Source organism: Nomascus leucogenys, chromosome 1a, assembly GCF_006542625.1.
Source record: "Nomascus leucogenys isolate Asia chromosome 1a, Asia_NLE_v1, whole genome shotgun sequence".
In the NCBI taxonomy this organism is placed as follows: Eukaryota; Metazoa; Chordata; class Mammalia; order Primates; family Hylobatidae; genus Nomascus; species Nomascus leucogenys.
The window spans coordinates 52,762,311-52,834,399 of NC_044381.1; the positions used below are offsets into that span (position 1 = coordinate 52,762,311).

The following is a 72,089-nucleotide window of genomic DNA, read 5'->3' on the forward strand; positions in this document are numbered from 1 at the left end:
AACTAAGCCAATTCCATGATAATCATATTTTCATAGTTAGAGCCAGGCTAACCACATAGAGCTCTTTCTCTATCCATAATTATATAATTAGATTATTTTTATCTTAAACATACTTTAAAAACATTTTCTTTATGGTACATTATTAAAGAATCATGCCTTCTGAAGGTCTCTTCCTAAGCCAAGAAATCCACATGTTACATATTATGCAGAAGAGATTTTCATGAGTAGATTTCCGTAAAGCTTTGAACCAAGGTCCAGGAATTGTATTATAGTTTGCCAGTGATATTCAAAAAGTGAGAGGAATATAGTTGCAAAGCAAACTTTAGTAAGATAATTGATGCGAAATGATATTGAATGTTAGGAAAAAATGTTATTACTCTTAATGCCAAATCTGTGTCTCTCATGAGTTAGACTTAAACATTTAGGATAAGATAACTGTACCCTCTATATAAGAACTGCATTTACTAAGGAGGGATGAGAGGAGGAGGCAGTCGTAATCTGTAATAAGTCTATTATATATGTCTCTATATTTGGTAATGAATGTATATGTCATCTTTCATTTTCAGGTCTCTATTTCTCTTACTTTATTTTTAAAACTATTTATTTATTTATTCATTTTGAGACAGGATCCCACTGTGTCACCCAGGCTGAAGTGTAGTGGCACCATTATAGCTCACTGCAGCCTTGAACTCTTGGGCTCAAGTGATCCTCCTACCTCAGCCTCCCGAGTAGCTGGGACTACAGGTGCGTGCCACCATACCTGTATGTGTGTGTGTGTGTGTGTGTGTGTATGCGTATATATCTATAACACATATTATGTATATATATAACACATATTATATATAACATATATTACACATATTATATATAATATATATTCACATATTATATATTATATGTGTGATATATAATTATATAATATTTATATATGATATATTTATAATGATATATTAATATATATATATATTTATAATATATATTAAAATATATGATATATAAATATATATTTATAATATATATTAATATTATAAATGGTATATATTATATATTATATATGGTATATATTATATATATTACACATATATACATATATGGCGTTTTGTTTGTTTTGTTTTGGAGACAGGGTATCACTATGTTACCCAGCCTGTACACAAACTCCTGGCCTCAAGCAATTGTCCTGCCTCAGCCTCCCCAGGTGGAAAGTGCTGGGACTAAAGGTGTGAGCCACCATGCCTGGCCCATGTCTCTATTTTATATATGCCCAGGAGATAGAGCAAATATGTGAATAAATAAACAATTAATACAGGGTTTGGTAGCTATAATTATAAACTCTGGTAACTTGCTTATTTTTATTGTGTCTCTATTTTCTCTTTCATTACACTAGAAATGTCAATTGCCTACCTGATGGCTGTGAACAACAGAAAGAAGAAACAAAGACATACCTGTGTAAGGACAGAATGACAAGGGACATAGAAGCATGTGATACGATAATCCTACTCAACTAAATAGACAATATTAGTGAATGGCAACTTGTAAATGGTTATGATTACATTTATTTTATTCTCTATCTAGATGTAAAGGTTGAGCTTGAAAAAAGAAAGCTACTCTTGACGCCGAAGAACGCAATCCAACATGAAAGAATGCTTATTTCAGGTTTTATCTGAATCTACCTAGGGCTGAATTTCTTATCTATATTTTACTACAGATTTTCTGCTTTGTGCAGATCTACAATGGATCATTAAAGTCAAAGGACAATTATTTGTCTTTCTACTCCTCCCAGTACCCAAGACCTGAGAGTGAGATATTAAACTCGTCCTTAGATCTTTCATGCAATGTTACAGCTCTTTGGAACTCCTCACGAGGCTCCGCCTCTCCATGGTGGATTTTACTCTGAGGAGAGATAGGCTGAAATGTCTCAGTCCCCTATATGATAAGTCCAAAATCACTGTTTCACATATATGCTGACCTGATACATTGAGTCATTGATACATGTCTTTCCACCTTCAGTATATTTTCTTTGACTAGCTTTATTGCTTCCCTGTGATGCTGAATTTTGAGCATGGATGTGTATTTCCATAACAAAACCATCCTAGGTAAACTGAATTGGGTTATTTGAATTTCATAATTACTCTTTACTCCAAGTGTTGTGGATTCGTGATGCAAATTTGCCCATTCCCATAACTTAGAGCCACATATCAATTATTTTAAAACTTGGTTCTCATCGCTGAACTAACAATGTTGAAAAAGACACTTTGCCTATATTTAATAGTTTGCTAGTAAACTTTTAGTTTGCTAGTAAACTTTATTTTGGGTTACATCAAACTTGTAATAAGTAGTGACTGAATTGGGAAGGTGAGGTGTGCTGATTTAAGGATGCCTCTCCGTCTATTTTATATACTAGAAAATAGGTAGCAAAAAATAAATCTTGCAGTACTCTGAGTCTTTTAATTAACTACACATTTTCCATCTTGGAGTAAAAAGGAATTAGGAAATTCAACTCTAATTGTATAGTTTTTCTGTGTAAAATAACTGATGAAAATAGAATAATTTAGATGCTTTTTCTTTTATTTTTTATAGTATTGAATAGTGGAGCATAACAAATAAATAGTACCTTCAGTTTGCTTTCTCTGGAAAAAAAATGATTTGGTAAGATTTTACACGTCCCACAAATGCTCTTAAACAAAAGATATGTTCCCAATTGGACAACAGATAAGTTCATATTTTAAAAAGGAAAGGAAGAAATGTATATTTCTAGAATTTTCTAGCTTATAAACAAGGAGAAATCTTCGAATTGCTGGTTGGCAGCTAACTCTCCAGTTCCTCTACAGTGTGCAAATTATATTAAATGAATTCATTGCATTAATGAAGACAAACATCATTGATATTTGAACAATGAATATAAATGGTTTGGAATCAAGAATTACCTTTATTCGTTATTGACAATTATCAGACAAGACCAGTTTCCAAATAACATTTTTCCTAAATTAACAGGGTGACCACACATCTAGATGGTTGTTCTATGTGAGGACAGAGACGACGCCAAAGGTTTGTGAAGGACTAACTGCTATAGGAATAGGCCATAACTAGAGACCAGAAAAAAAAAATTTACAAGAGTGTTCAGACTTCTAGGAGCATGAAATTGTGGTACTTGATAGAAGAAAACATATGAATTGACCATTACCATTACCCTAGCTTGATTACTGAAGCAGAGGCCAGGGGTAGAAACTCAAACAGAGCCATGTAGCCTCATAGAGTTAAGGAGACAGGGATCAAGGCTCTGGAAAGCTGGAGTGTCAAGAACTTATGGGGAAGAATATGAGAGCAGAAGCTGCATGATGAGAAGGGTTCAGAGACCTGCAGAAGGGTAAAAAAAAACAAACATGAGTTTTTAGCTGAGCATTGATCTGCATAAATGTTGGATAAAATGTCATGAAGTTCTAGAAGAACAATAGGAAAAGCCAGAGGGTAAAGAATTTTAGGAATTCACACAGAAAGATGGAAATAATTTGTATTCTCAAGAGCAGACAGGAGAGACCTAATTCACAGGGGAATTGGGTAGAGTACTCAGAAACATTGGGCCTTGGTAATAAAGGAGAATTAGCCTTAAAACCAAGGTTCCTCTGAACACATTAGCAAAGGTTAAAACAATGGGAACACATGGACACAAAGATGGAGCTAATAGACATTGGAAACTACAAAATGGGGGAGAGTGAGAGCAGATGAGAGTGGATAAATTACTGATTGGGTAAAAAGTTCAATAAACAAACAAACACAAAAACAAAGGTAAAAAGAAGGCTTGAAAGGTAATCAACATCATTAATCATCAGAGAAATGCAAATCAAAACCACTATGAGATGTCATTTCATACCTGTTAGGAGATGATTTAACTTATTATCAAAAAGTCAAAGGATAACAAATGTTGGCAAGGATGTGTAGAAAAGAGAACTCTTATACATTGTTGGTGGAATGTAAATTGATACAGTCATTATGGGAAAGAGTATAGAGTTTTCTAAAGAAATTAAAAATAAACCTACCATATGATTCAGTAATCTCTCTTCTGGGAATATACCCAAAGGAAATGAAATCATAACCTCATAAAAATGTCTGCACTCCCATGTTCATTGCAGCATTATTCATAATAGCTAAGATATAGAAAAGCCTAACTGTCCATCAAGGGATGAATGGATAAAGAAACTGTGGTATATTTCTATATGTCCCATATAAATAATAATGAAATATTATTCAGCCCTAAAAAAGAACGAGATCTTCTCATTTGACACAACATAGATGAGACTGGAGGACAATGAAATAAACCAGACAAAGAAAGAAAAGTATTACATGATTTCACTTAAATGAGGATTTTTAAAAACTCAAATATACAAAGAGAACAAAACAGTGGTTCTGGGGCAGAGGAGGAAGAGAGAAAATTGGGAGATATAAGTCAGAGGATACAAAGTATAAGATACATACCATGAACAAGTCTAGAGGTCTAATATACAAGAGGAGGACTATAGGCAATAAAATTTTACCATACATGGAATTCATGCTAAATGAATAGATTTTAACTGTTATTGCCATAAAAACAAAAACAAAAAGTGGGTAACTATGTGAGAGGATAGATATGTTCATTTGTTTCACTATGGTAACTTTTTACAATCTACATATATTTCATAACATCACATTGTATACCTTAAATATATGTAATAAAATTTATTTTAAAATAAATGATTTTTTAAAAAATTAAATTTTCTCAAAAAAAGAAAAAAAAAACTTGAAAAGATAAGTATCACCTACATGTAACTGCCGGATCAAAGTACAAGGATCTTTAAAAGAAGGCAAGAAGTCTATCATTGAAAAATAAGAAATTAACAATGTCCAGAATTCAGTAAAAAATTACTAGGCAATCAAAGAAGCAGAAAAGAAAAACAAACTTGGATTAGGAGAAATATAATTCAACTGAAACAAATGCAGAAATAAGATAAAGGAATTAACATACAAAGGCCTTAAAAAACTATGATCTAGTTTCCAGTCCAATGTGTAGAGAGCTTGGATTGTCACTTTATACATTCAAAAAGAGAAAAGATGAACAAGCTAAAAATCAACAATGTTTATAGATTCATCAGAGAATTGAGATCAGAGGATAAACCACAATGTAACTTGAAAACTGGAGAGAGAGTCATATCCTATGAATCACAGTTTACTAGGAGCAGACACTCTAGAGCAGAAGCCCACTGCAACCCAGTTCTGGTAGGAATCTTTAAACCATAATTGACGAATTGTCAGAGGCCCAGTGAGGACTAATTAGAAAGTTAGAAACTGCATGAGAAACAGCTTTACAGGATACCCCACATTGATGAGCATTTTTACCTTTAGTAGTACCATCAGCTTCTCAAGGTGAACATGGGGGAAAATTTCTCTTATGCTTCTAGTAGTGGAAGAGGAAAGTTTTTAATCTGAAATAAGTCCAGAACATTGTGTTCTACTTAACAAAAGACTACCCTCAAAATAAACTATTTTAACAGAGCCAGTTGCCTTGGGTTTTGCCAGAGCTTAACCAATTTAGAGAAAGGGAATATCTAATTCTAGCTCCCTCTGGCCTTTGACATGGGAGAAGGGAAATACCCAAGTCCTGAGTCCCTTAGCCATTTTGTCTCCCCTGAGGGCATGGGGGAAATTTATAGGCCAGAAACACAGGCTCAGTAAAAGACTGGAACCGAATTATAGGACTGAATTGTAACTTCCCTAACCCCATAGTTTAGTGACATATCAACCAGGCTCCTGTATAATAACAGCGGGTTACCAATAAAAGAAATCCGAGGCTCACATGCTCTTTTAAGAAGGAATCTCCAGTAAAACCCAAAGGTAACATGCGAGACAAAAACAAGGACAACAAAGGGAATTCCAGCCGCTGACCTCAGTATGTATGGCAAACAACAAACACAGCCTAACTCAGCCAGATAACCATAAAACTTCACACTAAAGGCCTCTTTATCCCAGTTCATTTTGCTCAGTTCGTCATGTATGGCCTTCAACCAAAAATTACAAGAGATTCTAAAAGATACAAAAAAACACAGTTTGAAGATAGCGAAAAGCATCAGAAATAGACCCAGATGTGGCAGAAACACTGGAATTATCAGGCCAGGAATTAAAAAATATATAATTACTATGTTAAGAAATCTAATGAAAAAAATGATGACATACAAGAAAAGATGGATAATGTAAGCAGAAAGATGGACACTCTAAGAATGAATAAGAAAAAAATGTTAGAAATCAAAACACTATAATAGAAAGGAAGAATGCCTTTGATGGGCTCATCAGTAGACAAGATATGGAAAGGAAAAAATTTGAGGGCTTGAACATACGTGAACAGAAACTTCCAAAACTGAAATGAAATGAGAATAAAGAATAAAAACCGTGGAGCGGAAGATCAAAAGAACTGTGGGTCAACTGCAGGCGAGCTAACACATACATAATGTGAATCCCGAACAAACAAAAAGTGAGGACATTTGCTACTAGGAGACTGGCCTTGCAAGAAATATTAAAAGAAGTTTTTCAGGGTGAGTGAATACAATATAGGTCAGAATAATATAGGTTGGAATATTTATTTTTAGGGACAATGAAAATAAGTTTGGAAACAGAGCTGTGGGAAGGAAGGGTGGGAAGGAAAGAAAAAGACACTAGAGAAAAATAAAAATAAAATAAAATACATTTTTTTCTTATTCTTAATTTATCTAACAGATAATACTTTGTGTCAAACACTAATAGCAACAATATATATGGTGATTATTGGTTAAGTCAAATTAGTGAGGTCCATATTATGAGGAAGGCAGAAAAATAGGAATGTATTGTTATACACATGAAGTGATATAGAGTTATTTGAAAATGTATTTAGTTGTAAGTGTATATTGCAAAATCTAGGAAAAGCACTAAATTATTTTTTTTAGAAAAGCAATATAATTGATGTGCTAAGAGAGGAAAGGAAGTGAAATCGTGTAAAATGCTCAATTAAAACTAGAGAAAGGAAAAAAGGATTAAAAAAAGAAGGAAAGAAAGAAGAAAGAAAAAAAGAACAAAAAGAAAGAAAGAGAAAGAAAAAGAAAAACAGGAGTGAATAGAAAATAGTTACAAGTATGGTAGATATTAAATCAACCATATTAGTAATCACTTTGTTATAAATGGTGAATACAATAATTAAAAAGAAGTATTATCAGAGTGAATTAAATAAAACTACAGGTTTTCTACAAGAAAGGACTTTAAATATCAAGACATAAATAGATTAAAAGTAATAGAATGGAGATGGATATATTATGCCAAAACTAATGAAAAAAAGCTGGAGTTGCTATACTAATTTCATACAAAGATGATATCAGAATAAGGGAAATTATCAGTGATAAACAAGGCCATTACATAATGACCAAGTGGTCCATTCTCCAAGAATATATAAAATCTTTAATGTGTATGTGCCTAACAATGGGCAGTCTAAATATTCATGGCAAAAAATGATAAAAATACAAAGAGAAATGTGCAAACCCACTATGATAGTTGGAGACTGTTTATCATTCTATAGGTAATTGACATTCAGCAAGCAGCATTATTACTTTTTTTCTCTTTACTTTGTATTTGATTTTCTCCTTTTTTTAAGTTTTCTCATATAAAAGCTAGGATTATTGATTTGAGATTTTCCTGGTTTTCTAGTATATGCATTCACTTCTGTAAATTTCTCTTGAAACAGTGCTATTGCTACATCTCACAAATTTTGATGAGTTGTATCTTCATTTTTATTTGGAAGACAGTTTGGTGGTTTCTTAGAATCCTAAAGATAGTCTTACCATATGATCTAGCAACTGTGGCCCTAGGTATTTACCTGATTAAATTCAAAATTGATTTTCACACAGAATCCTGAACATAATGTCTAAAATAGCTTTCTTATTGCAAAAATTTGGGAGCAACCAACAGATGGACAGATAAACAAACTGTGATATACACTTAAAGTGGGATATTATTCAGCAAAAAAGAAAATAAGCTATCAAGCCACAAAAATACATGAAGGGTCCTAAATACATATTTGTAAGTGAAAGAAGCCAAGTGAAGGCAACATATTGGATAATTCAATCTACATCACATTCTGGAAAAGGCAAAACTAAAGACAAAGTAGAAAGAGCAGTGCTTACCAGGGATTCAAGGAGGGAGGGAGGGATGAATAAGTGGAGCAAAGAGGATTTTTAAAGACATCGTAACTATGTTGTAGGAAGCAGTAATAGTGGATACATGTCATAATACATTTGTCAAAAACTGTAAACTGTACAAGAGGGAACTCAAATTTAAACTATGAACTTTAGTTTATAATAATGTATCAATATGGGTTCATCAGTTAGAACAAGTTAACCACACTGATCTAATCTAATACCACACTAGTAAGAATAGGGGAAACTGTTAAAATGTTGGGGGAGAGGGTATATAGGAACTTTGTACTTTCTGCCTATTTTTTTCCGTGAACCTAAAGCAGCTCTAAAAATAGTCTGTGAATTTATAAAAATAGGTGTGATTAATATGGAAATATGGGAAAGGGCATAAAACAAAACATGAATACAATGAGGTCTTAAACAGAAAGATCATACTGAATTTGTAAACAAAATTCAAACTGAATGGCTAGAGATAAAAATTCTACATACGGAATGAAAAAAAACATTGAATGGGATTAAAAGCAAATTAGGCACTAGAGTAGGAAAAGTCATTGAACTTAAAGACAAGAGGAAAAAATATATAATGGCATTATTAAGCATGCTATCAGATTTGTAATAAGAGTTCCAGAAGAGAAGGAAATGAACAAGGCAGGAAAAAAGTTATACAATTATGGTAAAAATATTTACAAATGTGATGACCATCATAGATATAAAGCTTCAGTAAATCTGAAAAAAATAATAATAATATAGAAAGCAATACCAAGGCATGTGGTAATAAAATCACTGAAAAATCAGTGGTAAGGAATAAATCCTAAAAGAAACCAGAGACAAAAAGATACGCATGCCTAAGAGAGAAACATGAAGCAAAATTAAAGGAGACCTGTTGTCAGAAACTATGAAACCCAGAAGACATTGGAATGATATTTTAAGATACTGAAAAAAAGAATGCTACACCCATGACAATATCTTTCACACAATAATAATGGGAAATTTTAACACCCCACTGTCAACATTAGACAGATCAACAAGACAGAAAGTTAACAAGGATACCCAGGAATTGAACTCATCTCTGCACCAAGCAGAAATCAACAGAATATACATTTTTTTCAGCACCACACCACACCTATTCCAAAATTGACCACACAGTTGGAAGTAAAGCTGTCCTCAGCAAATGTAAAAGAACAGAAATTGTAACAAACTGTCTCTCAGACCACAGTGCAATCAAACTAGAACTCAGGATTAAGAAACGCACTCAAAACCGCTCAACTACATGGAAACTGAACAACCTGCTCCTGAATGACTACTGGGTACATAATGAAATGAAGGCAGAAATAAAGATGTTCTTTGAAACCAACGAGAACAAAGAACATCAGCATTAGGAGATATACCTAATGCTAAATGACGAGTTAATGGGTGCAGCACACCAACATGGCACATGGATACATATGTAACAAACCTGCACATTGTGCACATGTACCCTAAAACTTAAAGTATAATAATAATAATAAAAAGAAAAACTGAAGGCAAAATAAAGACTTTTAGACCAACAAAATTTGAGAAAATTTAAGAAGACCTGTACTGAAAGGAATGCTAAAGGGAAAATTTCAGACAATAATTAATTGATACCAAATATATAGTTCAATCTGCAAAAGGGATAAGAGTGCAGGAAATGGAGAATATGCAAAAAGAGACTTTTTTTTACTTTAAAAAAACTTCTGTAGAAGAGAATTTTCTGTTTAAAGCAAAAATAATAGCAATGCTATTATTACAGCTATTAATATAGCAATGGTGAGCTGTATAGCATTAGTAGAATAAACTATATGACAAACAATAGCACAAAAAGAAAAAGTGGAAATGAAGATACACTCCTATAAGGTTCTAACACTATATGTAAGTGATAATTGTATCTTAACATAGACTCTAACAAGCTAAGCATGTATATGATAAACCATAGAGCAATCACAGAAAATAAAACATGTGTTATAGATAACAGCAGAGGCACAATATAATCATTAAATTAATTTCCTAAGCTCACTAATTGGAATACTGGGGGGAAAATAGAGAATATATGGAACAACTATAAAATATAGAGCAAGGTGAAAGAATTAACCTCCACATAGTTGATATCCACATTGGATATAATGTGTTATCCAACACTATAGTCACATTTGGCTATTAGGTGTATAATTTGTGGCCAGGCCAAATTGAAATGTGAAATAAGTGTAAAACACTCATTGAATTTCAAAGATTTAGTATAAGTTAAAATATTGTTACATATCTCATTAATATATTTTTTCCATTAATAACGTGCTTAAATGATAATATTTTGAATATGTATAGATAAATATTTTAAAGTAATTTTTCACTTGATTTTTGTGTATCTACAAAGTTTTTTTAAAATTACATATGTGACTTATATTTGTGATTTACATTTTTATTGGATAGCACTGTTCCAAACACTCCAATAAAAGTAAAGATTGTCAGATTGGATGGAAACTATGACCTACATATGTATGCTGTCTACAGGAAACCAACTTTAAGTATAAAGGCATAAGTTAAAAATTAAAGAATGGAAAAAGTTGTGCCCTGAAAACTCTACTTGAAAGAATCTTGGAATGGTCCTATTAAATCAGACAAAGTAGACTTCAGAACAAGGAAAAATTTCAGGGACAAAGAGAGGCATTTATAATAAAAACTAGGTCAACTCATCAAAAAGCTATAATAATTCTAATGGTAACCAGTAAGAGAATTTCAAAATACATGAATAAAAATTAACAGCAGACTGGCATCTTAAGAAATGCTAAAGAAACTAAATCAGTTTATTGAGGCTGAAGAAAAATGGTAGTAGATACAAGTTGGATCCTCAGGAAGAAATGAAGAATGTTTAAAATGGTAAATATCCAGATGAATACAAAATGCTCTTGTTTTTTTCTAATTATATATATAAATATATCTGTTTTAAGCAAAACTTATAACTCATATTACTGTATTTGTAACCTGAGTACATATAGTATATATAAACACTTTAACATAAGTAGTGGGCCCTTGGTAATAGGGCCTATATACTTGCACTGCTTCTACAATTTATGTAAAGTGGTGCAATATTAACTTTACATTGGCTATAAAAGGTAAATATGTGTACTATAATCCCTAGAGTGTAAAGAAAACAGATAATGAGATAAAAGATAAAATGAAATTTGAATGTAAACAGCTGATGAGATAAAAGATAAAATAAAATAAAATGTGAAAAATATTCAAATAAGCCAAAAAAGAGAGGAAAAGAGGAACGGAGGAAGAAAAAAAATAATAAAAGGGATAAATGGAAAACATACAATAAAATGGGAGATCTAAATCAAACCATATTGATGATTACATTAAATATAAAGAATATAAACACCCAATTTAAAAACTCTGGACAAAAGGTAGATGCAGGACCCTACCATGTGCTGTCTGTTAGAGATGTGCTTAAGTAAAAATACTTACAAAAATGCAGAAATTCTAAGATGAAGCATGGAAACTATATGTTGTTAATGAGAGATGTACTTTAAACTTAAAGACACAAATGAATAAATTCAAAGTAAATGAAGATAAGAAATTTATGTCATGCAAATGCTAACCAAAAGGTTTCATTGGCTATATTAATAATACATAAAGCAAACTTCAAGACAAAGAATATTACCAAAGATAAAGAAAGTTTTGAAAATAATACAAGTTCTCCCAGTGGGACGACACAATCATAATTATGTGTGTGTTTATGAATAGGAGTTCAAAATAGATAAAGCAAAAACTGACAGAATTAAACAAAGAAACAGATAGATACAAAATTAAGAGAGATTTTAATATGGAAAAATTTTCTCCTCTTTCAGAAACAATAGAAAAACTAAATTTTATAAGTCAGTAAAGGGCTGGGTGTGGTGGCTCATGCCTGTAATCCTCCCAGCTCTTTGGAAGGATGTGGTGGGAGGATTGCTTGAGGCCAGGAGTTCAAGACCAGCCTGGGCAACACAGAGAGACCCCTAGCTCTACCAAAAAAAAAAAAAAATAGTAATGATATAGATAATTTGAACAACACTATTAACTATTAACCACCTTGTTGTAACTGACATTGATAAAATACTGCATCCAACAGCAAACAAAAATATTGTCTTTCAAGTATATATAATATATCTACCAAGATAGATCATGTTCTGGGCCACAAAATAATTCAATAATTTTTTAAAATTGAATCAATACCAACAAGCATATCACATATTAAACTTCTTTTAAACTAAGACTGCATTGTTTTTGTGTGCTATGTTCTGTACCAACAATAAAATTAAATTAGAAATCAATAACAATCAAATGTCTAGGAAAACTCCAAACATTTGGAAATTAAACCATTTCAAATAATTCATGGGTCAAAGAAGGTATTATAGAAAGAATATATAAATGTATTTTGATATTGGCTTCTTTTTTCTTTCTTCAACTCCAACTCACTGGGCATGCTCTCATCATGGGGCCTTTGACATAGCTGTTCCTTCTGCCTAGAAAACCCTTCCAGCAGACATCCCTATAGCTTTGCTCTCTTGCTTCCTTTAGGGATTTGCTCAACTCTTACACCAGTGAAACATTCTCTGGCAACCCTATTTAAAACAGAATCTCCAGCATTTCCTATTTCCCTTGCCAGCCTTATTTTACTCCTTAGCACTTATCACTCTCTAACATACTGTATATTGTTTTTTTACTTTTGTTTGGCTTGACCAGCTAAGCTTTATAGGGCAGGAAATTTTGTCTGTTTCCTTCTCTGATGTGTCCTTTGAATCCCAGTAGACACTTACTGAATGAACATATACATATACATATACCTGTCTATACATGTACAAGACACGCACCAATACGTTAAGGGAGAATATTTTTGTGTTTTGGGAGTATATGCAATGTAAAATTTATATTTTCTACTTGCTCATCTGCATTTTCTAATTCTTCTATAATGAGCATGAATCTCCTGTGTAATTGTTTAAAAATAAAAATCTTGTACAGAAATACCCAGAGCTGAACTCTGAAATATTGTTTCTTTCTTGGCACTTAACACACAGAAGGAAGGGATGCAGGAGGCATACATTTCCAGAAAACCTTTCCAGAAATGATTTCATCATTTTCATCCCCAACAAAAAAATTGTCTACCCATTATGGGAGAGATATTTATATCTCCTAATGTGTGTGTGCGTGTGTGTGTGTGTGTGTGTGTGTGTGTGTGTATTTGCCTTGCAAATGAATTTACTTCACAATGTCTAAGCAGGTATGACTATTACTTTGTCTCCAACTTTCTTTTGTTCAAGCCACCTTATTATCAGGTAGTTGAAAGTGACTGGACAGTATCCATAGCATCATAACTTCCTTGTCATGCAATAACTTTGTTAACTTTTTGTGTCCTTGTATTATGTGGAATCATTGATGCATCTGCTTATCTACTCTGAACTTCAATATTTAACCCCCAAACTAATTCCACTCGAAAGAGGCTGAACTATAGAATAATTCACCACAAGCATGTGAAGATGTGCATAGAAAACTAAAAATTAATCCTAAAAAATTTTGTTTCTCAATTCTTTATGCTGGATATCAGAAGATAAAACAATATCTCTTTCACACAGAATTTCAAGAATTTTGTTTACTTTCTTTTACTTTGAGCTCTTTGCCAAAGGCTGTTTTCTGTTTTATCTTTGAAAGCAAACATTCAGAATAACGGCAAAATCACTCGCAAATGTGACATTTTATTAAGTCTCTTTGTAAACTAAGTCAACACCACCTTTGCTTCACCATCTTATTTAAAAGGCAGTGGCATAAGACAAAAATCAATGGCTAACCTGGCAGTATTTTTTTGAAAATTAAAATTACCAAAAAGCATCTTAAACTTAAAATCTGTCAGGCATGGAAAATATGACTTTGTTTTATGTTTTCTCCAGCTGAAGTATTTGCTTTTCACTGCTTAAGTCTGGGAGGTGTCTGGTTTTTGCTATGCACCATGAACGTTTTATATGGAAAAAAATGGAAAAATTGGTTTCATACAATGGTTAGTATTCTATGACATTTTAGTAGACAGAAGGTAATAAAATATATTTCTCAAAAAATCATTAATCCATATCGCCACCAAAGATTGGCATAATGGGGCAGGCAATCTATATTGGTGACTAGGCTCAACACGTCTACAGTTTTCTTGTAATCTGGTTTCTTTCTTCTCTTACCTATGCGATTGACATGAACATGCCCCTCTTTCATCCTCTTCCAATCACCTCTCCCTCTTTTACTCTTTGAGAAGTAGCATTCCTTGTTGGAGATTTTCATAGGAATGTTCTGTCACCAGTCTAAAATCTGGCATTATTTCTGACAGTAATTTAAACAGGATTCAACACAAACATGTTAGAGGACTCAAGTAAATTAATCATGTTGTCTATTTCAATAAAAGAGCCAACATAGCCAAGCCAACATAAACAAGCTATAACAGTAATGGCCAATTTAAAGGTTCATTAACAAATACCAGTGGTAGCACTATAATTCTCAAGCTCTCATCACTGAAATCTTCAACAGGCATTGAAGATACCAGAAAGACACTACACAATACTAAACAGATTGAAGTGGATCCGATTATTTCCTTATCATTATAAACATCCAAATCCAAATTAAGTTCTAGCTCCCTTGCATATTTTCAGACTTAATCAGGTCTCCCAAATGATGACAATATTATGGGTTTTCTTTACTTTTTGTCAGTTTCTTCTCTCCTTTTGTCTTCTCCAGTAACATATTCCTTTCTCATGATTTTCCCATTTTTCCTTCACTACTTCTTCTTAATTGTTTAAGATGTTTCATTTAATTTGAAAAGAATTTGGAGCATCAATTTTACTTCATTTGTTCACACAGTGTTAGCAGAAAGATACAGAAGAAACAAAAATGACAGGAGTATCCTAGGACTGGGACATTGTTTCTGCCCACTATCCTGGGCAGAAAAGAAGACACAGCTCCTGTGATTGCCTGGTTGTAACTTGTGTCCAAAAGCAAAAACAGTAAATAGTAAAATGACAAATTGGGAAAAGTTCTTTATAAAGCTCTATTAGCTAAATTATTAATTTTATTAATCTATGGAGTTTTAACAATTTGGGTGGTAAAACTAATATCCTTAATAAAAATGTGAGTAAAGATTATTAAAAATATATAGATGAAGAAATACAAATAACCTATAAGCGTAGAAACAAACGTTCACCTTTATCCATCTACACCTTCATTTGCAATTTATAAAAAAAAAAACTATTTCACTCCTCCTTTTAGAAATGAATTTTGAGTGATAGCACTTTGTGCCATTGAGGGTGAAATGAAACAGAGGAAAAGTCAGGATGGATGGCACCCAAGACCAATGGAATCTTTTTGTTTGCAAACACTATTCCTGCAATGAGATAATCATGTTTATTAGCAATTGTTTGAAGTGTGGATATGTACAATATTTTGGAAATCGGTTGGCAATGTGCTGTGATAGTCAATACAATAAAAAGTTCTAAAGAAACACTGCTGACAGAAATCAGACAACATAAACAAACATTCCATACTCATGGATTGGAAGAATCAATAGTCTTACAATGGTCATACTGTCCAAAGTAATTTACAGATTCAGTGTTATTCCTACCAAACTACCAATGACACTTTTCACAGAATTAGAAAAAAACTTTTAAAATTCATATGAAACCAAAAAAGAGCCAGAACAGCCAAAGCAATTCTAAGCTAAAAGAAGCAAGCTGGAGGCATTACACTACCCAACTTTAAAATATATTACAAGGCTATAGTAGCCAAAACAGCATGGCACTGGTAGAAAAGCAGACACATGGACCAACCGAACAGGTTAGAGAATCCAGAAATATAGCCACACACCTACAACTATCTGACCTTCAACAAAGTTGACAATAACAAGAATGAGGAAAAGACTCCCTAATCAATAAATTGTGCTGGGATAACTGATTAGCCATATGCAGAAGATTGAATCTGGACCCCTTCGTTTCACCATATACAAAAATCAACTCAAAATGGATGAAGGACTTAAATGTAAGACCCAAAACTATAAAAACCTTTGAAGAAAACCTAGGAAATATCATTCTGGACATAGACACTGGCAAAGATTTCATGATGAAGATTCCAAAAGCAATTGCAACAAGAATTGACAAGTGGAACCTAATTAAAGTAAGGAGCTTCAGCACAGCAAAAGAAACTATCAACAGAGTAAACAAACAACCTAAAGAATAGGAGAAAATATTTTCAAATTACACATCTGACAAAGATCTAATATTCGTCATCTATAAGGAACTTAAATCAACAAGCAAAAAACAAACCCATTAAAAATGGGCAAAGAACATGAACAGACACTTTTCAAAAGAAGACTTACATGTGGCAAACAAGCATATGAAAAAATACTCAACATCACCAATCGTTAGAAAAATGCAAATCAGAACCATGAGATACCATATCACACTGGTCAGTATGGCTATTATTAAAAAGTCAAAACATAACAGACGGCAGTGAGCTTCTGGAGAAAAAGGAATGCTTATACACTGCTGGTGGTAATATAGACAGGAGGCAGGGAAATGCTGGGTAGAAGAGGGTGGTTCCCTGGCAAAGTCCCCACCCTTGAGCCTGGAAACCCATGGCCCTAAATGGGAACAGGGGAACAGGCATTCCTGCTTTTGCACCCAAAAGTTGCCTTTTGGCTCACCACACCCTCCTATCCTGTACCCATATAAACCCCAGACCCCAGGCTCCAGAAGCAGACAAACAGATGAGGAGATGAACAGAAGAGCAGAAGAATGGCAGAATGACGTGGCAGAAAGAAGAGAAGGAGCATCTGAATGCCAAGAGGAGTTTGGCTGGCAGTGGTTGGAGAGGAGATCAGCCTCTGGATGGCAAAGCTCCAGGGGAAGATCATCTTCCCATTCCATCCCCTTTCCAGCTTCCCATCCATCCTGCTGGGGGCCACCTCCACCACTCAATAAAACCCCCACATTCACCATCCTCAAGTCTGTGTGCAACTTGATTCTTTCTGGAGGCTGGATAAGGACCTAGGTACCAAGAGGGCACTGAGCTGGTTAACACTTAAGCTGTCTGTGGATGGCAAAGCTAAAAGAGCACACACTGTAACACACACCCACTTGGGCTGTGGGAGTCACAGGCATTCCCACCCCTAGACACTACCATGGCCACTTGCCCTGGCTTTTGCACCTGCCTGTCTGCGTGCCCCCCGCCCCCCGCCTAGTAAGGGGTTTGACACCACAAGTGATGGCCAAACAGACAAGCCACACTCCTGCTGCACATCCTACAAAGTGAGTCAGGGAACTCTCCAGTTTCCTCAGGAATGTAAATTAGTTCAGCCACTGTGGAATGCAGTTTGGAGATTTCTCAAATAACTTAAAAGAGAACTACCATTCAACCCAGCAATCCCAGTACTGGGTATATACCCAAAGGAATGTAAATCATTCTGTCATAGACATATGCACACATTGTCCATTATAGCACTATTCACAATAGCAAAGACATGGAATCAGCCTAGATGCCTGTTAACAGTAGACTGGATTTAAAAAAATGCAGTGCACATACACCATGGAATATTACATAGCTATAAAATAGGATGAAATAATGTCTTTTGCAGCAACATCCTCCAGGGAAAGGATCAGACCTGCTTGAAAGCACATTGTTGGAATTGGGAGGCTTCTAGTAGCTATAACATGAGCACTGATGTTTACTGTTTCCTGCCCTCCACTTTGATCACTTTGGGAAACGCTTTTTTTTAAAACATCAATTGTATTGAACCATAATTTACCTAAAATAAATACTCCTATTTTAAGTGCACACTTTGCTGAGTTTTGCCAATGTAATCACCCAGATGAATAAAATTGATTAATTAAATTGATTTTTCAAATAATAAATTAACCTTGCAATCTTCTTAGAAATTTCATTTGCTTATGGTTTATTATCCGTTCTATGTACTGCTACATTTAATTTGTTATTATGTTTTAAGGACTTTTGAGTCTGTTTATGAGGGCTAAACATAGAAGTTGTATTACTTATAATGCCCTTGTCTCTATTTGGAATGAAGGCAATGATGGGTTCATAAAATAAGATAGGAAGGGACCCTTTAAATTCTATCTTTTTTTTTTTTTTTGAGATGGAGTTTCGCTCTTGTTGCCCAGGCTGGAGTGCAATGGCGCAATCTCAGCTCACCACAACCTCCGCCTCCAGGGTTCAAGTGATTCTCCTGCCTCAGCCTCCTGAGTAGCTGGGATTACAGGCATGCACGACTATGTCCAACTAATTTTTTTTTAATTTTTTGGTAGAGACGGGGTTTCTCCATGTTGATTAAGCTGGTCTTGAACTCCCGACCTCAGGTGATCCACCCGCCTTGGCCTCCCAAAGTGCTGGGATTACAGGCGTGAGCCACCACCCTTAGATTCTATTTTTTAAAGAGTCTTTTCAAGATTGATATTATTAGACATACGTCTCAACTTACAATGAGCTTATATCTTAATGAACTCATCCTAAATTAAAAATATTGTAAGTCAAAATGCATTTTATATATTTAACCTACTGAACATCATGGCTTAGTCTCGCCTACCTTAAACCTGCTCAGAACACTTACATTAGCCTACAATTGGGCAAAATCATCTACCACAAGGCCCATTTTAAAATAAAGTATTGGATATCTCACGCAATTTATTGAAAACTATACTGACAGTGAAAACCTGAATGGTCATACTGATGCTCATTATTAATGTACACAGATGAAAGCACCATTATAAAGTCAAAAGAGCATAGGTCAAACCACTGTAAGTTGAGAACTCTCTGTATTTCTTAAATTGATAGAATTCACCTAAGAAACCATGTAGCCTGGGATTATCTTACAGAAATCTTTTTAAATTTATAAAAAAACCCATTTCTTTAATAAAAAGAAGCTATTACTTTTTAAATTTCTTTTTGCATCAGTTTTAAGAATTAGAATTTTACAAAGAATTTGGCATGTCATCTTGTTTGTCAAATGTATTGGCCTAAAGTTTTCATAATTAAGTTGATTTCTGTAGGTTCTGTATTTATATAATCTATTTAATTCCTGATATCTAAAATTTGTAGCTTCTCTTTTTTCTTGATAAGTCTTGCTGGCCATTGTTTAATTCTTAATTTTTTTTTAAAGAACCAATTTGTGCGTCTATTAATTAGCTCCACCTTTGGTTATTTGCTATTTTGTTGGTTTACATTTTTATCTTTATTGTCTTCTTCCTTCTACTTAATTTGGATATACTTTGCTTTCCATTTTTTTTAGCTTCTTAAAAAAGAATCTAAAGGTCTTTTATTTAAGCCTTTTATTTTCTCTCTCTCTATATATATATTACATCTATAAATTTACCTTTAAGAAATGATTTATCTGAATCCCACGTTTTATTATGTTTTAAAATTTTCTTTCAGTTTAAACTATTTTCTGTTTTTCTGGTGATAGTTTTCTTGGTCCATGGGGTTTTTTTTTTGAGGTATTTTGTTTAATGTTCAAATATTGGGTGTTATTTTATATATCCTACTGATGTCCATCTCTGGTTCATGATACAGTCCATGTTCTCCATTGCATTTAGTTGACATGTCTCCATGTCTTAGGAGAATTCCTCAGTCTTTCTAAAATGCTTCTGAAGAATAATGGCAGTTATTTTGTAGAATGTCCCTCCCCGATTTCAGTTTGTCTGATGTTTTCTCATGATTAGGACTAAAGTTATACATTTTGTGTAAGAATACCATAGAATTGAAGTTTTGTCCTACTCAGTGCATCATATAAGAAGTTACATGAAGTTGATTTATCTTATTATTAGTAATGTTAGCTTTGATCACTTGGCTAAGGTGGCAGCTCCACTTTGAAGATGCTATTCTATAATTATCTTGTAGGAAGATACTTTCATATTATGCAAATATGTTCTTTCCCAACATATATTCACCACTAATCTTAGCATCCCTCAAAGGTTCTTTCTTGCAATAATTATTATCGTGGTATTTGGAGAATGATTATTTTATGTCTTCTACATTTAATAAAATTTTACTGTAAGAAAATACTTCCCATTCTCCCTCTTTGGTTTATTTAATGTTTATTTAATATTTATTTATGTCAATATGAATTTTTTTTTTTTTTAGATTGAGTCTTGCTCTGTTACCCAGGCTGGAGTGCAATGGCACGATCTTGGCTAACTGCAATTTCCACCTTCTGGGATCAAACCATTCTCCTGCCTCAGCCTCCTGAGTAGCTGGGACTACAGGCATGTGCCACCATGCCCACCTAATTTTTGTATTTTTAGTACAGACAAGATTTCACCATGTTGGCCAGGCTGGTGTCGAACTCCTGACCTCAAGTCAGGATCTGCCCGCCTCGGCCTCCCAAAGTGCTGGGATTACAGGCATGAACCACCGTGCCTGGCCTGCATTAATTGAATTTTTTCTTCTGTAGATTGTAATCGATCACTATTTTTGTTATTTATTGTATTGCCCAAATTTTCTCAAATTTGGCTATGGAAGTTTATTCAAGTTGGATTCTGTTTCCTTTTCACATTTTCCCATTGTTTTGTGAGCATTTCCTTACTTTATGACATGACAAAATATCTCAAACTAATCTTGTATTTTCCCTGCCCAACCCTGACGTCAAACATGTCTCCAAGGAGCCTTGGTTCCTTTAATTGGAGAATGGTGTTCTCATTGTTACTGAGATGGTGGTGTTTCTAGGCCCTTTTGTTAGAAGAGCTAGAAAATGTATATATGTATACTCACACATTTATACGCATCTATATTTATTTCTACAATTTTCCATCTGTAAGTATACTAAAAACAATGATTTCATATAATACTTTTGATTCCAGTCCAACACTACAGGATGCATTATAGCCTTTCTCTTTCCCTTATTTGTAACTCCATGCTCTGATGGTAGAAAACCTGGCTCTCATTATCCACAGTATATTTACATTTTGTTCAATCCTAGCATACACATAAAGTAATTTCATATTTGCAAACTCATACCCTTGTGAAAACACATTTGTAAACTATAGTAAAATATTTGTGCATAGTTCTTTTTGTCTTTAGCCTTAAGGATACAGTCAAAAACTGCTGCTTTTTTTGTTTTAAGTTACTTTGTTTAGCTCTTTTCTGCCCCAATTCTATTTGTGTGGTTGTAATTATCATTTGTGAAAGAGTTGAGTTCATTTGTTACTGTTTGTATTCCATTCCCCCACATCCTGGTAAATTTTAATTATTTATTTGTTTGAAGGCATGTGAAATATTATTATAGCTCTAAGAATTAGAGCTCAAAAAATGCTCAACAAAGTGTCATTCTTCCCTCTTTTGTGGTATTAGGTTTCTGTTATCCCATTCTTTCCATCCCATTCACACCTACCCTCTCTCTGTAGGTAAACAATCTCTTGTTTCTGGATTTTGTTTCCCTGTATTTATTTTGCACAGAAGATCATACATGCATATTTCCTTAAATGCTATCCTTTTCTACATGAAGCATAGTATACTATGGATATTCTTTTGCACTTTGCTCTTGCTTTAAACACTAAGTAGTTTATGATATTCACTTTTAAAATAGTTTAACATAGTTTTATGAACTCTAGTAACATTTTTATCTTCTAGTTTCAAGATCCTTCATATTTCTGATTCTGTTTCTATTGTCTAATTTACTCCTGATTATGCTTCACATTTTCGTGCATCTTGGCACGTCTAGTGATTTTTTTTAATGCTGGAAATGTGAGTGGTTGCATTGTTGTCATTTTCCTTTAAAAAGTGCTGCACTTTCCTCTGGCAAGCAGTTTGAGTTACTTGTAGATCAGTTTGATCTTTTAAGGCCTCTTTTTATGCTTTATTATGGTTGGCATACGATAGCCTTCATTCCTGGTGTACTTTAGCTTGACTACTAAGGCATGGCCCCATGAGCTATCACCAGGGACTCTCAGTAGCCAGATTGCATGTATCTTTCCTCTTTGTCTCAACTCTGGGTATTGTTCAGGTTGCATATTCCTAGTTATCCTCTGCCAGTCTCATGGACTTGAACTCTATGCATGCACTGATTAGTTCTCTGCAAAAATGCAAAGGGTACCCCAAGCATATTTCAGGAGCTTTTTCTCTTCATACCTTCCTCCTTTCTGGAGCTCCGCCATGCACCCTCTGTCTCTCCAGTCTCTGGTTTCTATCTCCTCAACTCAGAAAGTCTTTGAAATTCTATTTGGGCTCCTTTCTGTGCCTGTGATTCAGACATTGTAACTACGCAGAAAAGTGTAGTGACTACAAAACTGGCCTTGTTTCTTTCACTGTTTTGTTCTGTTGTTCAATGCCTGAAACTAATTGATAAATATATTTAGTCCAGTTGTCTAGTTATTTACTTCAGAAAAGTAAGCTTGGTCTTTGTTATTCCATCAGACCGAGGGCAAAAATTTGGTCATTCTTATCAAATTATAAGTTTTTGATAACAAATTTTAAGTAACACTCACTGGCCAGAATGCCACCGTTGTAAAATATAGGAGCAGTTGACCATTCTTAAGGTACTTAGTTACCATCTTCAAATTGCAGCAATTGGTAATATGCCAATTGGTAATATGCCAATGACTCTGAGGTAAACAGTGCCCCTGGAGCTGTGCAAAGTATAACTTACATGATCATGAACTGCAACTCTGGGATAATTCTAGAAATATGGAATAAAAAATGCTGCTGCATATCTGTTTGCAGAAGAAAATGAGGTAATGATCATACTTTTTCATTTGAGGCTAGAATGGCTTGAAGGGATTCTTAAGATAAATTAGAAACATGTTAACTACTGAAGGAAACAGAAATACAATTCAAGAAGTATGACAAGCTGGTGAATGTATACACTGAGAAGAACATTATGAAAGACCAGTCAAATGATTGGATGCTTGACACTAAACCACAGTGTGATACAATCAAGAAATTAGAAATCATCAGAATGTATGTAATTACACAGTATTTGTACACACGTATGTATATTTAGGGTATGTATCTACAAAATAACACGTAATAATTCCTCCTTTATCTGGAAAAAAAACACTTAAGTAAGCAACAGGAAAGCTGCTTAATGCAAAAGAGAAAACAAAACCTGTGTATGAGAGTATGGAGGATCTATTCTCTTGATACTCACAGGGATGATAGATAAGACATGGAGCTAAAACCCTTTTTAGACTCAGTAGCAGCGTTAAATAATTATCTCTAGGGGAGAGTCAAGTTCCATGCCTTTCCATCTGCTAAAGTCTGCCCATATTCCATGGCTCACAGCCCCCTTCCAGCTTCCAAGCGAGAAATCACATCACTCTGACTTCTGCTTCTGTCATCATATCTCCTTCTCTGACGCTATTTCATACCTACCTCTTTCTCTCACGAATATTCTTGCAATTACCTACCTAGGTAATCTTCCCATCTCAATCACATATGCAAAAATCTCTTTTACCAAGTTAAACGACATAAACGTAGTTTTAAAAATGTTTGGGATATAATTACATGCTAAAGTCTTCTGATTATGAGGAGTATTGTGTGCCTCTACATCATATGGTAAATTAAATGAGGATCTTCCAAGGATTTCTCCGAAAGTGGACAGCAAAGTATAGCCCCTGAAACCTGTGAATATGTTACCTAACATGGAAAAGGAGATTGTGTAGATGTGATTATCTTAAGCACCTTGAGATGAGACTACCCTGAATTCTTCAGAAGAGCCCATTATAATCACAAAGGTCCTTTGAAGAGAAGGAAGGATGCGTAAGAGAGTCAGAAGGAAATATGACGAGGAGGAGGTTTAAATTGATAGATGTGATCTAAGAAGGACTCAACCTGGTGTTGTCTCTTTTGAAGCTGTAGGAAGGGGGAGCCATGAGCTAAGGAAGGTAATCAGTTCCTACAAGCTCGAAAAGGCATGAAAACAGACAATTCTCTATAGCTTCCAGAGGAAGCCCAGCCCTGCTGACACTTTGATTTTAGTCTCATAGAACCATTTAGACTTATGACCTCCAGAACCAAAAGATTAAAAATTTACATTATTTGAATCTATTAAGTTTGTGGTAACATGTTACATCAGCAATAAAAAACTAATACACATGAACAAGAATATATCAGAACGATTAGTATTTAGTTTAAGTATTAGGAGTGGTAAAATTAGTTGAAAGCAATTTATAGAACCATTAATTTGTTCCAAGGGAAAAGAAACCTCTGAAATTTACTTGCTTTACATTCTTTTTTAGTTTCCAAAGAATTAGGAGACTCACACAAGCCAAGTTTTAAAACTAACTTAAATTTAGAAAGTTATGAATTTCTAACAGCATGCAAATATTTTGAAATTTCAACTCATTTCTTTCCTACAAATGTGATTTACTGCTCACAAGACATTCATGTTACCAAATCTTCACATACAATTTTACAAACTTATGTTTTCCAGTTTTTAAATAAGTCAAAGTTGATCGATACTTTTTTTTTTACTATAAACCATTAGTGCATACTTTTTAAAGTCTCAGCCAACAAAGCTTATTCTTCACCCGTCCCTTTAAATTTTGTTGATTTCAGAAGCACACTTGAAGATATTTGTGAGAATGAAAATACAAGTATCCTTTTCTGGTTCATTGGTTTGTTTGCACATACAAGTTTTTATTTACTGGACTCATGATTATTATGAGAAGATAGGATTTTTCTTTGAAAGCATTGTTTTCTTATTTTGGAGAAAAGAAGTAAAGAATTGCCAGGAAATTTTATTCTAAGCATAGTAATCTAGTTATAGGCACATTGTGAGAAGATGAAAAATGTATCTTTTCAAATGAATAGAGAGTATTATCATAGTTTCAATCTCATTTTATCCCCTGCCTTGTAAGAAACACTTGGCTTTTAAGTCCCTATCATCATAACTCTCTAATTTTATTACCCACCTATGGATTAGGAGTAAAGGATGATGCATGCGTACTATAGGGGCAGACAATGAGGAAGTTATAAATCTTTATCACATTCATGACTTTCCAGGTGTCCTAAAAGTCAAACTGAATGTAGACTTTATGCCTTATGTTTTCATTGATTTCTTCATCCTTCTTATGCCTTCAAGTTGTTCAGACACATAGAGGGGTCATTGGCATAGGAAAGATAATGTTGTTAAATAATTGATTAACTCAAGGGATTAGTCATGAGATGATTAAGATTTTTTTTGTTCATGCAGAGTTTGCTCATTTCAGGATCAGGTGATTCCTGCTCTGTAATTATTGTTATTTGCACATATTTCAAAGTAAGTAGCCATTTCTGGATTCACTAGTTGTTCTAAGGCAATAACTTATGTCATCCACCGAGTTTATCATCATAATGACTGAGAATTGAAAAGCAAAGAGATTGATTTCTCATTTCACAAATTTAATTTCTGTGCCAGAGTATGGGGAATTTTTCAACTTGCACATACTATTGATTTCATGAATAAAATAATGCAAGATCAAGCATTTCTATTTTTCTACTTAAAAATCTAGTTGTTTCATTACGATTGTGCTTACTTCTTTACACATGTCTTAATACATCTATGGAGGGGCAGTTGGCTATAGGGTGAAGAAAGAAAAAGTATGGTGTATTGTCCCTAGCATTATTTCAAAGGTTAGTTCTCTCTACTGAGTCTGTAATTAGAAAAGATCCTAAAACTTTTATTATAACCATCTACATTGATACATTTCAAGAAATATACTACATATGTACTTATTTTGATATTTCAGACTTGCCTTCAGAAAAAATGGAAGTCTCAGATGATGTAGCCCATTATAAAAATATTAAAGGTTGGCAAATCAGACAGCAAATATTTGTGTCAGGCTCTCTAGGCAGTCATGAGTCATGATAAAAAACATCTTCTATGTAATACATTTGGGATATTTTAACTTATGTGAGCTGACAAAATTTCTAGTTTGAGAAAAATTAATTACTATATTGCAAGAAGCTATAATAGGTATCTCACATGAATAGGAATTCATGAGAGATATTCTTGTAAACTTTGTGGAGTTTGGAAAAGTTTCTGGAGTTGGAAAAGTTTTCTCAACTGAGTTTTGGTAGATTTAGGTGTGAAATAAAAATGCATATTGCATGAATAATGATATGGGCATGATTTTAACTTTTGAATAATATCAGATAATATTAGAAGGGGATGAGAAAATAAAGAATATTCACTTTGATATTAAAGATGGTAAGGGCTCACTATGGATAAAAATGGCTAATTCTTGTTGAAAGTAGATGATTGAGGAGAAGAATTGGATGATCTTTTGATGACACATCATGGTCCTGTTATGTGGCTACTGAGACTGAGCAACAAGGCTTTTTATTCCAATATGCAAAGATAACTCTAGTGGTGCAATTTCACAAACACTAAAATAATAATAATCTTTAAAAAGTGCATCAGGGAGCTTGTGGTTAAAAATTTCTTCTATGATTCCATACCTTATTGAAACTAGCTGAGAGTTAGAAAGCCAGGGTTCTTCTGTCAATTCAAATACTTTATATCTAAGGACACAACTTGCAGAAACTTATTATATTGGCAGAGGGGAATTGTGCCAATGAGATTAGCTTTTACAAATGGAGAGAGGAGTTTTGATAGGTTTAAGTGTAAAATAAAAATTGGTATGGCATGAATAATGATATGGGCATGATGATAACTTTTGAATAATATGAGATAATGCTACAAGAGGATGAGATATATAATTTATTTTATATGTCAAGCCTTGTAACAGGCATTTGACATACAGTATCTCATTTAATCCACATAAAAGATTAAGTAAGTAGTTCTATCTTACATTGTATCTGTCAGGAATCAGTCAGGGAAATGGAAACCACACTGGGTAATCCAATGGAGAGAATTTAGTATAGGCTGTTGGTACACAGGTGTTGGTTTGCTGAATGAGGAAAAAGGAAGATGGAAATAATCAAGAAAGTCACTACGACCCCTAATACTGGAGCAACAAAGGAAAGTAATTAAAAATATCAGAATGTAGGTCAATGAATGGGTGCCAAGAAGTTGGAACCTAGGTTTCTGAGGAGGAGTCACTGCCTGTCTGCTGCTGGTACCTCTATGCGACTGAACCTCATTTTGTGAATGCCAATAGGACAGTAAAAACTGGGGCTGCTGGGTGCAGGGTCTCACCCTTGTGATCCCAGCACTTTGAGAGGCTGAGGCGGGTGGATCACAAGGTCAGGAGTTTAAGACCAGCCTGGCCAACATGGTGCAACCTTGTCTCTACTAAAAAATACAAAAATTAGGTGGGCATGGTGGTGCATTGCCTGTAATCCCAGCTACTTGGGAGGCTGAGGCAGGAGAATTGCTTGAACCAGGACCTGGAAGGCAGAGGTAGAAGTGAGCTGAGATCTTGCAACTGCACTCCAGCCTGGGCAACAGAGGTAGACTAGGTCTCAAAAACAAACAAACAAACAACAACAAAAAACTGGGGCCAGCAGTTCCCCTGCTGGGGAAGACTCATGATAGGTGAGTCACTGAGAACTGAAAGAAAAAGAGAAGAAGGAAGGCCTCCCCATTCCCTTCTTCCGAATAACTTAACAAGAAGCCAGCTAGTACCAAAGAAACGTAGTTGGTAGAGTCCCAGCTTCAGTCATGCAAAGCAGAATGTAGTGAAGTGAATTAGGATCTGAGAGACATAGCAGACTGACCAGCACAATCATTTTATTCAAAATGTGCAATACTTAGAAAAATTTTGCAGTACCCTAGGGTCATACAATCAATACATAGCACAGTCAGAATTGAAACTCGAGGTTGTCTCACACAGCCTATCCCTCCCATGCTTTTTCCCTTATAACAGTTGGTATTATTTGGGTGAATGGCTCATTAAATGCTATTGTTATAGGGCACTCAAACCCGATCCCAGGCCCCCATCAGGGAACCTAGCAGCATCAGGCTATAGGAGGTACCAGTTTTGGTCAGATACTTACATTCACACACCTTACAGACTCCTGGCAGTTAATAGGTGCCACTGGGATTTGAAAAGCCCTTTGAGGCACTGCTTGGATAGAGAACAGTTTGACATGGACTCTGATCCTGAATCAGAGACAGAGATTTGCTCACCTCCTCTGGGATTCATCTTCTGCAACTGGCATTGGACTTATTCATAAAACACCTTATGTCCCATAGAAAGTGTTCCTAAATACCGTATAAAAATGATTTTTGAGAATGATGTCTTACTTCTAAGGAAGTGTTCTAGCCAAATTACATCTATAACACTGGGAGAATAGGCTGGTGTGTTTTTATTCCATTTGGGTGAATCCCCAAGCCCAGCTAAATAAGCATGCATTTTGCCAAAGGTTTTAAAAATATAAGATCAGACAAGTTTTACTGAAGGTTTTTTTTTTTTTTTTTTCTTTGAGATGGAGTCTCGCCCTGTTGCCCAGGCTGGAGTGTGGTGGTCCAATCTTGGCTCACTGCCAGCTCCGACTCCCGGGTTCACACCATTCTCCTTCCTCAGCCTCCTGAGTAGCTGGCACTACAGGCGCCCACCACCATGCCCGGCTAATTGTGTGTGTGTGTGTGTGTGTGTGTGTGTGTGTGTGTGTTTTAGTAGAGACGGGATTTCACCATGTTAGCCAGGATGGTCTCAATCTCCTCACCCCGTGATCCGCCCGCCTCGGCCTCCCAAAGTGCTGGGATTACAGGTGTGAGCCACCGCACCCGGCCCCTAAGTTGCTTTTTTTGTATAAAAGACAACTTCAGACAACTTGAAACACCCTTATTGGAGAAATGGTAAGGAGAGACCTTGGCATCTAAGAATCATTCTTAAAATTTTCTCATTCTTAAGGATTCTTTTCTTACTAAGTGGTATTCCCAAATAGAAAATAGAAAATTCATAGTATCTGAAAGGTTGGATCACTTACTTTATCACCTTATTATGGTAACTCTAAGAGAAATAGCTAGTGGTTTAACAATTGCCCATTTATAAATGTGAATGTTGAAAAGAAAACACAGAGTTAGGATTTCAAGTTATAAGGAAAATTTTCATAAGCAATAACATTAGTCAAAATGTGTTTGCCTTCACAGTTGGTGGAAATGTGTGTGGTAGAATATTTGAGACAAGAACATGTATTCAAGCCACATACATTGCACATTTTCAGTCAAAAGAAAAAACAGCTATAAATCAAATTGAATATTTACTGTTTCAATGTCACTAGAAAGTAATTTCTCAGAAGTTATCCCAGTTGCTGCTGTACAGAATTTTTGTTAACTTTTTTGTTGTTGTTAGACTCAATACCTTGATTTGTTCCAAGGAATAATATTTACTCCAGGAAAATGCTTCTTCTCGTCATTTTTCCAAAACCTCTAAGTACCAAAAGCCCTTTTAGAAGCTGTTTTCTTTTGGGATTCTCGCTGAGCCACCTACTCATTGGAGGAAAACTACTTCAACACCAAAACCAAATAAAGTCAATTAAGAAACACTGCGGCTGAATGATTGGTCTCAACGTCTAGAAGCTGGTGATTCGTCCAGTACAGCCACTGACCTGTGCAAAGGTCTGAATAAAGATACTTTTCTTTACAACACATCATTGCTGTGACTGATCCTACAGTCCAAGTACTCATCTTTAAATTTCATGAACTGCCTGGATCCCTACACACTTTTCTTTTTAACCACCCAGGGAGTGTAGTATGCATTTGTTAATTAGTATTTACAATGTACTTCAAGATTCCACCAGGAACTAGATTCTGGTTACAAACTACAGAAAATAAGGTTGTTTACATAAGAAGTTTATAACATTGTTTCATTTCAAGTGGTTTTCTTCTTTTTTTCTTTTCCATTTGTTTGTTTTGTTTCTTGAAGGTTTTTTTTTTTTTTTTTTTTTTTAGCTTTAGCTGTGGACAAGTTTTCTTTGTACAGGCATTTTAAAACTGTCACTACTACTTTTATAATGTTACTCAACTAACATTTATTTTGTGTGGCTTGTAGTTGGACCTCATGCTGTTTTATGTGAATAAGTTCAACGTTAATCTTCTGATTCTGTGTACATGTAGGTCAATTGCATGATGATGAGATGCGTGGAATGAAGAGCTTTTTATCTGGATCATGAAAACTTAAGAAAACAGATGTTTTTTAAAAATGAAAAAAGCTAAACAAAATAAATAATTGAGCTGATAACCTTCCTAGAAAAGTATTCTATCTTAAAACAAGATTTGTGATCTTAATATATTAATTACCAAGGTCTGAAATAAATATGGGAATATTTGATTATGTGACTGGAAAAAATGAGAGTAATTACACACATAAAAAGTTAAAGCTTCTAATACACATATACACTCACACACACAAACACACACACACAAACACATACCAAATAATCTCCATTTAGTTAGTGATCATTATAAAATAAGTACACCTCAGTCATTGGAGGAGTTAACATAGTCTGGCCTCTTGCAATGCCAGCATTTCAGCGTGCATAGCCATGCCAAGAGAAAGCTAAATACACACATGCACGTGCGTGCAGACACACACATGCACACATATCCCCCTACCTCTGAGGTCATGGTTACCTTTTGATCAGAGGTTTTGCAAAATATTCAAAGCTCTAAAAGAAACCATGAAGTCTGAGAAACATTTGTAGGTTCTGACAAGCTTCCAAGCTTCCTGGTGGGAATACTTTGTGTTCTTTTCCATCCTGCTAGAGGAGAGTGGTGGTTTATGGACAAACTCCTAAGCAATTAGAATTTCATAATTCAAATTAATAACCTCATAAAACACTGCAGATTATGTACTTTTTTTTTAAACCTATAACCAAAGTACTATCGCAATAGCGATTTTAAAGTTACTTGGAATTTATCCTGGGCTTGCTAAAAATAATTTTTTTAATGTTAAAGACATTTGAAATAAAAAGAGATTCTATATAATGAAGAGGTTTTTAAAAAATTTACAGTTAGATTTTCAGATTAGTAGGACATGGAAAATATTTGCTTTCACTGGTTTCGTTTTACTGGGAAGTAGATTTTAAGGTCAAGTTTTTCTCACGCTGACCTTTTCTAAGTAGAAAAGGGGAAATGGCAGGAGGAGACAGGAACCACAACTTCATTTTCTCATGTTCCTGTTATGCTTCATCATATTGTCTAGTGAAATGAATGAATAAATTAGGTTTTTGGTTTCATGTGCTGGATTATGTGTTTTATATATTTCCCTACTTTTAATTTAGTAGGGCAGTCCTTTCCATTAGAAGATGGGTCTCATTAAAAGAAATGTTATTATGGAACTGTATGCATTAGTTTTAATTTTCACTCAATTTAAAAAGAATACTTGGGAGAGCAGTGCATTGAAGCACATGAAAATGATTAGTTGGGGGTCCTTCTAAAGAGAGGAGCCAAATGTGTGAGAAGTAGTGCCTCTGGGCAAATAAAACAATCAAATAGTTGGAAATGAGGTTGCAGGCTTTGCATAAATGACAGCACTGCTCTATTTTCAGACCTTCTGCCTTTCATTAATGACCATTCCTCTCTTTCTTGAGGCTACTGATGAAGAAGTGCTAGGAGTAGAGTAAGGAGGAGGGCTTTGGTCCAACTAGGACAAGACCCCTAAAGGGATGCATTTAAGAATTTCTTATATTCTCTGGCCATAAGAAAAGTCATAAGCTACTGAGGTGAGGGATCTCATTCCAGTCCAAGACTTTAACCCAAAGATACTTAATTTTCAGCAAGCATCAGAAGCATCTAGAGGGCTTGTTAAAACATAGATTGCTGGCCCAGCCCACAGAGTTTCTGATAGAGTAAGTCTGGGAGTGGTACCCAAGCATTTGCTTTTTTAACAAGTTCTGAAGTGATGCTGATACTGCTTGTCCTGGAACCACACTTTGAGAACTGTTGACCCAGAACATGCTATGAAGGACCAAATGGCTCCAAATATATAAAAGGTATATTTACATATGAATATGAATAAAGTAGGTTTTTCTCATAAATTAGTTGGCTATGTAATCACATCTGAGGACTGCAGTTGTAAATGTTCAGCTGATTCTCAGTTGCAGGAAGAGTATCCCTGCATAGTTAAAGCCCCCTCATTTCTCCTAATGCCTCATTCGGGAAAATTCTTTTGCTTGGCAAAGGTATTTCCACTCTCAGTTGGCATACGGATGATAGGGATTATCGAAAGAAGCAGTAGGAGACCCATACACAGATGTTGATTGTCTGAAGTCTTATAAATTGGTGTAGTTGGTATTATTAGGATTTTTTTTCTCATTCAGGTAACAGAAGCTAACTTGAGATAACTGAAGAAAAGGGGACTTCATTGTTAGGTCATGAGAGTGCTCCCAGATCTGAATGAAAGGATGAAAAATCCAAGCTATAGAATGATAGGCACCCAAACAGATGGTGTTCTCGATAGCAGGCAATAATTCTTTGGGTGAATGAGTTCCAATGTGGTCAGTATTATTATTTTTTTTTAACTTTGGTTAAGATGCAGATTCCAGAAAGAGACTGTCCACTTAGCTCAGCATAGTTGAAGTGTCTGCCTCTTCAGAAGGGAGACCAGAATGTTTTTTTTTTTTCCATAATTCACTGAACTATGCATGCTGGGGGAAAAATTCTCCACCACAGGGTAGAGTGTTTTTATGAAAAGCAGGAGACTAGCCCCTGGGTGGCCATATATGTCTGCCACATCATTTGTGAGCCTTCTACTAAAAGGGGGCCAGCTATTTTTCAAAGGCCAACTCTAAGTGTTATCATAAAATCACGAAGTTGGAAGACAGCAGAAAATAACCTCACCAGAGACTCACTTTTAGAAAGGTTAACAACTAATGCAGTGGTTTCCATCTCAGCCTCTCCAAAGTGGAAATGGAAATCCATAAGAAATTTTCAGTATTTTGAAATCTAACCAAAATTATGCATTTTCTTTCAGAATTGAAATGTCAAGTTTCTTCGTGTGGGATCAAATACACCTCTATTCACCATAAAAACACTTTTTTCCCCATGATGTTAAGCAACTCTCATATGTAGTTATAGCTGTCCTAATTTGAAATCTGGTAAACAATGTAATTAGATTTTTAAGCATATGGTTTGGTAGGTTAAAATTTTGAAAACACGGGCTGTGTGCCTGTGTGTTGGGGGTAGGACAGGGCAGGGATAATGCAAGAGGTCTTTGGTGACTCATGGTTACCATCACCGGTTAAGCCATCTGTTACAGGCTAAACTGTGTCCTCCCAATATTTATATGTTGAAGCCTTAACCCCCCTGTAACTCAGAATGGGACCTTATTTGGAGATGATCTTTAAAGAGTTTGGTTAAATTAAAATGAAGCCATTAGGGTGGGCCTTCATCCAATTTGACTGATGTCCTCATGAGAAGAAATTTGGATGCAGAAAGCGAGACCAGGGATGTATGCACAGAGAAAAGGGCATATAGGCACACAGCCAGAAGAGGAACATCTGTGCACCAGGGAGAGTTCTCAGGAGAAACCTAACCTGCTGACAACTTGATCTTAGACTTCTAGCCTCCAGAACTGTGAGGAAATACACACTCTTTTTGTTTTAGTCACCCAGCCAATGGTATTTTCTTATGAAAGCCCTAGCGAACTATTGATAACACACCATCTCAGGAAGATGATTGACCACTGTCTTGATAGCAGAGTCAAGGTTCCCCTAATATATCTTTGTAGATTTTTACAAAGCTTTGTCAAAAGCTTTTCTTTTTTTATAAACAGCAATATATCTAAGTTTTTTAAATGCATCTGTCTTTTGAGTCTTCTATGAACATTAAAATCAGCTATTTGCCAAATCTCTAGTACTGTACATTCATTGAAGTGCTTGAAGAATTATTCCCCTTTTATCGAGACATAACAGCTATTATACTTCTAATTGGTCCTCATAGGACATATTTTATATTACCCTGATCACTTGTTTTTCTCTTTCTCTGGATGTCTTGATTTCCCCCAGGACACACCCCAAGTAGCCTGCTGTATTGTTGATCCTTTAAATAGACCTAAATTGCCCATGTGTCACATGGTAGAAAAGATGTGAAAAGCCAGAAGCAGGACTGCCCTTGCTCCTGCTGATTCTGAATTTTGCAGACTGTCATCTGTGTAGGTACCTTTTCCTAATAATTTCTAATTTGAATGTTTATTCAGCCTTCATATTTCAGTTATTTCTTCTTTCTCAGGTTCTTTGTGGTTTGATGGGTGCCTTGAAGCCCATTTCCATTGTACTAATCTCAGACTTCCTTCTAAATCTCCAATTTCTCAAGCTCACTTCAGTTTGGAGGCTTTGCGACTCTGGGATGAACTTGCTCCTATCTGTATTGATAACTGTAGGCCCCTCAGTACTGTGCTATTACCTCTTCTCCAGGCTTGACCTCCATGAGCACACCTGTCTGTGAAGGGTCTTCCCGGTGTAGAGGAGAGGACCAATAAATTTACTGTGTTGAAACCTCACATCGGCATTATTATATCCCAGGGTTTTTCCCAAATGGCGTTTTAAAAAATGCTACCTTTTATGGAATACTAAATCTGTGTTAGTCACTGGACTAAGCACACTGCATACATGATCTAAAATAATCACACAATATCAGCCATGTGGCAGTGATTATATTATGCTCATCTGATACATGAGGAGGTAGACACACAGACAGGTTAAGTAATTTGAAATCTGGTAAACAAAGTAATTAGATTTTTAAGCATATGGTTTGGTAGTTTACATTTAGCAGTTATCAAACTATAACTTCCTCTCCAAACTGTATCTGACATTTAGGCTTTAAGCAAAACTGGGCTACATCCACAATGTTGTTCTTTTATTCACTAACTTTTAACTTCCAACATTTTCATGCACACGTGTGTTTACTGCAGCACTATTCACAATAGCAAAGACTTGGAACCAACCCAAATGCCCATCAATGATAGACTGGATAAAGAAAATATGGCACATATACACCATGGAATACTATGCAGCCATCAAAAAGGGTGAGTTCATGTACTTTGCAGGGACATGGATGAAGCTGGAAACCATCATTCTCAGCAAACTAACACAGGAACAGAAAACTAAACACTGCATGTTCTCACTCATAAGTAGGAGTTGAACAAAGAGAACACATGCACACAAGGAGGGGAACATCACACACCAGGGCCTGTCAGGGGGTTGGGGGCTAGGGGAGGGGTAGCATTAGGAGAAATACCTAATGTAGATGACGGGTTGATGGGTGCAGCAAACCACCATGGCACGTGTATACCTATGCAACAAACTTGTGTGTTCTGCACGTGTATCCCAGAACTTAAAGTATAAAAATAATTTTAAAAAAGAGAATTCACTGAAGAAAATAACTTTGCTATCTTAGACCAAGAGACTGAGTTTTTCCCAATGCTCAGTGAGATTCCTTAAAGGTTATTTTTTCTTTCTAAATATATGTTTAATAAATAGTTAAACCAGAGACATGAATACACTGAAAGAAGTTTATGTTATTAGTTATATTTCATTTTACTTAAAAATGATGATCACTTCAATTCGCTTATGAACAAAAAATGATGTGTCTCATCTTGTGGAGAAAACCTTGTTGATTAAAATGATTAAATCTTTCATTTGATTAAAGAAAACTGATATTGATTTTTCTAAACATCAACATCTCATTTGAAAACCACTTTTCACAGGGGAGAGTGACTGAGAATATGCTGCTCACTTCTGTGGCTAGCTTACTAGAAATACGTGGAAAACACAAACATCACAGTTGGTTAAATAATGCCAAACTCCTCAAGTTTTTCTTCCTAGTAGCCCTAAAACAAGAGGGAAATACGTCCTGGGTGTTTTGGTTGACACTTCAAAGATAATAGCTCCCATATTTTATCTTAATGATTCTTTCAAATTTTGCATTCTATTCAATAATATATTTGTGCTTGCTTTAATGTAAATTATTTATGGCTTTAAATGCCATTGCTTACACTTAGATAAATTGTCTTCTGTATTTATTGGTTGTTGGATAAGATATTGCACTGAGTTGATGAATTTTAAAAATTAAATGGATTGAAATGAGGACGGTCCCATGACCGGGAAGTCCATCTTGGTGTTACCTTCAGGAATATAAGTATGGGTATGTATGCAAAGCCAGATCATAGCTCTTTTCTTTTACTGATGGATAGGTTGTATTATAATAATCACTGAATAAAAACGCCAAGAATGTTGCCAAAGAGACAGTTCAAGACAATGTATATTCACACTGTTATTTGTTAGAAATTTTATAAATTGTTTGTATATTTGAGTGATGTGATGGGACTGAGTTCTCTGCTCCGCAGGCGGGCATTCCATTTTACTATCACTGGCATATACTCATCAAAGGACTCTTTTCAGTGAAGAAAGATGAATGATGATGTTATTCTTATCTTTAACAAAGACATTGTAAACATCATTACTTTTAATTGAACTAAAACGCTCAAATACCTCATCATTCCCACAAGCAATTCTCCTATTTCATCTCTCAGCATTCGTTTTAATTGTAATGATCTTGTCACAGACAATAACAACCTTGAGAGTTCTTGCCATTATTGATTGACATTATTTAGCCTTGAAAAAGTATATGCTGGATAAGCCAATTTTGTTAAACATTCTTTATCATTCAGGACAAAAAAAGGAATTAATTCATCTTATTCAAAGCCTGACCTTTTGCTGGATGTCTTAATTCCCCTTCTCTGTGAGGAAAATAATCATTGAAGCCAGAGTTACAATGCTGTGGCACCCTGCTGCACACATGGGTTGCAGTATTGCAGATTAAGCTAGAGTTCACTGTGAAGGAAGTTTTCAAAGTCACTTCCTATTGTTTTTTAAAAAAGTTATTCAAATCACCAGACTTTTTGTTAAATAAAAGTTTCCATTTTTGCCACCCCATTGAACACACTGAGGAAATCAGAAGGCATATTGTTTGAGGTGAGTATTCTTGGTAAATGATGCAGAGGTGCTGGGTCATTCAGAATGAGCAATGTCCTTGATGCAGGTTACCACTCCCAAAGTTTGATATGGGCACCTTTTTTCAGCTTGGCTGCCTGTTTTTGATCCAAAATAGATTTAGCCATGCCTATAGCATGAGTGCCATCAAATAGTCTCCTGTTACATTAGCTTCATCTTTTACAGTATTTTGAAAATGCCCTTGAAGTTAACTTTGAAAGGTATTTCATTTCCCTGTTTATATTTTTATTGAATTCTCTCTAGCACAGTGTTCTACTACTTTTAATTTGAAAAAAATCTCTAGTAGTTATTCTTCAAAATTTGCTAATTGTGTTTTAAATGCTTCTGCAAAAGTGATAGTATCAGACTATTTTGTCCCAATGTTTTTTAGCAAAAGGTTTCACAGGTGTTAGGTTTGTTATCCCTCCATCGTAAAAACCCATATTTTATATAGACATCAAAATATATTTCATTTTGCTGATGCTTACTATTTATCCAGTAGCATTTTAAATGTACTAAACATCGTATATACTGTGAGTCTCTGGAACACAATTTCTGAGATCACTCTCAATACCTTCAGATTTTTCTAATTTTATTTTTCTAATTTTGTATAAATTCACAGTCACAGGTTTCAAAGCTTCTGATTAAGTCTTTCTGGTTTAAGCCAATATTTTATACATCCATTACAAAATGTAATTTCAAACAACAATGATACTACAATAAAAAGCAACATTTTTGGCCATTTTTTAATATTGTGGCAGTTACTGTGGTGGAAATTACAGCCAAATTTAGTTGTGTTCATATAAAGTTATTTGAATTATAGATTGAAATATTTATCTTTGTGCATTTTATTTCCAACTTGAATGTGGCCTTGGCTAATTAGTGAGAGATATCCCTATTGCCTTGAGATGTTTTTATGGGCATTTAAAAGAGCTCTAGGTGTTCAGGTTTTTTGACATCCAGAACAGGATTTTGAAAATCAGAAGGAGAGACTTGAGAGAAGGAAGTGTTCAATCCATGTCAATGGAATTAGGAAAAGAGACAGATGTAAGAATTCCCTCTTTCCCTGAAGTTCATACGCCTGGGGGTGATTGAGCTGGAGGGAAAAATGAGAAGTCAAAGATGGGAAAGATTCAGCCCACAGATAACTATGTGAACAGGTTCGGGGGCAGCATTAGGAGACTCACCAATGTTCATTTTCACGAAGCTGCCTAGATGGTCCACCAATTCCTGTGGATCATCCAAGGCCCTTTGAGAAAGTACCAGCCCTGTGGGGTATGCCCTTTTTATCCTTAGCAGCAGGCATAATATACTAATGCACCATCCAGCAGAGAATGTATCTGCTCTGATACTTTGCAGACATCTGATCAATTTTCCCTGGTAGATACATTTTCAGCAGCCTCCATTTTTAGCAGCTCAGATAATTTATAAGGTCCCTGAAGATAGAGGGTGAGAGTTTTATGCAATCTAGGGACAGAAACGAATATAAAATGGAAAGTGCAAAGGAGAAACTTTTAAGATCATGACATCCATCCTCAGGACATAAAACATTTTATTGAATGTGGTTGTGTTAGGAAGAAACAATGATTGTATATGAGTGTATATATTCAAAACAAAAATGCCAAACAGTCAGTTAACACACCAATCTATAAAATAAAAGGAAAGCCCAAATGGGTTGCCAGTGAGAATTATTTTCAAATTTGCATGTTGTAACTTATTTGGACAGACAAGAATTAGCCTTGAGGACCAGTGACTAGTGACCATTCTGGTCTTGTCACAGCAGTGTTGCCTGTTCATGATGTAAATGGCACGTTAGGTTTTCAATTATCACAAAAATACTAGATTTCTTATTCAGCACACGAAAACCTTTTATTCTTCGGACTTTCATGAAAAAGCAAAAGATTAGCTGACATGGAATATACATTCTGTCGATTCTTGTGTATGTATGTGACAAACCTCTCAAAGACATCAACAACACAACAAGACCAAAAAAGACTCTGCCCCAGTTTTACAGTAAAATTAATTTCGTGGGTACATACACCATGCTTATTCTATGGGTTGGGTGCCTAAGTGTGCAACACTAGGGGATATGCAGGCCCTAATTTAAGAATAACTATTTGGTTTCATATCATCATTACAATTTATGGAGTATACCTAAAGATTAAATTGCAGCTATTTTTATCAGTCTCCTCAGCAAAACTATAAATTTCTGAGAGATTATGTGCCAATTCTAAAAAATATTTAAAATAAATCTTAATTGAAACTGAATTTTATTGAAGCAGGGCTAATGACTGAGGATGAAGAAAATAAATGAATCACATGATTTTCCACTCCATATGTTGTAAAGTCAATTTTCTTGTTTTGTAATCCTAGGTATCCATTGCTTCTTTGATTTATTTAGTTCCCTGCATATATTAATTCTACCCATATTTTACTGTCCCATTAAAATGCCATCCCCGGCAAAGTGGTTTCCAGAATGCCTTAGCTGAAAGTATTCATTACTGTCACTATTTCTTTATTTAATATTATTTGGTATTTTTCACAGGGTATGTGATTTTCTAATTCACATTTTACTTATTTATATGTATGGCTGATTTGTTTGACCAGAGTGAAAGGGCCTCGAGGACAGGGACAACGTGTTACCCATCTTTGTATCCTCCAGACATAGGGAGTAGGGAACATTTTCTATAAAGGGTGTAACAGTAAATACTTTTGTTTTTTTGGGCTACAGGTGGCCTCTGTCCCAAAACCCCATTTTTTAAAATAACAATTAAGAAATGTAAAAAACATTCTCAGCTTGGAAGATGTACAAAACCAGGTTGTGAACCAGATTTGGCCCATGGACCAAAAAAACAACCCCTGCTTCAGAGTATCTGGCAGTGCATATATAAAAACAAAATGTTTGTAAAAAGAATGAGTAATAATAAAAAATAATAATGACTAAGTAATATACTGGAGTATTCAACAATATCCCTATTCTAATCCACACATGTAAAAGTAAAGAAAAAAAATTCTATTTCCATTAAACAAATTTACCAGGTCATCTTCTTTCCTCCAGAAACTGTTTATTCAAAAAACAAATAGAACTGACATTTTTCTACTACTGAATTTTGCTTAATTGTCATTCTCCCTGGGTGTGTGGGATGTTAGATATTTTAAAAGGCCATACTCACTGTGTGTAAGATCCATATGCAGCAAAACAATAAATAATATGAAATGCACTATTGTAAAGGAACAAGGCTTAAAGCCTGTGAGTTCTCAAATAATGCATCTATCACTAAATATTTATTGAGTTATTTCTCCCCAAAGAGGAAAGTACTGAGTGATTCTGCTTAGGATGTAGAAAGCCTCAGGAATCAGTCCTTCCTACCCTAAACATGAGAGAGTGCCAGAAAATTTAAGAAATTATAACTAGCTTCGAACCCATCCAAGACTTGAGATTGTAACACAAAGAAGGAAACTGAATTCCAAACAGGGAAAAGATCTCCTGAGGAGAGATGGGAAACATGACCTGTTTCTCCTTTGGAAGAACTGAAGAGGGGAAGGTGGTTGCCTTAGAGGCAGGTGAGAGGAAATTAGATAAAATATTGATGAATTTTTAAAGGCTACAGTGTAAGCTAGTGCATCAGTTTAGAATACCTAGAAGGCCCAAAGACACATTCACTCCAAGGCTCTGCTTCATGAACCCTGCCGAGTGCTGTCAAGAAATATTAGAGGCAGAGCTGGAGGCTGCTGCAAACCCCTCAGTGGCTCAGGCATACAGAAAGCCAGTGTTGCATTGAGGTAGAGTTATTGTCACAGGATTGTCATCTTGTAAGTGAAAGATTTACACCTCTGGGAAAGGGGCGGAAAACTGTATTGTCCCCAGGGTTTTTGCGGAGGGATAGATATAAAACCTCTCTGCCTCTTGAAGAGGGATAGCAAGCTCTACTTCATGCCATCAGAAATCAAGAGAAGATCTATTGTTTCCAGTGAAAGCATTCTGCTTCCAGGAGAGAAACAAGAAAAACTCTTGGGCCAATAATACTACAATACAAAGCAGATTCTCTCTGATGCTAAGGGAAGAAATGACAATTCTCTCCTGTTCTATAACCTCAAGAGATATAAGATAGAATTTGGTTGCTTTGAGGACAAAGAGGCAAGAAAAATGAGAAAGCCCCACCCCCAAATGCCCAGATTCAAGAACCTTCCTAATTTCAAAACTAGAACAAGGAAACAGAGGATCTACCTAGCTCCACCATGAGCCTGGCATTGAAATAGTCTACCCAGGGAGATAGAGTAAGAGAAGCAGTTGGCAAACAACAGCCTGTGGGCCAATTCCACTCAGCAGACTGTTTCTGTAATGCTTGTGAACTAAGAAATGGTGTTTACAGTCTTAGAAGATTGTAGAATAAAACTAAGGAAAAATATGGGTCGGAGACCATATGCAGCCTAAAAAGCCAGATTATTTAGTATCTTACAGAAAAAGTTTGCTGACTCCTCTATTGCACAATTGTATAAAAACATCTTAAGATGAGGATGGAGTTGGAAGACAATGAAAAACCCTATAGCTTGCCAGGCCCCACTCATCAAGCACTATAATGTGAGGCAACCCCTGAAGGAATTTGAAGCTTACGTGCACCAAAGTTAATAGTAGTGACACAAAACCCATGCCTGGCTCATCTGACTCAACTACAAACTAAACTGACATAACGCCTTCACATTAACAGCCTAGCAGAAGAGGCATGTCTATTTCTAGGTATAAAAATTATTTATTTCATTGTATTTTTCCCTCACATTGCAATGTACATATTTCTTTTTTTAAACATAAAACACAAAAAGTAGCAAGAAATAAATAATCTATTTTAAATGATAAAGCAGTCAACAGAAGGAGAATTGGTGAAGATTCGCATGTTAGAATAATCAGAAAGTAACTTAAGTAATAACTACAAATAATATGATCAAGTATCCAGTCAAAAATATAGAAAATACATATGAACAAGAGCTGAAAAAAGCATGGAAACAAACTCTCCCCTAGTTCCTCTAGAAGGGATACAACTCCGTTGATACCTTTACTGTAGCCCAGGACAATCTATTTTGGACATGTGATGTCTAGATAATCAATTTATGTTGTCTTAAGACATTAAGTTTGTGGTAATTTCCTATAGCAGCAGCAGGAATCTAATAAAAACACAGATACAAAGTCTTTGAAAATATTAGCACATCAAATCCAGCAATGTGAAAGAAAGATACTACATCATGAGCAAGTATGATTTATACCATGAATGTCATCTTGATTAAACATTTGCAAATCAATGAATATGGTTCATCATATAGAAGCTAAAACCAGAAATAAGGCCACACATGATAACCCCAGTAGATGCAGTGTGAAGGTTAATTTTATGAGTCAACTTTGCAAGGTCATGGTACTCAGAACTACTGTTTATTTCTCTGAAGATATTTTTTAAGATGAGTTTAACATTTAAATCAATAGATTTTGAGTAAAACAGGTTGCCTTCCCTAATGTGGGTGGGCTTCATCCAATCAGTAGAAGGTCTTAAAAGAAGGGAATTCTGCCAGCAGACTGTTTTCAGAGTTGAGCAGCAACGTCAACTCTCCCCTGGGTCTCCAGTCTGTGGGCCTACTTCGTACTGGGTCTTAATATTTGCAGTTAGGTAAGAAAAAGAAACAAACAGCCTCAATATTGAAGAGGAAGAAGAAAAACTTTTCACAGATAATATAGTTGTCTACAGACAAAATACTCCCGAATCTACAATTAATTATAATCACAAAAACTAATAAGAATGTTATTAAAAAGTCAGGAAACAACAGGTGCTGGAGAGGATGTGGAGAAATAGGAACACTTTCACACTGTTAATTGGAGTGTAAATTAGTTCAACCATTGTGGAATTCAGTGTGGCGATTCCTCAGGGATCTAGAACTAGAAATACCATTTGACCCAGCCATCCCATTACTGGGTATATACCCAAAGGATTATAAATCATGCGGCTGTAGAGGCACATGCACACGTACGTTTATCGCGGCACTATTCACAATAGCAAAGACTTGGAACCAACCCAAATGTCCAACAACGATAGACTGGATTAAAAACATGTGGCACATATACACCATGGAATACTATGCAGCCATAAAAAATGAGTTCATGTCCTTTGTAGGGACATGGATGAAGCTGGAAACCATCATTCTCAGCAAACTATCGCAAGGACAAAAAATCAAACACCGCATGTTCTCACTCATAGGTGGGAATTGAACAATGAGAACACATGCACACAGGAAGGGGAACATCACACACTGGGGACTGTTGTGGGATGGTGGGAGTGGGGAGGGATAGCATTAGGAGATATACCTAATGCTAAATGACGAGTTAATGGGTGCAGCACACCAACATGGCACGTGTATACATATGTAACAAACCTGCACGTTGTGCACACGTACCCTAAAACTTGAAGTATAATAATAATAAAATTTAAAAAAAGAATGTTTGGCAATATTACAGGGTATGAGATCAATATACAATAACCAAGTGCATTTCTAACACTAGAACTGAAAAATTGGAGATTGACATTAATTTTTATTATTTTTACTTAAAATGACATTTAATTGACATGTGCAATAGCATCAAAGCATGAAATATGTATGAATATAACAAAATATATGTGCAAAACTATAAAACATTGATGTGGAAATTTTAATTGGGCAATATACCAGGATAATCAATTGGAAGACTCAATATTGTTAAAATACCAGTGTTCCCCTAGTTGATCTACAGATTCAATGTAATCCCAATCAGTCCAGCATGCATTTTAGTGGAAATTAGCAAATTTTTTTCTAAATTTACGTGAAGAAACAAAATATCTAGTAAAACAACAATTTTGGACAATTTGTACTACCTAATTTCAAGACTTCAATGAAAACTATACTAATCAAGACAATGTGGCATTTGGATAAGGCAAATATTTATATTAATGGAATAGAGAAAACAGTCCAGAAGGAAAGCTGCACATGTATGGTGAGTCCATTTTTTATAAAGCTGCCCAGGTAATAAAATATAGAAAGGATAGCTGCTTAAATTAGGTCCTGCTTTAAAATGAAACATCCAAAGCAAAAAATGAGCCTTAAATTACACCTCGCCAATTACAAAAGTCAATTCAAAATGTATCATAGACCTAATTGTAAAAACTAAAACAAACTTCAAGCCAAATATTTTTTAAACAGAATACCTAAGGCATAAACACAAAACAAAACATTGAGAAACTGGAATTAGTCAAATTCATAACAACTACCTTTAAGGAGTGGAGGGAACAGTTCACAGAGTATGAGAAAATATTTGTTAACACAAATATATGATAAAGGATTTCCACACAATATGTGATGACTTCATAACTCCATAAGAGGCTCCATAAAATAATATGGGAAAAATATTTCAGCAAATATTCCACCACAGAAGAGATATTAATGGCAAATAAGTATATAAAATATGCTTAACATCTTTAGTCATTAGGGAAATCCAAACTGAAACCATGGTGAAATACCACTATACATGTACTCTGACGGGAAAAAAAAGGCAAGCCACATACTAATATGAACATGGAGTTATTAGAATCCTTAAATATTTCTGGTGAGCATGCAAAAAAATGCTAGAGGCATTTTGAAAAACATTTGCCAATTTTGTATAAATTTCAACATACATTTAATAAACTACTCAGCCGTCACACTTCTAGATGTTTACCTAAAACAAAGAAAAACATATGTCCACAAAACATACACAAATACACAAATGTTTATAGTGGCTTTATAATATTCAAAAACTGGAAACACACAGATGCCCATTAACTACCATTCAGTAATAAAAAGGAATGAATTACTGAAATGTGCAACAAGGATGAATCTCAACAGCATTACACTGGACAAAAAAGTTACACTAGACGAAAAAATTTACATATTGTGCAATTTCATTTATATGACATACTGGATATGGCAAAATTATAAGAACAGAAATCAGATCAGTGGTTGCCGGGAACTGGGAATTGTGGGGTGCATATTGACCCCAAAAGGAACAAGGGAACTTTTAGTGAGGATGCACATATTCAATAGCTCAATTGTGGCGATGGTTGCATGACTGCACACATTTACTAAGAACCCATCAAGCTGTAGATCTACGAAGACTGAATTCCACTGTGTGTAAACTGTATTGCAAGAAATCTAAATTTTCAAAAAGGGGGAAAAAACAGCCTAGGGAGAGCTGAAGGGCTGGTTTGAGGGGTAGAGGCATTTACTTTGGACATTTAAAACATAGGCAACATAGTGGGAGGATCTGTAGCATAAGGAGATTAAGGATGTTCTTTAAACAAGATATGTGGCTTCAGAGACAGAGAAATGTTAGTTCTGAATGAAACTTCGGGGGATATCCTGTCTGTTATATTTATTTATTTATTTATTTTGACACAGAATCTTGTTCTGTTGCCCAGGCTGGAGTGCAACGGCGCGATCTCGGCTCACTGCAAGCTCCGCCTCCCGGGTTCACGCCACTCTCCTGCCTGAGAGTAGCCGGGACTATAGGCGCCCGCCACCACGCCCGGCTAAATTTTTTGTATTTTTGGTAGAGGCGGGGTTTCACCATGGTCTCCATCTCCTGACCTCGTGATCCGCCCGCCTCGGCCTCCCAAAGTGCTGAGATTACAGGCGTGAGCTACCACGCCCGGTCATCTGTTATTTTTTATAGAAATAAGCTGTATACACTTAAGTGTGGTTAAGTTACATGCTCAAGATCACATGGATGGTTAAGGGAAATTCTTAAGTTCTTCCCATGCTGTCTTCTCTAGATGAAAGTAATGCTTAAGATTGACTTGGGCTTTGATCATGAAAGTGGAAACATGTTTTGGTTGAAAATGGTAGGCAAAATGAATTGAACATAGGAACAATGAGAGTCAAGGAATCCAGTAGCCATTAGCAATCACATTATACATTATTTTCTACAAGGCCTAGAATTTATTTTTCCTGATTTCCAATCAATGCAGCTTATACAGGAGTGGAAATGAACACCTTCATAGTAGTTGTGGAAATAACCTGGCTGATTATAATGAGAAAACAATATCCGGTTCCCGTAAAACATGGGATCCTGATATTCGTTTGAGTTGGTGGTCTGCACCTACGTATGCCATGGCCCCATGTAGCTATCAACATCCGGTCTTGCCAATGTTAATCTATTTTCCTCTATTTATCTTTCCTTTTATAAAAGTTGTTTCATATTTTAAAGTGGTTGCTAAAAGAAACTTTAAAAATCAAACAGTAAAAAAAAAGTTCCCTCATTCCTGTTCACCTTAGACATGAACTTCTGTGTTATTTTTGTGGAGTAAATGGGAGAGTGCATCCTTCCAAAATTTTTTGTGCATAAAAGCAAACATGCACTTTGGAGTGGCTAATGCCAAAAAATAGTTCAAACCTATGCAACTCATTGTCTGTAGATACTTCATTAACATATAAATCATGTATTCCAAAATTTGAGGTGTACAACTCAATGTTTTTTTACTATATTTCCAGAATTGTGTGACCATCACCATAGTAAATCCTAAAATATTTTCCTCATTCCTAAAAGAAACCCCCCACACAGTAGCATTTCCAACAGTAACCCTAGCCCTAGGCAACCACTAATTCACTTTCTCTTCCTATACATGTTTCTACTTTGGACGTTTTATATAATGGAACTTGTACAATATATGATTTTTCTTGCTGCCCTCTTTCAGTTAAAATACTGTTCTCAAGGTTCATCCATGTTTTAGCGTATATTAGTACTTGATTTTCATTACTGAATCATATTTTATTGTATGGATATGTCTCATTTTATTTATCCATTCATCAGTTGATGGTCATTTGGATTGTTTCACTTCATCCGTTCATGAATAAAGCATCTATGAACATGCCTGTACAAGTTTTTGTGTGGACACATATTGAGGTTTTTGTTGGGTATATACCTAGGAGTGGAATTGCTAGATCATATAACTCTATATTTAAACTTTTGAGGAACCTCCAGAATTTTCAGACTCATTATCTTATATTCATTCACACCAGCAGTGCATGAGCATTCCAATTTCTCTAAATCTTCATCAACAGTGGTTATCTTTTTTTTAATTATAATCATCCTGGCGGGTGTCAAAAAGTATCTTATTGTGGTTTTGTCTTTAATTTCTCTAATGGCTAATGATATTGAGCATTTTTCATGAAATTATTGGCCATTTGTATATCTTCAATGGAGAAATTTCTATTCAGATCCTTTCTCCATTATAAATTGGATCTTTATTACTGAGATAAAATAATTCTTTACAAATTCAAGTCACTTATCAAATATATAATTTACGTGTATTTTCTCTCACTCTATGGATTGTCATTTTATTTTTTTTAGTTTATCAGCTATTATACTAGATTATACTGAATGCCAGCTCTATATTTTACTTTATTATTTATTATTTTTTATTTCATTTCAATACATTTTTGGGGGAACACGTGGTGTTTGGTTACGTGAATAAGTTCTTTAGTGGTGATTTCTGAGATTTTAGCGCACCCATCACTCAAGCAGTGTACAGTTTACCCAATGTGCAGTATTTTATCTATCACACCCCTCCCACCCTTTCCCCTGAGTCCCCAAAGCCCATCATATCATTCTTATGTCTTTGCGTTCTCATAACTTAGCTTCCAGTTATAAGTGAGAACATATAATGTTTGGTTTCCCATTCCTGAGTTACTTCACGTAGAATAATATTATATGATTCTATCCAGGTTGCTGAGAAGAAGTCATTATACAAAAAAGATAGTTGCACATGCTGCACATGTACATTTATAGCAGCACAATTGAAATTGCAAAAATATGGAACCAGCCCAAATGCCCATCAACTAAAGAGTGAATTAAAATATATGTATACCATGGAATACTACTCAGCCATAAACAGGAACAAAATAATGACATTTTACTTTCTTGATGGTATTCTTTGAAGTACAAAAGTTTTTTATTTTGATGAAGTCCACCTTATGTATGATTTTTCCTTTGTTGCATACGCTTTCAGTGTCATATCTGAGAAACCATTATCAGCCTAGGTCATTGAAACATCCTTCTATGTATTTTTCTAAGATATTTGTAGTTTTAGCTTTATATGTAAGTATCTGGTTTAAACAACTTAATGGTTAAATGTTTAAACACTTTGGTTGAACTTTTGTGTATGTTGTGAGGTAGGGATTCAACTATCCAACTTCATTTCATTTCTTTTCTTTTCTTTTTGCCTGCAAAAATTCAGTTCTCCCAGCACCATTTGAATGATCTTGGCACAATTGTTGATAATCTGTTGACCACTGATGTACAGGTTTGTTTTAGGAGTCTCAACTCTACTCCATTGGTCTACATGACCATCCTTAGGCCAGTTCCACCCTGTTTTGATTGCTGTAGCTTTGCAGTAAATTTTGAAACTGTGAAGTATAAGTCTTTAATATTTGTTCTCCTTTTTCAAGATTGCTTGGCTATTCTGGGTCCCTTAAATTTCTGTAGGGGGTAGGTATGGTGGCTCATGCTTTGTAATCCCAAGTACCTTGGAAAGCCAAGGCAAGTGTCGAGCTCAGGAGTTTGAGACCAGCATGAACAACATGGTGAAACCCCATCTCTATCAAAAAACAAAAATTAGCTGGGCATGGTGGCACACAGCTGTAATCTCAGCTTCTTGTGGTGCTGAGGCGTAAGGATTACTTGAGCCCAGGAGAGGTTGGGGCTGCAGTGAGCCATGTTCATGGCACTGCAATCCAGCCTGGGAGACAAAAAGAGACACTGTCTCAAAAAAAAAAAAAAAAAATCACCTTTTCAATTTCTATAAAGAAACTAGCTGAGGCTTTGATACAGATTGCTCTAAAAATGTGGATTAATTTGGAAGTATTGTTATCTTAACTATAGCTGATCCTTTAACATAAGGTATATTTTCATATTTAGGTCTTTAATCTCTTTCAACAATGTTTTGTGGTATTTCTTATTTAAATGTTGTACTTTGTTAAATTTTCTAAGAATGTTATTTTAGATTCAGGAGTACACATGCTTGTTACATGTGTATGTTGTGTCATGGTAGAGATTGGGCTTCTAGCATAGCCATCACCCACATATTGAACATTATACCCAATAGGTAATTTTTCAACCCTCAATCCCTCCCACCCTTTCCCCTTTTAGAGTCCTCAGTGTCAATTATCTCCATCTTTATGTCCCTGTGTACCCTTTGTTTAACTTTCACTTATTAGTGAGAACATGTAATATTTGGTTTTCTGTTCCTGCATTAGTTTACTAATGATAATGGCCTCCAGCTCCACCCATGTCTTTGCAAAGGTCATGATATTGTTCTTTTGTATGGCTGCATAGTATTCCATGGTGTATAAGTAATACATTTTTAAAATCCATTCTATCATTGATGGACATTTAGGTTGATTCCATGTCTTTGCTATTGTGAATAGTGTTGCAATGAACATTATGTGTGCATGTGTCTTTAGAATAGAATGATTTATATTCCTTTGGGTATACACCTAGTAATGGTATTGCTGGGTTGAATGGTATTTCTGTCTTTAGGTCTTTGAGGAATCTCCACACTGTCTTCCACAATGATTGCACTAATTTACACCCCCACCAATAGTATATAAGTGTTTCTTTTTCTCCACAATCTTGCCAGCATCTGTTTGTTTTTTAGCTTTTAGTAATAGCCATTCTGACTGGTATGAGATGGTATCTCATTATGGTTTTGATTTGCATTTTTCTGATGATTAGTGATGTTCATATATTTGTTAACCAAATATATGTCTTCTTTTGAGAAGTATATGTTCATGTCCTTTGCCCACTTTTTAATAGAACTGTTGTTTTTTTTCTTGTAAATTTGCTTAAGTTCCTTATTGATGGTGAATACCAGACCTTTGTGAGATGCATAGTTTTATTTGTCCAGTTGTTAATGGGGTTGTGTTTTCTGAGTTGTTTGCATTCCTTGAAGATTCTGAATATTAGTCCTTTTTTGCAGAAATAATTTGCAAATATTTTTTCTCATTACTGTTGTTGAATGTATATGTATTTTATGCTTTTGTTATTATAAACAAATGTATTTTTGAAATTTTATTTTGATTTAAAAAAATATTTATTTATTTTTGGGACTGAGTCTTGCTCTGTTGCCCAGGCTGGAGTGCATTGGTGTAATCACAGCTCACTGTAGTCTCGATCACCAGGAATCAAGTGATACTCTCACCTCAGCCTCTCAAGTAGCTGGAACTACAGCTGTGTGCCACAGCACCTGGTTAATTTTTTAAAGTTATTTATAGAGACAGTGTCTCACTGTGTTGCCCAAGCTTGTCTCAAACTCCTGGGCTCGGGTGATCCACTTGGCCTTCCAAAGTGCTAGAAGTACTGGTGTGAGCCACCATGCCTGAACTCATTTTCTTATTTTTTATTGCAAGTATATAGAAACACAATAGATTTGTGCATATTGATCTTGTATCCTGCAACTTTGCTGCACTCATTTATTACTTCTAGTAGTTTCTTAGTGGATTATTATTTTGCATATACAGGATCATGTCATCTGCAAATAGGGATAGTTTTATTTCTTCTTTTCCATACTTGATGACTTTTATTTTATTTTACTTTCCTAATTGTCTGGGCTAGAATCTCTAAGACAATACTGAGTAGAAATAATGAGAGTAGAGCTCTGTATCTTATGGGAAAAGCACCCAGTCTGTTATTATTTGATTTGCCTGTGGGTTTTTATAGTGAGGTCTTTTATTATGTTGTTTCTCTCAGACAGTTACCATGATCCTTTTAATTGCTTACGACCACAAGCTCTACTGTTTTCAGAGTGATCTTAGACTTGAACTCATCCACCGTCTGGTGCAAATAATGTCAGTTCCTTTGGGTCCAAGTTCACTTCAGATATGTACACTTATAACTTTCCTCTCCCCTTTGACAAAATATCTGAGCCACAACTTCAGAGATAGGGACAGGGACAGTGGTCCACTTCTCTTGGAGTGATACAATTGTTTTGCAGGGTGCTGGTTTAGGTGGTAACCCCGGGTGTCCTCAGCTTGCCTTTCCCAGTATGATACTTCTGTTCTAGGAACAAGCTGTGGCACAAACAACTAGAGTGCCAGTGTACTTGGCTTGCCATGACTGGAGTAGAACCTACAACTTATGATTGGGAAGAGGGGAGCCTTCTACTTCTCAGCCTCACTCACCTGGAATTTCGCCTCTGCATCATGTAGGTGAGTGGGATGAGAAATGCTGGTAGCCTCTACCTCTCAGGGAGATACTGTAATCTTTGACTGAGAGCTGAAAAGAGCAGGAGCCATGTGGTCTTGGCTGCTCTCACCTCCAGTGGAGTTTCCATCATGCTGAACTTGAAAAGGAAGAAGAGTGTGACTCAAATGCCACAGACTTGCTGCTCTCATCAAGTTTTAGCAAATTTTATTGAATACATGCTTCTTTATTTTCTGCATGTTCTAAGACTATTTCTAGTGACTTTAATTTCTGTGTTTTCTTTTAAGAATTTTTAACAGTTATGCTTATTTCCCTGGGGAGAAGGTCCACTGATCTCCTCATGTCCCTTACAGATGTGCAACCTCCATATAGCTTATTTTTTTAAATTCAGTGATGTGCTTACTGAGAATTTTCTGTGTCAGAGCACAAATAATTAAACACCAATCACTTAAATATCCATATATTATACTTTTAATGAAAAATCATAATTTGTAATCACTTCTCTGATAAAGCTTTATTTTGATCTCAATTTAAATGTAATACTGTTGTGAAATTTTTTATGCATACAATGTGTATACCTATAGAAGTAAATATGTGAAATATATTTTTTAATTGCATATGCATTTTAATTTAGTCAACTATTGCCAATGGTACTTCAGGTATACTGTCAAAATATGTAGTGATGACATGCTCTCTCATGCTCCCAGCCACACTGGGTTGTTGAAGTGTTAATTCACTGATAGTGAGAAATGTCTTCACATTTTAAGTTTCATTTTGTTCTTCATAAGTAACATAATTTTAATATGCTTCTGAACTTTTTGCCTATTTTTTTCTGTGAATGCCTATTCCTCTCATTTGATCACTTTTTGGGGGGTGAGTGGAGAAGTCTTTTTATTATTGATTTAGAATGATTATTTACATATCAAAAAATTACAGTTTAAAGATTCTCTTTTAATTTGGCATGTCCCTTTTTATACTTCATTATTTCCTTTTTATACTTCATTATTTCCTTTTTATTATCTTCTTTCATTTTTACTGTTTTAAAGAATAGTTGCAGATATGCAGCATTATTTCTGAGGGCCCTGTTCTGTTCCATTGGTCTATATCTCTGTTTTGGTACCAGTACCATGCTGTTTTGGTTACTGTAGCCTTGTAGTATAGTTTGAAGTCAGGTAGCATCATGCCTCCAGCTTTGTTCTTTTGGCTTACAACTGACTTGGCCATGCGGGCTCTTTTTTGGTTCCATGTGAACTTTAAAGTAGTTTTTTCCAATTCTGTGAAGAAAGTCATTGGTAGCTTGATGGGGATGGCATTGAATCTGTAAATTACCTTGGGCAGTATGGCCATTTTCACGATATTGAGTCTTCCTACCCATGAGCATGGAATGTTCTTCCATTTGTTTGTATCCTCTTTTATTTCATTGAGCAGTGGTTTGTAGTTCTCCTTGAAAAGGTCCTTCATGTCCCTTGTAAGTTGGATTCCTGGGTATTTTATTCTCTTTGAAGCAATTGTGAATGGGAGTTCACTCATGATTTTGCTCTCTGTTTATCTGTTATTGGTGTATAAGAATGCTATGACTTCTGCACATTGATTTTGTATCCTGAGACTTTGCTGAAGTTGCCTATCAGCTTAAGGAGATTTTGGGCTGAGACAATGGGGTTTTCTAAATATACAATCATCTCATCTGCAAACAGGGACAATGTGACTTCCTCTTTTCCTAATTCAATACTCTTTATTTCCTACTCCTGCCTGATGGCCCTGGCCAGAACTTTCAACACTATGTTGAACAGGAGTGGTGAGAGAGGGCATCCCTGTCCTGTGCCAGTTTTCAAAGGGAATGCTTCCAGTTTTTGCCCATTCAGTATGATATTGGCTGTGGGTTTGTCATAGATAGCTATTATTTTGAGATATGTCCCATCAATACCTAATTTATTGAGAGTTTTTAGCATGAAGCGTTGTTGAATTTTGTCAAAGGCCTTTTCTGCGTCTATTGAGATAATCATATGGTTTTTGTCATTGATTCTGTTTATAGGCTGAATTATGTTTATTGATTTTCATATGTTGAACCAGGCTTGCATCCCTGGGATGAAGCCCACTTGATCATGGTGAATAAGCTTTTGGATGTGCTGCTGGATTCGGTTTGCCAGTATTTTATTGAAGATTTTTGCATTGATGTTCATCAGGGATATTGTTCTAAAATTCTCTTTTTTTGTTGTGTCTCTGCCAGACTTCGGTATCAGGATGATACTGGCCTCATAAAATGAGTTAAGGAGGGTTCCCTCTTTTTCTATTGATTAGAATAGTTTCAGAAGGAATGGTACCAGCTCTTCCTTGTACCTCTGGTAGAATTCGGCTGTGAATCCATCTGGTCCTGGACTTTTTTTTGGTTTGTAAGCTATTAATTATTGCCTCAATTTTGGAACTTGTTATTAGTCTATTCAGAGATTCAACTTCTTCCTGGCTTAGTCTTGGGAGGGTGTATGTGTCGAGGAATTTATCCATTTCTTCTAGATTTTCTAGTTTATTTGCATAGAGGTGTTTATAGTATTCTCTGATGGTAGTTTGTATATCTGTGGGATCGGTGGTGATATCCCCTTTTTCATTTTTTATTGCGTCTATTTGATTCTTCTCTCTTTTCTTCTTTATTAGTCTTGCTAGCGGTCTATCAATTTTGTTGATCTTTTAAAAAAACCAGCTCCTGGATTCATTACTTTTTTGAAGGGTTTTTTGTGTCTCTATTTCCTTCAGTTCTGCTCTGATCTTAGTTATTTCTTGCCTTCTGCTAGCTTTTGAATGTGTTTGCCCTTTCGTCTCTAGTTCTTTTAATTGTGATGTTAGGGTGTCAGTTTTGGATCTTTCCTGCTTTCTCTTGTGGGCATTTAGTGCTATAAATTTCCCTCTACACACTGCTTTGAATGTGTCCCAGAGATTCTGGTATGTTGTGTCTTTGTTCTCGTTGGTTTCAAAGAACATCTTTATTTCTGCCTTCATTTCGTTATGTACCCAGTAGTCATTCAGGAGCAGGTTGTTCAGTTTCCATGTAATTGAGCGGTTTTGAGTGAGTTTCTTAATCCTGAGTTCTAGTTTGATTGCACTGTGGTCTGAGAGACACTTTGTTATAATTTCTGTTCTTTTACATTTGCTGAGGAGTCGTTTACTTCCAACTATGTGGTCAATTTTGGAATAAGTGTGGTGTGGTGCTGAGAAGAATGTATATTCTGTTGATTTGGGATGGAGAGTCCTGTAGACGTCTATTAGGTCTGCTTGGTGCAGAGCTGAGTTCGATTGCTGGATATCCTTGTTCTTTCTGTCTCATTGATCTGTCTAATGTTGACAGTGGGGTGTTAAAGGCTCCCATTATTATTGTGTGGGAGTTTAAGTCTCTTTGTAGGTCACTCAGGACTTGTTTTATGAATCTGGGTGTTCCTGTATTGGGTGCATATATATTTACGATAGTTAGCTCTTCTTGTTGAATTGATCCCTTTACCATTATGTAGTGGCCTTCTTTGTCTCCCTTGATGTTTGTTCATTTAAAGTCTGTTTTATCAGAGACTAGGATTGCAACCCCTGCCTTTTTTTGTTTTCCATTTGCTTGGTAGATCTTCCTCCATCACTTTATTTTGAGCCTATGTGTGTCTTTGCATGTGAGATGGGTTTCCTAAATACAGCACACTGATGGGTCTTGATTCTTTCTCCAATTTGCCAGTCTGTGTCTTTTAATTGCAGCATTTAGCCCATTTACATTTAAGGTTAATATTGTTATGTGTGAATTTGATCCTGTCATTATGATGTTAGTTGGTTATTTTGCTCATTAGTTGATGCAGTTTCTTCCTAGCCTTGATGGTCTTTACAATTTGGCATATTTTTGCAGTGGCTGGTACCAGTTGTTCCTTTCCATGTTTAGTGCTTCCTTCAGGAGCTCTTTTTAGGGCAGGCTTGGTGGTGAGAAAATCTCTCAGCATTTGCTTCTCTGTAAAGGATTTTATTTCTTCTTCACTTATGAAGCTTAGTTTGGCTGGATATGAAATTCTGGGTTGAAAATTCTTTTCTTTAAGGATGTTGAATATTGGCCCCCACTCTCTTGTGGCTTGTAGAGTTTCTGCTGAGAGATCGAGTCTGATGGGCTTCCCTTTGTGGATAACCCGACCTTTCTCTCTGGCTACCTTTAACATTTTTTCCTTCATTTCAACTTTGGTGAATCTGACAATTATGTGTCTTGGAGTTGCTCTTCTCGAGGAGTATCTTTGTGGCATTCTCTGTATTTCCTGAATTTGAATGTTGGCCTGCCTTGCTAGATTCGGGAAGTTCTCCTGGATAATATCCTGCTGAGTGTTTTCCAACTTGGTTCCATTCTCCCCGTCACTTTCAGGTACACCAATCAGATGTAGATTTGGTCTTTTCACATAGTCTCATATTTCTTGGAGGCTTTGTTTGTTTCTTTTTATTCTTTTTTCTCTAAACTTCTTTTCTCACTTCATTTCATTCATTTGATCTTCCATCACTGGTATCTTTTCTTCCAGTTGATCGAATTGGCTACTGAGTCTTGTGCATTCATCATGTAGTTCTTGTGCCTTGGTTTTCAGCTCCATCGGGTCCTTTAAGGACTTCTCTGCATTGGTTATTCTAGTTAGCCATTCATCTAATTTTTTTTCAAGGTTTTTAACTTCTTTGCCATGGTTCAAACTTCCTCCTTTAGCTCAGAGTAGTTTGATCGTCTGAAGCCTTCTTCTCTCAAATCGTCAAAGTCATTCTCCGTCCAGCTTTGTTCCGTTGCTGGTGAGAAGCTGCATTCCTTTGGAGGAGAGGCACTCTGATTTTTAGAGTTTCCAGTTTTTCTGCTCTGTTTTTTCCCCATCTTTGTGGTTTTATCTACCTTTGGTCTTTGATGATGATGATGTACAGATGGGGTTTTGGTGTGGATGTCCCTTCTGTTTGTTAGTTTTCCTTCTAATAGTCAGGACCCTCAGCTGCAGGTCTGTTGGAGTTTGCTGGATGTCCACTCCAGACCCTGTTTGCCTGGGTATCAGCAGTGGAGGCTGCAGAACAGTGGATATTGGTGAACAGCAAATGCTGCTGCCTGATCGTTCCTCTGGAAGTTTTGTCTCAGAGGAGTACCCGGCCGTGTGAGGTGTCAGTCTGCCCCTACTGGAGGATGCCTCCCAGTTAGGCTATTTGGGGGTCAGGGACCCACTTGAGGAGGCAGTCTGTCCATTCTCAGATCTCCAGCTGCATGCTGGGAGAACCACTACTCTCTTCAAAGCTGTCAGACAGGGACATTTAAGACTGCAGAGGATTCTGCTGCCTTTGGTTTGGCAATGCCCTGCCCCCAGAGTGGAGTCTACAAAGGCAGGCAGGCCTCCTTGAGCTGCAGTGGGCTCCACCCAGTTTGAGCTTCCTGGCTGCTTTGTTTACCTACTCAAGCCTCAGCAATGGCGGGCACCCCTCCCCTAGCCTCGCTGCTGCCTTGCAGTTTGATCTCAGACTAACCTGACAAAAACAAGAAATGGGGAAAGGATTCCCTGTTTAATAAATAGTGCTGGGAAAACCAGCTAGCCATATGTAGAAAGCTGAAACTGGATCTCTTCCTTACATCTGACAGAAAAATGAATTGAAGATGGATTAACAACTTAAATGTTAGACCCAAAACCATAAAAACCTTAGAAGAAAACCTAGGCAATACCATTCAGGACATAGGCATGGGCAAGGACTTCATGTCTAAAACACCAAAAGCAATGGCAACAAAAGCCAAAATTGACAAATGAGATCTAATTAAACTAAAGAGCTTCTGTACAGCAAAAGAAACTGCCATCAGAGTGAACAGGCAACCTACAGAATGGGAGAAAATTTTTGCAACCTACTCATCTGACAAAGGGCTAATATCCAGAATCTACAATGAACTCAAACAATTTTACAAGAAAAAAACAACCCCATCAAAAAGTGGGCGAAGGACATGAACAGACACTTCTCAAAAGAAGACATTTATGCAGCCAAAAAACACATGAAAAAATGCTCATCATCACAAAAAAAAAAAAAAAAAAAAAAAAAAAAAAAAAAAAAAAAAAAAAAACATGAAAAAATGCTCATCATCACTGGCCATCAGAGAAATGCAAATGAAAACCACAATGAGATACCATCTCACACCAGTTAGAATGGTGATCATTAAAAAGTCAGGAAACAACAGATACTGGAGAGGATGTGGAGAAATAGGAACACTTTTACACTGTTGGTGGGACTGTAAACTAGTTCAACCATTGTGGAAGTCAGTGTGGCAATTCCTCAGGGATCTAGAACTAGAAATACCATTTGACCTAGCCATCCCATTACTGGGAATATACCCAAAGGATTATAAATCATGCGGCTGTAGAGGCACATGCACACGTACATTTATCGCAGCACTATTCCCAATAGCAAAGACTTGGAACCAACCCAAATGTCCAAGGATAGACTGGTTTAAGAAAATGTGGCACATATACACCATGGAATACTATTCAGCCATAAAAAAGGATGAGTTCGTGTCCTTTGTAGGGACATGGATGAAGCTGGAAAACATCATTCTCAGTAAACTATCGCAAGGACAAAGAACCAAACACCACATGTTCTCATTCATAGGTGGGAACTGAACAAAAAGAACACATGGACATAGGAAGGAGAACATCACAGACCGGGGCCTGTTGTGGGGTGGGGGGAGGGGTGAGGGATAGCATTAGGAGATATACCTAATGTTAAATGACGAGTTAATGGGTGCAGCACACCAACATGGCACATGTATACATATGTAACAAACCTGCACGTTGTGCACATGTACCCTAAAACTTAAAGTATAATAAAAAAGAACAGTTGCATTTTATTTATAATCATTTTAGGATTTCATGTCAATAAAAATAGATTGACTAATTTTTTTATCACTATCATGTGTTTTGTATACAGAGTTTGTAAACTTTCCACTTTATATATTGGCAGATTGTTAAAAGATCGCTAGAATAATATTTTCCTTCACATTGGAAAAGAGCTGCCCATGTAGGCTTCATGGTATTGTTGTAGATGCAGCTTCTTGATATTATTTTAAACTCTTCCATGGTAGTTATCCTAGTTAGATTTTTCTATCTCCTCTGGGGCCCATTTCAGTAACTTATATTTTCCTAGAAAACCTACTTATTTAGGTTTAACATAATTTTTATAAATTTGAGTAAGATTTTATATTACTCTGATTTCCATTTACTTATATTATTTTTCCATTGACACTTTACATTTGGACATTTGTGTTTTCTTTTTATACTTATACATCCACAAATTATTTATGCATTTCTTTTTGTCTCTAACTTCTTACATTTATTAGTCCTACTTTTCTCTGTCTCTCATTGCATTAAGTTGTTTTTTAGCTTTATGAAATTCTGTAATTTCCCTTTTGAAGTTGTATTTGGTTGCATTACTCTTATTTATTTGTATTCATTTACTTTGATTATTTCTTGTGTATCTATACTATGCTTTACACTAGGAACTGCTTTAACCATATCTCATAGTTCTGACATGACTTCATTGCCTCTAATTTATAAGTACTCTGTAACTAAGTTTTAGCTTGTCCTTTTTGACTCAAAAGTGATATAACAAAATTGTGGAATGTCAAAGTTGTTTAGTTTCTTTTTTGTGTCTATATTTTGAAAAGAAAATTCTAGTTTTATTGGGCTATAATAAAAGATATAACAATACTGAAACTTTTTGGAATTCAGTTAGGTTTGCCTTATAACCTGCTAAATGAGACCTTTTTCTTTTTCTTAGTACTTTGTACCATAAGCTCTAGAAAATAACTTTTAGATCCTGCTTCCAGGGACTGATTTTAATGCATGTCTTTACACCAAACCTTTATTTCTTAATAAAAATCAGAAAGTTAGTGCAGTTAACATTCCCCCAGCATCCTCAGCACACTCATAACCTCCTAATTGCAGCTAGACATGTCATGTTTCCTGACATTTTAGGTCTTATAACGTTGTATTTTCTTTTGTATTTATGGCTATTTATGTATGTACCCTTAGCTATTTCCTACTGGGGCTTTATTATTTCTGAACTCTATATTTTGATTCATTTCTTAATTGTCTAGATTCTGTAAATCAGAATGTTTTCCATGAAAAATTCTTAAGTATTATATTCCCCGAATCATGATATGTCTCTTGCCTTTGTACTTGAAGAAGAATTTAGTTCAGTTTAAGACTATTGGGTCATACTATTTTTTTTCTGTATAATGTTATGGCCATTTTTAAAACAATATTCTATCCTTGAATAATGTCATGGAAAAGTTTGAGACCACCCAGATTTTCTAAATTCTGTCCCTCTCCAATTTAGAAACTTTATTTTTTCTTAAATGTCCAGAAGAGTTATTACCCTTGAAGTAAGGTAACTTTGACAAGGCAGAACTCAGTGCTGACTATTCTGTACCAGATTTTTCTGGGATACGGTGTTTAGTTATATGTTAGCATACTCATACTTCATTTAGTAATTTGGCCTTCTTTGTACTCTATTTCTATGACTTTCTTTGTAATCACCTTCATCTCTGTTTTAAATTTGCCCTTAACTTCTATTTTTCAGTGTCTATCTATCACAAGTGTTTCTAATGGTGAGAGGCCAAGAAACTCTTAGGAAGAAGGTTTATCATAAGCAAAAAGCGCTTAGAGAACTACTCATTTCAGCTATTGTCTGCAATATTGTGTAGAAATTGGGCATTTAGCATGTTGAGATGCCTTTAAGAGAAGAGCTAAGACAGAACGCTCGAGTCTCAAGATACAAAAACATTAGACAAAAATGTTGACATTAAACATTTTAACATTTAAGAATATTTGTGAATAAACGTAACATCAATAAGTCAATGATATTACAGAAATGAATTTTTGAAGAGTAATTCACTTATTAATTTCTTGGATTTTTCAAGTGCATGATTACATAATCTTTTAAATACTTTTATATGCATGAAAAACAATACACTTAATAAAAAAACAGCAAGGATTGAATGATATAGTTTTGTAAAAATGTAAAGTAATAAGGTAATATCGTAAACAGTTTTCTAATATTTATTATTAGTAATATAGTTGGTTTGGGGACTACAAATGTGAACTAATTTTATAAGATGAGATAAGTAAAAAACACTTTGCAACTCTAACACTCTGCAATAAATGCCATCATAGTAGTCCATGTTTCCTAACTTCCTTCAACTCTTCTTCTCTTCAGAGCTTTCTTTTTCTTCCCCCAATTATCTTCAAATTTCAAACAAAGCTTATTAGTCTAGTTTGCTCTTCTAGAAAGTAAGATTCAGATTTTTGTGTGCTAAGACTTAGGAATGCTTTTCTGGGCATCAGGCCAAGGTTCAAATGTAGAAGTTTTTGAGACCCTACAAATGGTTATCTTGGAAACATTTTCTTCTTGAAAACTCTGGGTAATCTCTGGTGAATGAAGCAAAAGAAAATTGAAAATCCTACAATTTAGTTAAGTAAAATGTGCAACATCCCCTGAGAAACTAAAATCAAAGTTTTCCTTTTCTCCCCATGTTGCATGGAGCAGCCAGAATAAGACAGGCAAGGTCAATAGAAAGTCAGGACCCCTAAGGAGAACAGCAGGTAGGGCAGGCTATTAAAACGAAGGCTGCCCTGCCATATGTGGTCATCTGGCAACCCCATGAATCAGTCACACAAAGACAAGCACCTTTGATCTACTTGAAAGACTAGAGATGTGAAATACAAACTTGAGTGACCTTTTCACTTTTCAGCCCGAGCAGTTCCCCCTTGTTCCTTGAGTACTTTTTTTCTCTAAAATTCCATGCCACTTGGGATGAATCCATGTGATTCTGTGATTTACCTATCTCTGTTCTTGTCTATTCAGCAGCATCAGAGTGTGTGTTTTATTTTTGTAAAGATAGTTCTACAAACTCTGATTACAAAAAGAGCACCTGAAAGCTATGTAGAACACCTTTTAACTGGAAGGAGACAGGAAGGAGACACAGAGACACTGAAAGCTGTGATTTACCCCAGATGAAAATGGACATGTTCTATACACATGACGTCCAATATTTAAATACATGCCAACATTCCCTTTAAATTAATATTAATCCTGTCATCTTTCAAAAATTTGATATCTTGTTTATATATCTTCAACCTTAATCTCTATTTCTAGAGTAGGAGATGAAAAATACCCAATATAGTGAAAACCTGGGACCTTATTAAAGATGTTGGAGATGCTGTGTGGTAATCAGAGTTCATGTATGCATCATAGTGTGTTAATATCAGGACTTTCTTGCTGGTATGAGATAGTTGTTTCAAGAGCCATTGCTTGATCTCTGATTCATACATTTATATAATGTTGTATTGGACAGTTATGTTGTAATAAAAACCTACTGGAGTTTATGTCATACTATAGAATATTAGCCATATTAACATTTGGAGTTTACTTGAAACTGAAATATTAAAAACTCCTTCTGCCTTACTCTTTAGCCAGAGGATAAAAACAAAATAGCTAATAATAAGACAATGGATATATTATAAAAATCAGATTATCATTTTAAACAAACTATAATGGTACTTGATACCACAGACCATAGTTGGTCAACTTTAGTACTTACCCTCTTCCAAATATTAGTTTTTATTAAAATAAATGTGTAGGTCAATTTAATTTTCTTTTAATTTAGAATGACACTCGAAGGATATGGAGTTATTTTTTAAAAATCTTAATGTCACTCATATTTTTGCATAAATATTAGAACCATAATATCAAAAACATTTCCAAAGTATTACCTTTTGGGAATTTTTTCTTCACAACAAAAAGCATAGTCTTTATTCAATGTTTAGCCAAATGACAGTATTAACTTCCTGACCACTTGATATGACTCTATGTATATCTTACACATACATGAGTGTACAGTCAGTCACAGCTATGCATATATGAAATAAAATCTAGCAAGCTTTTTCAAATTAGGCTTCAATTCTCTCCATGTAACCAAAGTATCTTTTGCTTATATCCTTAATGAGGTGGGCATGGTGGCTGATGCCTGTAATCCCAACGACTTGAGAGAAGCCTTTGAGTCCAGGAATTTGAGACCAGCCTGGGCAACAAAGCAAGACCCTATCTTTAAAAAATTCTAAAAATTAGCCAGGTGTGGTGGTACCTGCCTGTAGTCCCAGCTACTGGGCAGGCTGATTTGAGTGGGGGGAGGGGGAGGTGTCCCTTAAGCCCAGTAGTTGAAGGCTGCCGTGAGGTATAACTGTGCCACGCACTCCAGCCTGCATGACAGAGCAAAACACCACGTCTGGAAAAAAAAATCCATGTTGCCAAATCCAATGACCTTTCTAGACCAATCAACAGCAACTGACATAGGTGATCGCTCTCTTTCTTACACACTTGCTTCACTTGGTTTCTGGGACACCAACCTTCTTGCTGGCTTCTTCTGCCTCCTCAGGCTGGCTTCTCTGCTCATCAGCTTGCAGATGACCTATTGTGGGACTTCACAATAGGAAGGACACATACTATGTGTCCCAACCCAGTCCTTCTTAAGCCTTTTTGCTCTTCTTTCATCTCTCTGACCAATGAATTTAGATAAAACTAAAGGCAGTCCTTAGACTTCTTTTCTCCTTTATGTTTACAATTTTCCTTGGAAATGTTATCCAACCTCATTTTAAATAATATTTACAGTCTTAGATTTTTCCAAATATATATTCCCAGTTCAGACCTCTCTTGAAAATTGCATACATGCTTGTCTACATCAAATTTTATTTATTTATTATTTTTTGAGATGGAGTTTCACTCTGTTGCTCAGACTGGAGTGCAGTGACACAATCTCAGCTCACCACAACCTCCGCCTCCCAGGTTCAAGCTATTCTCCTGCCTCAGCCTCCCGAGTAGCTGGGACTACAGTCATGTGTCACCATACCTGGCTAATTTTTTGTATTTTTCGTAGAGGTGGGGTTTCACGGTGTAGGCCAGGATGGTTTCGATCTCCTGACCTCGTGATCCACCCACTTCAGCCTCTCAAAGTGCTGGGATTACAGGCGTGAGCCACCGCACCCAGCCTTATTTTATTTTTTAGGGATAGGTGATCATTTCTCACTGCAGCCTGAAACTCTTGGGCTCAAGCAATCTTCCTGCCTCAGCCTCCCAAGTGGCTGGGACTACAGGTGCATGCCACCATACCTGGCTATTTTTTATTTTTTTGTAGCGAATGTGTCCTGCTGTGTTGCCCTGGCTAGTCTCAAACTCCTGACCTCAAGTGATCCTTCTAGCTCAGCCCCCTAAACTGGTGAGATTGCAGGCATGAGTATCTGGCCTACCCTAGATTTTCTTTTGGAGTTAAAATAGACATTTCAAAGTTAACATTTTCGAATCAGAGACCGTTTCCACCCTCAAACCTGCTTCTCCTGTAGAACCCCCAATGTTAGTACATGGACTCTGTATTAGTCGGGGTTCTCTAAAGGGACAGGACTAATAGGATAGATGTATATATGAAAAGGAGTTTATTAAGGAGTATCGACTCACACAATTACAAGGTGAAGTCCCACAATAGGTCGTCTGCAAGCTGATGAGCAGGGAAGCCAGCCTGAGTCCCAAAACCTCAAAAGCAGAGAAGCTGACAGTGCAGCCTTCAGTCTGTGGCTCAAGGCCCGAGAGCCCCTGGCAAACCACTGGTGTAGGTCCAAGAGTCCAAAAGCTGAAGAACTTGGGGTCTGATGTTTGAGGTCAGGAAGCATCCAGCACAGGAGAAAGATGGAGGCCAAAAGACTCAGCCAGTCTAGTCCTTCCATGTTCCTCTGCCTGCTTTTATCCTAGCCATGTTGGCAGCTGATTAGATGGTGCCCACTCAAATTCAGGGTGGGTCTGCCTCTCGCAGTCCACTGACTCAAATATTAATCTCCTTTGGCAACACCCTCACAGACACACCCAGGAAAAATACTTTGCATCCTTCAATCCAATCAAGTTTACACTTGGTATTAACCATCACAAGCCCTGTTCTATATCCTTAGGCCAGAAACACTGTCATCATTCTTACTCTACTCTTCTCTTCTCTTCTCTCTCTCTCTCTCCTCATATCCAAACCCATCAGCGAATTTTGATGACTTCACCTTAAATGTGTCTGTTGCCCAGCCACTTATCCCCATTGCTCCCTCCAGCACCTGAGTTTAAGCTACAGTCATCTCTTACTTGGATCATTTCAATAGCCTCCTCATTCTCTGCCTTCTTCTGCCCTTGGTGCCTTTCAGTTGATCTTCAACGTTGCAGCCAGAGCAATAGCCTAGAAATCTCCCACTGAGCATATGTCTCCTCGCTAAATCTCTCCAGTGGCTTCAGAGCAAAAAACAAAGCCTCCAAGCTCTCACACAGACACAACATGTACTACCTCTCTAACCTAATTTTGTATTTCTGTTACCTTTGGTGATCCTTTTCTTGTCACCCTTACTTTCTTGAGGCTCCTCAAAGGCTCCTGACACCTTTGCATTTTCTGTTCACTCTGCCTGGAATGCTCTAATGCTCTTCTTCCAAGGTACTTATGACTTGCTCCCTCTCTTCCTTTAGGTTTCAGCTTACATAGAACTTTAAGTGAGGTCGTCCATGATTTCTCTTTTTAAATAGCAATTCTGTCACTCCAACACTTTTGACCCACTTTACCATGCTGTATTATCTTCCTTGGCCCTTATTTGAATCTGATACACACACACACACACCCCCCCCATATATACATATGCACACACATACATTTACATATATACACACATATACCTACATACACACAAATATGTATGTATTATATACATTTATAAAGAAATATATGTGTATTTACTGTCTCTCGAAGTATGCTATGTTAGCCAGATTTTTTTCTGAGTGGTTCACTGATATAACCCTGACTCCTAGAACAGTGCTGGGCATATAATAGACACTCAATAAAATGTGACAAATGAATTAAAAAAGAACGTTCTTAGAATATACTTATGAATAAAATATTGTTTTAAATTGGAAGAAGAAATAAAATTAAGAGAGTGGGGGTGGGTTCTAAGATAGAAATTCTCTTGTTGGCAAAAATGCACAAGGTTATTCACACGCTTAGCTGCAGTGAAGAGTTCACCATTGCTCCCGGAAGCTTTTTATCTTGCATTATGAGTTTCCTCTTTTCTTGTACTGATTCCTGACATACTGACATTCATATTTGTGATTGGAAATGGCTTCTGCATTCTTTGATAACCTACCACGTTTCTGCTGGATATTTAACTCTCTCCTCAAGAGGGTCTGGATTCTGTATCCCTATTAGGGGTCGGTCCATCAGATGAACCACCATTTCTGCTAATTCTCTTCATCTACTTTCTCTTCATTATCCTTTTCTTCACTTAGTACCGCTATCAAGCCAGCACTGTGTTAACCAGATTTTTTTCTCAACTCTTTCATGTTGAGGCTAACCTACAAAAAAAGTTCCTAGTTTATCTGCATTTTATATCCCTCTTTTCCCATGTCAGTTTATACTAGATCATTTTTTGAATCTCTTCCAAGCTGAAGCATTCATTTAGAATTCATAATCTTAGAATTTATGTTTGATTAACATGACACACAAAAAATAAACTGCATGATAGACTCAATTCTGATTGTACCAGACTTAAAGGCTCTGTTTACAATTGAGCAAAAACTTTAGAAAGGGCCTTCTTCCAGAATCTTGGTATTAGTTTTAAAGACAATTAAAGCCAAAATCTGTCTTAAAATCTCAGCTTTTAAAAATGACTAAGTAAAAAATTCTGGAAAACAAAACAATACAAACACAAGCCAGAGGTTGCATTTTCTTCTTTTTTACCAAACCAGAAAAGACATTTCTTCTGTTTCTTATTACTGAACCTTTATCTACATGTTGTTATAAGAATTTTGAACAGTTATCAGAAATGACGTATACAGACTATTGATAATTGAATTAAGACAGCACCTTTGGACAGATACAAGATTGTCAAGTAGTAAGCACAAGACCTTGCTTCTCAATGTGTTGAAAAGAGGGCATGACCCTGATGGGCATAGCAGAATTTAGGGGGGAGTCATGTAAAATTAAAAAAGAGTATTCAACATGTTAATATAGTCTGTGATCTATAATATAATATAATATGTGCAGTATTTGGTTTTACTCTATTTCTGACTCAAAAATAAAACCAAAGCATATTTGGTTTACATGCCAGTTTGTTTTATGTTTTATACAACCTAGAGGAGAAAATCTTGTGACAATTAAAATTGATACTCACATTGATACTATGTGAACAAAGCGGAAAAATAAAAGTTTTGTCTTTCAAATTAAAATTAATTTTTTCTTTAAAGTCCATTGATTTTATTATTTTGTGGTGTATGATATTTAATTCATTGTGAAATTTCAAAGAAAATTTAAGAAGACCACTTGGTATATGTATTTATTGAAAGAGGGTATTGATTTGTTAGGATATACTAACATAAATAATTATGCTGTGTGACACATCAGAGTGAAAATTGTGCAAGGGAAAAATCCAAGAGAAGCATAGAAAAGTCGTGAGTGGGTCGGGTGTGGTGGCTCATGCCTGTAATCCCAGCACTTTGGGAGGCCAAGGCAGGTGGATCACCTGAGGTCAGGAGTTCGAGACCAGCCTGGCCAACATGGTGAAATCCTGTCTCTACTAAAAATACAAAAATTAGCCAGGCATGGTGGCAAGCACCTGTAATCTCAGCCACTTGGGAGGCTGAAGCAGGAGAATCGCTTAAACCTGGGAAGCAGAGGTTGCAGTGAGCCAAGATCACGCCACTGTACTCCAGCCTGGGCAACAGAGTAAGACTCCATCTCAAAAAAACAAAAAACAACAACAACAAAAAAGAAAAGTTGTGAGAGAAGGAAAACGACAGATGGAGATGCAAACTATCAATCCAAAAAAGATTTATTCAGCATCTACTGTGTGGCAGACACCATTTTGATTTTAGCCAAGGCTGTGTTCAATTTCAAATAACCAAATCTGTGACTAGCAGTAGAGAGCTTAGGTGATAAAGAACAGAAGATAAAAACTGCTTGGAGCTGTAGGTTTGGGACTACAGGCTGTGCTTGATTATTAGGGGAGTTCTGTCTTACCACAGCCCAGCAGCTCTGCTGTCTAATGCAAATCCTGACTTCAGTCATTCTAAATCACCACAGGTATAGGCCTTCTGGGTTGGACTGCTTGCAAGTTATCAAACCCATGAATATTAACTAGGTAGTTCTCAGGGCTTACTTTATAAATTGGGCAAATCAGTAGTAAGGATTCTTTTATTCCTGACTGCATGACCCAGTGTTGATAACAGGGAATGTAGTGTGAGAGAGACTGGTAGGCTTTAGGTAACTAAATAAGGTAGTCAACTCAGATCTGCCCTGACTAGTACAGTTATTATAATTGTTGAATGGATGCTGACACATCATTATCACTCCCAGCCTGTAGGTTACATTAGCATTCACTGTTGGTGTTGTATATTCTAAAGTTTTTGGCAAATGTATAATGACATGTACCCACACAGTATTATATAGAACAGTTTTGCTGCCCTAAAATCTCCTATGTTCCACTTATTCATTCCACCCTGCCCCCAAGCCCTTGGCAACCTCTGATTGACTATTTCCATAGTTTTACCTTTTCCAGAAAGTTATATAATTGAAATCATACAGTATGTAGCCTTTTCAGAGTGGCTTTTTTTTTTTCATTTAGTAGTATACATTTAAGCTTCCTCCTTGGTAGCTCATTTCTTTTTAGTGTCGAATAATATCCTGTTGTCTGGATGTACCACAGTTTACTTATCTATCCGTCTACTGATGGGCCACTTGGTGACTTTCAAGTTCTAGCAATTATGAATAAAGCTGCTATGAACATCCATGTGCAGTTTTTTGTGCAGACATAGTTTTGAACTCATTTTGGTAAATAGAAAGGAGCCCTATTTCTGGATCATATAGTTAAGAATATGTTTTAGGTTTGTAAACAGTTGTCAAATCGTCTTCCTAAGTGGCTATACCATTTTACATTACCACCAGCAGCGAATGAGAGCTTCTGGTGCTTCTTCATTGATGATGTTTTATGTTTCATTTTATTAGCAACAGTTATTGCAGACTTTAAGACAGGTAATGGTATTAATCATGGGAATGATTAGGCCATTTGTTTGGCAAAATAATTTATATTACTTAGAAATATATGTAAATAATAATTATATAGTATATATTTGTATGCATATATTTATATTAATAGTATTAGAGGTAATAAGCAAACAGGTGGCATGTTGGAGATTTGACATAATTATCAAAGAAGATGCTGTTGCTAACAATATTAGAGGTTATTATATGAAACAAATATACTTGGGCTTTATCAAAGCCTTCGTAGTAGAGGATTATAGATAGAGGCTCATTCATGTTTGGCCAGCTTTTCTTTTGATGATGCCACAATATCATTCCGTGGGATTTTACATAAAGATAAAGTTGTTATGGTATTTTAAAAAAGTTCTCATCCACTACATCACATCCAAGACAATATATCAGCCTATTATTTAATTGTATTTTATTTTCTATGACTTAGCTTGTTTTGGTAGCAATATATTAAGGAATAAAGTGACTCACTTATCTTCATTTTTATTCTCTGGTGGTTAGAAAGGAAAGGCTATTTTATAGAGATGTCTAACCTTCAAAATTTGTGCCAAGCAATGGCCTAAACGGTCTTGTCAACACAGGGTAGCTTTAAGGGTATAGAATATTATAACAATCCTTTTAAGTTTTTGGAATTTTGAGCGCCCTTGGACCAAATTAAGAATGGATCTATTTTCTAGTGAATTGTATTATATTAAGGAATATTACATATCATCTAATGTAGATATTTAACTTATTGAATTGACTGTTTGAGGTCTTTAATCCTGAAGAAATAGTTTTTGTTTTATTGTGCTCCTTTTACATCCATCATATGGACCTGATTCTACCTGTCTCTGTAGAGTAGTCAACAAGCAGTAGAAAGCTTCTACATCTTAGAGAAACATTGTTAACCCATCAATCATGGTCTAATCACACCTTGTAATAATTTAAAGCAAGAGGAATTTAATTCAGGTAAATGGTGACAGAACTTGGAGTTATATAGGAGATGGCGAGAAATCCCAGAGATTAAACAAACAGGAAGCTGATACCATCCCTTGTTGGAAGGGTAAAGAGAAGAGATAAGCTAAATAGGGGCTGCCTTGGGTCCAAGGATTCCAGGAATAATATGGAATTGTGGCAGGTTTTGCCATGTGGGTGATGAAATATGGAGAACACACAGCTGCATTCAAAGGCTGCTAGAGGCAGCCTTGAGGGAGAGATAGAATGTCTCATTTCCCGCATACGTTCTCCAGCCTTCCCTGGGGGTCACCCGTTGGTTGAACCCAGGTGGAATCCAGGATTAGTAGGGCCCAGGATATGCAGCCTGCAGTAACCAACATGCCTATGAAACAGAGCAGCAAGGGTAAAGAAAGGGCATACAGTCCAGAGTTCAGCATGGCTAACCACAACCTGAAAATGCCACAGATTTTATCCAATTTCTATACATATTGAGGTTGTGCAACATTAATTGGCCTGAGTTCTTTTCTTCAACTCTATATTCATCATTTAAATAAGTGAAACAAATGATTCTGATGCAGATAAAACTGTCCTTATGGGAACATTTACTTTGGAGTTTATATTTTGACATTTTTTAACTTGAAATTCATGAAGTGTATTTCTGTCTCCTTTCTATATTTAGTTAATTGTGGGATTTTGCAAGCTTTTTAGCATTTTGATAATATTAAAAAAGGGAGTTTTAAAATGATAAAAATGTTTTCTAAATATGTAGTTTATAATAATTTGATTATCAAAGTAATATAAGGTGCTTTTCAGTAATTTATTCTGTAAATGTAAAAATGTCACTAAATTGGAAGCATAATGTATGTTTTTGTGCTACTTATATGCCAATATCCTTTAAGCGATCATTTGACTTGAGTCTCCTGCTTTATATTGGTTTTCCATAGATGTGAGCACAGACCTAAAGTTTCCTGCCTCCATCTGTTCAGTGAGTATTATCATTTGATACACAGAAATAAGGTTTAAAATTTTTAACTAGTTGGTCTTTCTAGACTTTAAATGTTTGATCTTTAAATTTAGCTTTTATTCCAACAAACTGCTCTTTCGTGATCATAACACATTTTGGTACCATTGCATATTAGTATAACAAATTGCTCCCCTCTAAATTTTTCCCAATTATTTCACTGGTTAACATAATGTAATATTTCTTATACTGTATCTGGAGAATTATCCTTGGGTATCTGCGACTTACTGATGCAGTATAAGCAGATATATCACCTTATATTTTGACTGTAACCGTTGGCTTTGAGAACTCAACCTTGGGATCTATTTTATGACTTACAACGAGTCTTTCAAGTTAAGACGTATATTACAGCCTCTCCTAGTCAATATGTGGATTGATGATAGGGTCTACCCACAATATCTTGGAAACAAAACAACTGAGATATATTTAACCTGAATCTACGTCCTCTTTCACTGATATCAGGATAGGATAGACTGTATTCTACAAGCTAAAATTTAAAGTAAAATTTTTAGATTGTAAAAATTTAAACAATATTAATACAAAAGGAGTGGTTAATATTATTTCCAGAAAAAAGGGGACATCCTGAAACCAAATTTAATGTGTCCACAATATTGTAAGTGAGAAGTCAATGATGACTAACAGAACCTCTCTATCCTGGTTGGCTTGTGGTACATATTTAATTTATTAATATTCACCAGCAAGATCCAACAATCATTCCTTGCTTTAATCACCTACTGTATTAGTCTGCTTGGCATCAAATTTACAACAAAGATGAAAGATATATATGTAATTTCTCAGCTTACTTTTTGCAGTAACAAAATACCACAGGCTGGATAGCTTAAACCATAAAAATTTGTCACAATTCTGAAGGCTGAAAGACCAAGATCAAGGTGCTGGCAAGGTAGGTTTTATTCTGAGGCCTGTTATCTTGGCTCAAGATAACCTACCTTGGCAAGGTAGGTTTTATTCTTGGCCTGTTATCTTGACAGGAGACTGTCATCTCACTGAGTCCTCCCTTGCATAATCTCTTTGGGAGTGTGACATGGAGAGAGAGTGAGAACAAGCTTTCTGGTAACTCTTCTTATAAGGGCACTAATCCCATCATGAGGGCCCCACCCTTAGGACCTCATGTAGCTTTTTTTAAATTTAATTTCTGAGATACATGTGCAGGAAGTGTAGGTTTATTACATAGGTAAACGTGTGTCATGGTGGTTTGCTGCACCTATCAACCCCTCACCTAGGTATTAAGCCCCACATGCATTAGCTCTTTATCCTGATGTTCTCCCTCCCTTTGCTCAGACCTCATGTAATTTTAATGATCTCTCAAAATCTCCATCTGCAACTCCCACAGCATTGGATATTATTGCCTCAACACACACATTTTGGAAGGATACAAACAGCCAGTTCATTATACCTGCTCAGTCACCTTCTGATTATTATTTAGGTTGAACCCTTGTCCAGATGAGAAGGAATCACAAATACAGGCTTTGATCTGAGACTGTAATGTATTAGGAGTTCAGATCAGTGAAGGTCAAGGCGGGAAAACCCACAGCCTCAACATACAGAAGTAGGACAGGACATTATGGAGAATTCAAAAAAACAAGCCAAGCAGGGCACCCAGTTGAGTCATCAATCTGAGTTGGATGGTCTGGGAAAGTAAGCCCAGGCAGGAGAGAGGTTATA

The 72,089-nt window shown here is 35.8% G+C and overlaps 1 long non-coding RNA gene across 1 annotated transcript; it reads left to right on the plus strand.

Annotated features, from left to right (window-relative positions):
* The first annotated feature begins 47,588 nt into the window (after window positions 1–47,588).
* Window positions 47,589–55,101, plus strand: LOC115835755. Its single transcript, XR_004030781.1, has 4 exons — window positions 47,589–47,686; window positions 48,625–48,627; window positions 51,492–51,495; window positions 55,089–55,101. It is a non-coding gene; the product is annotated as an uncharacterized LOC115835755 (long non-coding RNA).
* Window positions 55,102–72,089: the final 16,988 nt, after the last annotated feature.